General features: G+C 37.2%; 5 protein-coding genes across 25 annotated transcripts; 3 read left to right on the top strand and 2 right to left on the bottom strand.

Moving 5' to 3' along the window:
• Positions 1-1,107: 1,107 nt before the first annotated feature.
• Positions 1,108-19,980, bottom strand: LOC117339468. Of its 4 annotated transcripts, none has more exons than XM_033901054.1 (3): positions 19,849-19,980; positions 6,034-6,708; positions 1,108-5,672 (listed from the first exon to the last, which is right to left on the bottom strand). In XM_033901054.1, the coding sequence occupies exon 3, from the start codon at positions 2,365-2,367 to the stop codon at positions 1,237-1,239; it is 1,131 nt and encodes a 376-aa protein (XP_033756945.1). In that variant the 5' UTR covers positions 2,368-5,672; positions 6,034-6,708; positions 19,849-19,980; the 3' UTR covers positions 1,108-1,236. The 4 variants fall into 4 exon arrangements, with proteins under 4 accessions (XP_033756945.1, XP_033756946.1, XP_033756947.1 ...); XM_033901055.1 differs by lacking the exon at positions 19,849-19,980 and adding an exon at positions 19,716-19,824; XM_033901056.1 differs by having other exon boundaries at positions 3,785-5,672.
• On the top strand, positions 7,591-9,128 carry LOC117339046 (uncharacterized protein KIAA1958-like). The gene is made up of 2 exons (XM_033900411.1): positions 7,591-8,468; positions 8,711-9,128. The coding sequence occupies exons 1-2, from the start codon at positions 7,591-7,593 to the stop codon at positions 9,126-9,128; spliced, it is 1,296 nt and encodes a 431-aa protein (XP_033756302.1).
• Positions 19,981-29,136: 9,156 nt separating the features above from the next.
• LOC117339091 (baculoviral IAP repeat-containing protein 7-B-like) lies at positions 29,137-47,149 on the bottom strand. 18 transcript variants are annotated; one of them, XR_004535076.1, is made up of 8 exons: positions 47,034-47,149; positions 40,629-41,354; positions 34,934-35,088; positions 34,548-34,572; positions 33,593-33,925; positions 30,769-31,513; positions 30,588-30,677; positions 29,137-30,495 (listed from the first exon to the last, which is right to left on the bottom strand). XR_004535076.1 is itself a non-coding variant. In XM_033900470.1 (6 exons), the coding sequence occupies exons 2-6, from the start codon at positions 41,167-41,169 to the stop codon at positions 31,314-31,316; spliced, it is 1,254 nt and encodes a 417-aa protein (XP_033756361.1). In that variant the 5' UTR covers positions 41,170-41,354; positions 47,034-47,149; the 3' UTR covers positions 30,751-31,313. The 18 variants fall into 18 exon arrangements, 1 of the variants encoding a protein (XP_033756361.1); XR_004535078.1 differs by having other exon boundaries at positions 29,137-30,397; XR_004535082.1 differs by having other exon boundaries at positions 29,137-30,258.
• Positions 45,885-53,189, top strand: LOC117339045. The gene is made up of 4 exons (XM_033900410.1): positions 45,885-45,903; positions 50,468-50,609; positions 50,926-51,053; positions 53,002-53,189. Exons 1-4 carry the CDS (start codon positions 45,885-45,887, stop codon positions 53,187-53,189), a joined length of 477 nt encoding a protein of 158 aa, XP_033756301.1.
• An 8,434-nt stretch (positions 53,190-61,623) lies between these two features.
• LOC117339978 lies at positions 61,624-65,377 on the top strand. Its single transcript, XM_033901705.1, has 4 exons — positions 61,624-61,795; positions 63,197-63,347; positions 63,789-63,928; positions 64,696-65,377. The coding sequence occupies exons 1-4, from the start codon at positions 61,768-61,770 to the stop codon at positions 64,770-64,772; spliced, it is 396 nt and encodes a 131-aa protein (XP_033757596.1). The 5' UTR covers positions 61,624-61,767; the 3' UTR covers positions 64,773-65,377.
• Positions 65,378-72,089: the final 6,712 nt, after the last annotated feature.

The following is a 72,089-nucleotide window of genomic DNA, read 5'->3' as shown; positions in this document are numbered from 1 at the left end:
ATTCATGAATACTAATAATACTTATAATTTCAGAAATGAAAGATACTTCAATGTACCTAATACTAGAACTAACAATTATAACAACAGTTTTTTTCCCTCTACTATGAATTACTGGAACTCTCTCGAGGACCCTTTAAGAAATTCTGTTTCTATTTCTAGCTTCAAATCCAAACTAAAAACTGTACTTCCAACTATGATTCCTGATGTTTTTATCAATTGCAGCCCTCGTAGTCTTAATATAGTTTCATGTCAATTACGAAACAAAGCTAGTGATTTAAATTATGATAAATGTATGGATCACATGGTTGATGATGGTTCTTGTACATGTGGTGCTAATATTGAAAATGCAATTCACTTCTTCTTTCAATGTCCACTTTACTTGAATATTCGACATCACATTATAACAGTTTATAACCTTCTAGGATATATTAATCTTCAAGTTCTTTTATATGGTATCAGTGACTTGTCAACTGATTTAAACAGAACCATACTTTCCAACACTAGTTCTTACCTGAAAAAAAGTAAACGCTTTAAAAATCATAAGTAATATTTATGTCTATATATACTCATTTGTTTATATAAAGGTTAAATCAACTTAAAAATATATCATGAGTACATAGTAGTGTGAGAGTGAGTGAGAATGTGTTTTCTTTGTTTCTATATATCAATTATTGACTTTTCCTACTTCATGTTCACTAAACTGGACATTTATAGGAAAGGACTAATATAGGCTGAGCCTGTTGTCCAATCCCTTTTGCTAACACCAATTCTGTACGATATTCAATGTAAATTTATACTTGTTGTGTTGACAATAAAATATTTTGAAACATTTAAGAAAAAATTTTGCTTATTATCAATAGAGTTAAATATAAGCACGTGCGTCTGCAGCTGGTGAGTATTTATAGACAAAAATATTTTTTCAGTTTTGAAATCTTTTTTATTCATCCTTTTACATATAGTATACATACAGGTACATTATATTACATGGTATAATAATACAGACATATCATTACAGCAGTAAGATGTACAATACGTATTAAGTGATGAATAGAAAAAAAAGGATTGGTTGTTTTTTTTTGGAATACAGAGACAAACAAACAAACAACCTTCCACTCACGCTTTCTCTCATTTTAATATATTGTGTTTAAAGGTACGTGTATAAAAAAAGAAAAACTTTTGACTTACTTTTAAGTACATGTATTGATATGTGTGAAGAAGATCTGAAAAATTATTCACTTATATAGACCATTTTTTCACAAAACTATCACACTCCATGTTGTTTTTGTAAATTACCTCCTCTGTTTTTAGATACAAATCTAGTTCTTTTATGAATCCATTAATACAGAGGAGACAATTTTTAATTTTTTGTTTATAAATATGGAATTTTGCTATTAATACTAACGTATTGAGATATTTGACTTCTTGATCTTTATGTAACTTTCCCAAGATTACATCCGTAACATGTAATTGTAAATTAGTTAAAGTATCATCATATAGCCATACTTTGAAATCTTCCCAGAAGATTGCTACTAGTCTGCATTCCCAAAAAATGTGGACTATAGTTTCTGTATGACGGTTACAAAAAGTACATAATGGAGAGTCCTTTAGGTTTATCATATGTAGATATTTGTTTGTACTTATAATCCTGTGTATTATTCTATATTGAAACCATCTTAATTTACAGTCTATAGTGGATTTAAAAGGGATTATGTTTATTTTTTTCCACCATACTGTACCTTCTACCAAATTCAGTTCTTCTGACCATTTTGTAATGTATTTATTGTTTGTTTTTAAGTTTTTAATAAATAAATTATAAACAGAAGGACCTCTTTGCTTGTTTGTGAGTATATAGTATATATGAATTGGACAATGTGGTAGAGAAAAGGTGTGGTGTCTATTTTGAATAGCATACCAAGTTGCTCTGATGGCGTTATGTAAACCATCAAATTGAGTGATTGGAGGGTAAAAATTGTGTTTGGCACAAAATATGTCGTACGATTGAATTAGACTACCATTCTCATCTAGTAGATCATATACGTAAAAAATATCTCTATCTGCCCATCTCTTGAAGTAAATAGGTTTGCTATCTACTTTTATGTTATTATTGTACCATAGGTGTTGATATATGTTATCGTCTTCATCGACACAATTTAAAAAGATGTATAGATCAGAAAGTACCTCCTTCCAAAAAATATTTTTAATTACATTTGCCTTTTTATTTAAAAATTCTTTTCCGAATTTAAATATGGAGTTAATATTACAACCAATAATACTTTCGAAGATGGCTTTACATGCTCCGTTTGATTTTAGTATCCTTTGGACCCATGATAATTTTAGGGCTTTTATGAAGTATTCTATGTTGAACATTTTTAGTCCACCTTCCTCATAAGGTTTTATTATTTGGTTTCTTGCGATTCTATCATTTTTACCATTCCATATGAATTTGAAAAAGGTTTGTTCCAAGTCTTTTAATAGACAAAAATATTAGCACTTACTTCTACATTTTGGAGTAGGGGCTAATTTTCTTTAATAGGAAAAAAATATTTAACTTTTATGTAAACCTGTCATGTTTTTTTAAGTTATCATGAAGTGATTGACATCCTTGTGATTTTACTTCCCAGTCGTGTGTCACAAGTCATGTCTTCTCTTCAAACAGGACTTAAATATGTTTGCAACCATATTCGGACAATTACGTGTGCTCGACTGCGAGTGGGCTATATTTAATTAATATACCAATAAACAATTACAAGGTGTGAAGTTACGGTCCACAAGCTCGTCACACCTGTTACAGCACCACAGGTGTCTGTGCTTTCATCCGTTCTAATCGGCACGCGCCGATAATTGTTTGTGAGTTGACGCGTATCAGAGATGTCTATACCCCGATTTATGTTTTTACAAGTTGTATGTAAATTAAGATTAAGCTTGAGTTTTCTCTCTCTCTCTCTTTTTTAGAATTTTGTTAATACTATGGGGGATTCATATTTTGTTTAAATTAAACGCATGTTTTACATTTGAATTCAATGAGTTTCGCTTTCCCTACAAGCAATCAGAATTTGTATCGCAAAAAATTGCCTATAAAGAAATTAACCTACACGTAAAATGGCCCATTCACATCACCTATATTATATACCGCGGATTGCGGTAAGAAAACCACTATAGCCAAATGGCCATGCGGTCATTGCAAATTGAACACCGACGATATTGAAAGCTACTCTTTGAATCTTTTCCCGGGAATTACTGCAATTGCAACCTTTCATGGACAAGTTTTATCAATTTCGGACAATTATCCGAGAGCCCCAGATGGAGGTACCAACAACAATGCAACAACCGAAGTCTTCATTACAAAGGCTATACACAGGGTGATGTAATTCGTTATATCTTATAATAGAAACTTATTCAAATGTTACATGTTAAAGCGGCCTGTTATAATAGAAAATTATTCAAATATGCTGTTCATTTCTGTTTGTACACAATAGGTTTCCATTGTTTGTATACTTAATTGGTTCATTTCTGTTTGTACACAATAGGTTTCCATTGTTTGTATACTTAATTGGTTCATTTCTGTTTGTTCACAATAGGTTTCCATTGTTTGTATACTTAATTGGTTCATTTCTGTTGGTACACAGGTTTCCATGATTTGTATACTTACATGTAATTAGTGTTCAATTCTGTTTGTAATATTTTGATAGTTTTTGTCTACTTAGGGACCAACTGACATACAAAAGGGGCGTGGCCACTAACCGTATCGTTAAAACAATAAACACTTCTCCCATAAAAGGCTATAAACATGAATATTGATTCATTTTCAAATTACAATGTAAATACCAAAACGTACATTGTATAAACATTCAACCTTTATCTATTAGAAAATATAGGTCGATTGATACTAACCAAAACAATGCTCGCAGATCTATAAGTTTATTATACACTGTATATCAGTTTTAAGCCTTAAACCATACGGTGGAAACAAGCATACATAGATCAATTCTTAGTACTGCGATTTAAAACATCGCTATTGTTTGTACGTCAGTGAAACTGTCCCTAACGTAGTCTACGATATTGTGTTACAAAACACAAAACTCCGGGTCTGTGTTGGGGAACTCTACAAGGCAGACAGGTAATTTATAGCAAAAGTTTCTCTACATGAATACATTGCTCTTTCATAAATCATCCTTTCCCTTCAAACTCAACATATTTATAGTCAAACATTTCCTAAAAGTCCAATGAACAGTACATTTTTAATGGTCTCAAAAATGACTTTAAAACAGCGCAATTTCAAGCAGACTCTTAAAAACAGTATATGGTGTATTCTGGTCATGGAAACAATTATACAACTTCAACATACATATGCAGTACAAAAGAGTATCATAAAATATATATCAAAATATATTTTCACATAATGTCCTCAAGAAAAGATTATATGAAGAGCATTTTACCCAAGTTATATATAAAATAAACAACACTGCCTCTGCAATTTCAATCGATACGCTTGCTATAAAGAGTCAATATGGGCAGTATTCATAGGCGGGATACGTACAGTATTTACAACAGAATGAACATTATCGTTGATACGGTATTTAGGATACAGTGTCGTTGGTACAGTATTTAGGATACAGTATTTAGGATACAGTATTTAGGATACAGTATCGTTGGTACAGTATTTAGGATACAGTATCGTTGATACAGTATTTAGGATACAGTGTCGTTGGTACAGTATTTAGGATACAGTATCGTTGGTACAGTATTTAGGATACAGTATTTAGGATACAGTATTTAGGATACAGTATCGTTGGTACAGTATTTAGGATACAGTATTAGGATACAGTATCGTTGGTACAGTATTTAGGATACAGTATCGTTGGTACAGTATTTAGGATACAGTATCGTTGGTACAGTATTTAGGATACAGTATTTAGGATACAGTATCGTTGCTACAGTATTTAAGATACAATATTTAGGATTGGTGTTGTATTCATTCTCTATACTGTTGGGGCTTGTCATAGGTCTGATTTTAGACAGGGCCTCTCGCTTAGCTGATACGATGCCTCAGATGATCATGATGTCCAGAAAATGAGCAGTTTCCTTCACAAATTCCAGCATAGCCATCTCGAATACTACTCAAAATGGGTCACAGCGATTTTGTCATGGCATATATATATATTCGAATGAACATCTTCAATTGCAAAGATGTTGTCTGAATACGTGCTCAGACAAATCTTATTTGTAGATTATTATTTGACTCTAGTGTATACGTCCATGTAATTTTTACATTTGTATATTTGTTGTCTATTCGTCAATTTACTGGCGAAGTGTCTTCGTACTCAGTGGTTTATAACTGCTGTGCGTGCCGTCCGTCTCAATAAGGATCTCGGTAACACTGTCTGACTTAACAGGCGTGGACTTTTTCGGGAATAGATAAATATCAAACGTACAATACAGTGAAACAAACACGTAGAGAGCCGTAATAGTAATGTTAGGGAGGAGATCCTTGTACGTTGTCCCCAGCACCATACTACAACCAATGTAGAACGGACGTGCCATTAGTATGGCGAATATATAATAGATAAGAGTCACAGCTAAAACAGGGTTCACGCGGGTGCACGTGCGGCATAGGTATGGCAAATCGCCTTCCTGACAGGCCGGCAGACATTGCAATTCAGAAAACTTCATTTCTGAAAGAAGAAAATATTATTTGAAAATCTTGCGAAAAGCATCATAGAATATGAACAAGTCATGATGTTATTCTACAAGGTAAATCAACGTGTAATGAAATGCTTGATTTATTTACAGGAGACATTAGAAACTAGGAAGTTTACTCTTACAGACTGCTAGAAATCCCAACCAGTAACCCCCACCAAAAAAATAAAGAAGGAACAAAACAAGGAACAAAGCAAAACAAAAATGATCAAAGGAGAACATGCGTTAGCCATATTTGCGGAAAAATCATAATGTAATTTTTATTTTCAAGGGTAATGTCATATTCGTGTTATATTATATAGATTTGATGATTATCTCTTTTGCTGTACAACTCACCTTTATCACTTGACCTTGCCCTTTGGGAGTAATACAGTATCAAGTACAGGCCCGAAAACGGGAAGTAGATGGCGCCATATTCTAACAAGGTGGAGAGGCCGTCCGAGTAAGGATCGCGTTCACATACAGTAACGTAAAGGAATTCACTCTTCAACTGTAGTGTAGGAAGATGTTCTTTACTGTCTGAAGATCCTAACGATTTGAATTTGATAGCTAACGGCACGACAATGGCGGTGTATACTAGTGCTATATTACGAATTAGTTTAGCCTTTTTCGGGGCGAATGTTTTCCTGACAGTCGAGAGACTGACCACCAGCAATGAAATAACAATGGCAACCAAACAAACAAAATAAAAGTCTGCACAACCTTCGTTTCTGACTGTTACATCATCTGTTCTTTGTTTGGCTGTCTGTAGTATATATATCGCGTACAGTTCATGAAGTAAACCACACAGTAGATATACGATGATGGTTGTACAGTTCTTACATCCGACCCGCACTAGCCGTCCTATAGCGACAATACCAACCCCCAGGGTTAACACTACAATGACAAACTGCCACACACTGAACGCCACTATCACGCGAGCCTCTACAGGATAGGAGTCTGTATCAGGGGTGTTAGACTCGGGCGCCATACTGGTCTGCTTCCCTTGTTGGTTTATGCTCTTCACATTCTCTGAAAAGAATAGTTATATGATAACATAAGTTGTATTTTATTTGCATAAAAGTACATAATGCATTCAAATGTCCAGCCACAGGGACACGTTACAATAGTAATGTATGTATAAAATATATGGGGGGGGTCGATATAAACTGTGTTATGTTTATATCGACCCCCCATATATTTTATACATACATTACTATTTTAACGTGTCCCTGTGGTCCAGCCTTATCAGACGTACGCGACACAGTTTTATTTAATTATTAGAATAACTGTTGATATACTGAAATGAAAAAGAAACCTAATTAGAAATTCCCCGGTTTACGTAAAGGAGAATGTCCGAGAGCTGTCTATTCTTTGAAATAATGGACTGGACGAGGCCGAAGGCCGAGTCCAGTGCATTATTTCAAAGAATAGACAGCTTGAGGACCTTCTCCTACTTAAAACATATCCCCCTGTTGCACTTAGTGTACGTACCATTGATATAATTTGAAAGCTAACAATACTTCTATTTAAGAATGGAAATGTTCTTTGCTTGCCTGATAAACAACAGTTCATGTATGCAGGCATGGGGAAGTATGTTCATTCAGCCTTGAATAATATTGGACTACTACAGGTAATACTATGAGCAATGTGTGTTTAATCAACCATGAATATTTTTGGACAGGTAAAGGTAAGAAATGTAACAAGCTATATATAGTAATTGCATGAGCATGTCATGCAATGTCGTTTTATACATCAGAATTCAGACTGTTATTCTCATATAGCCATTTCTGAGGTGAACACTGAAGAGACAACATCTCTGATTCTGATACAATTTTCATAACTCAGTCGACTGTCGTGGACCGATTAAGTAAAGGTTCTGATACCGATACTATCCTTAATGATGTATTGGACATGCAGGAAAATAACCGCCCAAATTTTGAACTCAAAAACAGTCTGTTTTCGGACATTTCGTCTGCAGATGATGAAAACATTCTTCAGTGCTCAATGGATATGGAGAGAATGGATACTAGATTCCGAATTCCCTTGAAAGCTCAAGATCTACAGCAAATGGTGGAAAATGGCAAGTCTACTAAAACTGAGAACAAGACACGGTGGGCAATAGACCTATTTCATAACTGGCAGAAACAGCGCGAACAATTGACAAAGAACAGAAAGTATTCCGATCCAATTCTGAAAATGTCCAATTCCCTTCTGAATGAAGCCTTAAGTTTTTTCATTGGTGAGGTTAGAAATGAAGCTGGGTCAGAGTATAGACCAAATACTATTTATGAACTGGTAGTGTCAATCCAACATCATTTCAGGACCAATGGACGGTTTATCAGCTTTCTGGATGACCAAAGTTTTGCAGGATTGAAAGCAGTGTTGGATTCCAAAATGAAGGAATTATCCAAGAAAGGTATGGGACTACAACGACGACAGGCAGATGTAATCAGCCAAGTACAAGAGGAGGACATGTGGAGAACAAATATCTTGGGATCTGATACTCCTCAAAAACTATTGGACACTATGGTGTTCATGATCGGGTTGAATTTTGCTCTGCGAGCAGGTCAGGAACATCGTAATTTACGATTTGGTGGACATTCACAAATTTGCATCAGAGTGGACAACGAGAATCGTAGATACCTGGAATACACTGAAGATGTGTCAAAAACAAACCGTGGCGGTATCCTTCATCGAAAGCTGGACCCAAAAATTACAAGGGCTTATGGAAATCTAAAACAACCAGAGAGGTGCATTGTGATGCTCTACACAAAATATACCCAAGCCAGGTGAGTGTAAATCCATCCCGATCTGCCTTCCTCCACCCCATTCAACTTAAATACAATCTAGAAACAAACAAGCATTTACCTGTGAATATATTCTTAATCAGGAATAAAATTATATTTTACCACCCCCTCCTGTACCAAAATCTGCTGTTGTTTAATATGATATTAAAATCAAAGTGAAACTACTGTGTATACATGTGTACAGTGCAATAGAAATTTAAAATGCATTTACCTATTCTTTGTAGACCTGACAACTGTAAAACTGATGCGTTTTACCTAAGAGCAAGGAAATACATAAATGGAAATGTATGGTACCAAGATGCAGCAGTTGGAGTTCACATACTCCAACAAACAGTAAAACGCCTCTGTGAGCAAGCTGGATTTCAGGGTTTCTTTACCAACCACTGTCTCCGCGCAACCGCAGCAACACGCCTTTATAGTGCCGGAATAGACGAACAGTTGATTTCCGAGAAAACTGGCCATCGTTCAAATGCTGTACGTGCTTACAAACGCACCAGTGACCAACAGCAATCTGACATGAGTGACATTCTTAGTGGAAACAACGCTAACAGTGTTCAAATTCCCAGAAAGGAAAGTGAAAATAGAGGGAGTACGGAAATTAATATCGAATCTGGAGGTATCAAAATCAATGTGAAATATTGAAAATGGCTCATGTGACACTATATCGAAATTCTGGTGGATTATACAGTTTGTGATACTTTATCGAAATTCTGTCTGAATATATATACAGCTTGTACATGTGATACTGTAACGAAATTCTGTTGGATTACAGTATCAATGGATTAATAAAGATGGAGTGTACATTTTTGTTGTTTGAATTATTTTTCCACCCGTCCAAAAAAAACCCAAAAATATGGAAATAATGGACAGTTTGTCCTAATAATGGACTGATAACAGTCCATTATTAGATATAATGGTCTATACAAACAATGGATGATATAAAAGATATGTTTTAATATGGGAAGCAAAACGTTTATAAAATATAATGGTACATGTATATAGATAGATAGATAGATAGATAGATACAGTGTAGATAACCACTCTGCTGTCAGTGAAAATTCCTCTTGTACCTTTAGTTAGCCCCGTCAAATTTGAGATTGATCCAAGGGTAGCCCTCTCAAAATGAATCGACATCAATATGCTGTTTGGTTTGGTTTGTTTAACGTCCTTTTAACGCTGTATAGTGTATGCCACATGAGCTGCAGTGGTTGCACGGATTCTTGTCGGCATTGAATTGATCAGGATATTGACCCTACCCGTGGGTATACGGTTCCGTTATTCGCCCAGCATCAACGTCAACTGAGCGACGCTGGAGGGCTCGGCCTATGTCCTGTCATTTTGTTTATCTCGTGTCATAAATCAATGTCCTATCGGGAAAAGGTAACATCAATATGAATTTTTACGAAAGTACAGAAAACGTACATGGATGACATTTTCACAGATAACAGAGTGGTTCTTCCGCACAGAAACCTGTCCTGTAGTATGTTTACAGGGGAGACACAGGTCCTGTACATTTACCTCACAGAAACCTGTCCTGTAGTATGTTTACAGGGGAGACACTGGTCCTGTACATTTACCTCACAGAAACCTGTCGTGTTGTATGTTTACAGGGGAGACACTGGTCCTGTACATTGACCTCACAGAAACCTGTCGTGTAGTATGTTTACAGGGGAGACACTAGTCCTGTACATTTACCTCACAGAAACCTGTCGTGTTGTATGTTTACAGGGGAGACACAGGTCCTGTACATTTACCTCACAGAAACCTGTCCTGTAGTATGTTTACAGGGGAGACACTGGTCCTGTACATTTACCTCACAGAAACCTGTCCTGTAGTATGTTTACAGGGGAGACACTGGTCCTGTACATTTACCTCACAGAAACCTGTCGTGTAGTATGTTTACAGGGGACACTGGTCCTGTACATTTACCTCACAGAAACCTGTCGTGTAGTATGTTTACAGGGGACACTGGTCCTGTACATTTACCTCACAGAAACCTGTCGTGTAGTATGTTTACAGGGGAGATACTGGTCCTGTACATTTACCTCACAGAAACCTGTCGTGTAGTATGTTTACAGGGGAGACACTGGTCCTGTACATTTACCTCACAGAAACCTGTCCTGTAGTATGTTTACAGGGGAGACACAGGTCCTGTACATTTACCTCACAGAAACCTGTCGTGTTGTATGTTTACAGGGGAGACACTGGTTCCCGTACATTTACCTCACAGAAACCTGTCGTGTAGTATGTTTACAGGGGAGACATTGGTCCTGTACATTTACCTCACAGAAACCTGTCGTGTAGTATGTTTACAGGGGAGACACTGGTCCTGTACATTTACCTCACAGAAACCTGTCGTGTAGTATGTTTACAGGGGAGACACAGGTCCTGTACATTTACCTCACAGAAACCTGTCGTGTTGTATGTTTACAGGGGAGACACTGGTTCCCGTACATTTACCTCACAGAAACCTGTCGTGTAGTATGTTTACAGGGGAGACATTGGTCCTGTACATTTACCTCACAGAAACCTGTCGTGTAGTATGTTTACAGGGGAGACACAGGTCCTGTACATTTACCTCACAGAAACCTATCGTGTAGTATGTTTACAGGGGAGACACTGGTCCTGTACATTTACCTCACAGAAACCTGTCGTGTTGTATGTTTACAGGGCAGACACTGGTCCTGTACATTTACCTCACAGAAACCTGTCGTGTAGTATGTTTACAGGGGAGACACTGGTCCTGTACATTTACCTCACAGAAACCTGTCGTGTTGTATGTTTACAGGGGAGACACTCGTCCTGTACATTTACCTCACAGAAACCTGTCGTGTAGTATGTTTACAGGGGAGACACTGGTCCTGTACATTTACCTCACAGAAACCTGTCCTGTAGTATGTTTACAGGGGAGACACTAGTCCTGTACATTTACCTCACAGAAACCTGTCGTGTAGTATGTTTACAGGGCAGACACTGGTCCTGTACATTTACCTCACAGAAACCTGTCGTGTTGTATGTTTACAGGGCAGACACCGATCCTGTACATTTACCTCACAGAAACCTGTCCTGTAGTATGTTTACAGGGGAGACACCGGTCCTGTACATTTACCTCACAGAAACCTGTCGTGTAGTATGTTTACAGGGGAGACACTGGTCCTGTACATTTACCTCACAGAAACCTGTCGTGTAGTAGGTTTACAGGACAGACACTGGTCCTGTACATTTACCTCACAGAAACCTGTCGTGTTGTATGTTTACAGGGGAGACACTGGTCCTGTACATTTACCTCACAGAAACTTGTCCTGTAGTATGTTTACAGGGGAGACACTGGTCCTGTACATTTACCTCACAGAAACCTGTCCTGTAGTATGTTTACAGGGGAGACACTGGTCCTGTACATTTACCTCACAGAAACCTGTCGTGTAGTATGTTTACAGGGGAGACACTGGTCCTGTACATTTACCTCACAGAAACCTGTCCTGTAGTATGTTTACAGGGGAGACACTGGTCCTGTACATTTACCTCACAGAAACCTGTCGTGTTGTATGTTTACAGGGGAGACACAGGTCCTGTACATTTACCTCACAGAAACCTGTCGTGTAGTATGTTTACAGGGGAGATACTGGTCCTGTACATTTACCTCACAGAAACCTGTCGTGTTGTATGTTTACAGGGGAGACACTGGTCCTGTACATTTACCTCACAGAAACCTGTCATGTAGTATGTTTACAGGGGAGACACTGGTCCTGTACATTTACCTCACAGAAACCTGTCCTGTAGTATGTTTACAGGGGAGACACTGGTCCTGTACATTAACCTCACAGAAACCTGTCGTGTTGTATGTTTACAGGGGAGACACTGGTCCTGTACATTTACCTCACAGAAACCTGTCCTGTAGTATGTTTACAGGGGAGACACTGGTCCTGTACATTTACCTCACAGAAACCTGTCGTGTAGTATGTTTACAGGGGAGACACTCGTCCTGTACATTTACCTCACAGAAACCTGTCGTGTAGTATGTTTACAGGGGAGATACCGGTCCTGTACATTAACCTCACAGAAACCTGTCGTGTAGTATGTTTACAGGGGAGACACTGGTCCTGTACATTTACCTCACAGAAACCTGTCGTGTTGTATGTTTACAGGGGAGACACTGGTCCTGTACATTTACCTCACAGAAACCTGTCGTGTTGTATGTTTACAGGGGAGACACTGGTCCTGTACATTTACCTCACAGAAACCTGTCGTGTAGTATGTTTACAGGGGAGACACTGGTCCTGTACATTTACCTCACAGAAACCTGTCGTGTTGTATGTTTACAGGGGAGATACTGGTCCTGTACATTTACCTCACAGAAACCTGTCGTGTTGTATGTTTACAGGGGAGATACTGGTCCTGTACATTTACCTCACAGAAACCTGTCCTGTAGTATGTTTACAGGGGAGACACTGGTCCTGTACATTTACCTCACAGAAACCTGTCGTGTTGTATGTTTACAGGGGAGACACTGTTCCTGTACATTTACCTCACAGAAACCTGTCGTGTAGTATGTTTACAGGGGAGACACTGGTCCTGTACATTTACCTCACAGAAACCTGTCGTGTAGTATGTTTACAGGGGAGACACAGGTCCTGTACATTTACCTCACAGAAACCTGTCGTGTAGTATGTTTACAGGGGAGACACTGGTCCTGTACATTTACCTCACAGAAACCTGTCGTGTTGTATGTTTACAGGGGAGACACTGGTCCTGTACATTTACCTCACAGAAACCTGTCGTGTAGTATGTTTACAGGGGAGACACTGGTCCTGTACATTTACCTCACAGAAACCTGTCGTGTAGTATGTTTACAGGGGAGACACAGGTCCTGTACATTTACCTCACAGAAACCTGTCGTGTAGTATGTTTACAGGGCAGACACTGGTCCTGTACATTTACCTCACAGAAACCTGTCGTGTTGTATGTTTACAGGGCAGACACCGATCCTGTACATTTACCTCACAGAAACCTGTCCTGTAGTATGTTTACAGGGGAGACACCGGTCCTGTACATTTACCTCACAGAAACCTGTCGTGTAGTATGTTTACAGGGGAGACACTGGTCCTGTACATTTACCTCACAGAAACTTGTCCTGTAGTATGTTTACAGGGGAGACACTGGTCCTGTACATTTACCTCACAGAAACCTGTCGTGTTGTATGTTTACAGGGGAGACACTGTTCCTGTACATTTACCTCACAGAAACCTGTCGTGTAGTATGTTTACAGGGGAGACAATGGTCCTGTACATTTACCTCACAGAAACCTGTCGTGTTGTATGTTTACAGGGGAGACACTGGTCCTGTACATTTACCTCACAGAAACCTGTCGTGTTGTATGTTTACAGGGGAGACACTGGTCCTGTACATTTACCTCACAGAAACCTGTCGTGTTGTATGTTTACAGGGGAGACACTGGTCCTGTACATTTACCTCACAGAAACCTGTCGTGTAGTATGTTTACAGGGGAGACACTGGTCCTGTACAGTTACCTCACAGAAACCTGTCGTGTTGTATGTTTACAGGGGAGACACAGGTCCTGTACATTTACCTCACAGAAACCTGTCCTGTAGTATGTTTACAGGGGAGATACTGGTCATGTACATTTACCTCACAGAAACCTATCGTGTTGTATGTTTACAGGGGAGATACTGGTCCTGTACATTTACCTCACAGAAACCTGTCGTGTAGTATGTTTACAGGGGAGACACAGGTCCTGTACATTTACCTCACAGAAACCTGTCGTGTAGTATGTTTACAGGGGAGACACTGGTCCTGTACATTTACCTCACAGAAACCTGTCCTGTAGTATGTGTACAGGGCAGACACTGGTCCTGTACATTTACCTCACAGAAACCTGTCGTGTAGTATGTTTACATGGAGACACTGGTCCTGTACATTTACCTCACAGAAACCTGTCGTGTAGTATGTTTACAGGGGAGACACTGGTCCTGTACATTTACCTCACAGAAACCTGTTGTGTTGTATGTTTACAGGGGAGACACTGGTTCGGTACATTTACCTCACAGAAACCTGTCGTGTTGTATGTTTACAGGGGAGACACTGGTCCTGTATATTTACCTCACAGAAACCTGTCCTGTAGTAGGTTTACAGGGGAGACACTGGTCCCGTACATTTACCTCACAGAAACCTGTCGTGTTGTATGTTTACAGGGGAGACACTGGTCCTGTACATTTACCTCACAGAAACCTGTCGTGTTGTATGTTTACAGGGGAGACACTGGTCCTGTACATTTACCTCACAGAAACCTGTCGTGTTGTATGTTTACAGGGGAGACACTGGTCCTGTACATTTACCTCACAGAAACCTGTCGTGTAGTATGTTTACAGGGGAGACACTGGTCCTGTTCATGTACCTCACAGAAACCTGTCCTGTAGTATGTTTACAGGGGAGACACTCGTCCTGTACATTTACCTCACAGAAACCTGTCGTGTTGTATGTTTACAGGGGAGACACTGGTCCTGTACATTTACCTCACAGAAACCTGTCGTGTTGTATGTTTACAGGGGAGACACTGGTCCTGTACATTTACCTCACAGAAACCTGTCGTGTTGTATGTTTACAGGGGAGACACTGGTCCTGTACATTTACCTCACAGAAACCTATCGTGTAGTATGTTTACAGGGGAGACACCGGTCCTGTACATTTACCTCACAGAAACCTGTCGTGTAGTATGTTTACAGGGGAGACACTGGTCCTGTACATTTACCTCACAGAAACCTGTCGTGTAGTATGTTTACAGGGGAGACACTGGTCCGGTACATTTACCTCACAGAAACCTGTCGTGTGGTATGTTTACAGGGGAGATACTGGTCCGGTACATTTACCTCACAGAAACCTGTCGTGTAGTATGTTTACAGGGGAGACACTGGTCCTGTACATTGACCTCACAGAAACCTGTCCTGTAGTAGGTTTACAGGGGAGACACTGGTCCCCGACAATTACCTCACAGAAACCTGTCGTGTAGTATGTTTACAGGGGAGACACTGGTCCTGTACATTTACCTCACAGAAACCTGTCGTGTAGTAGGTTTACAGGGGAGACACCGGTCCCCGACAATTACCTCACAGAAACCTGTCGTGTAGTATGTTTACAGGGCAGACACTAGTACTGTACATTTACCTCACAGAAACCTGTCGTGTAGTATGTTTACAGGGGAGATACTGGTCCCCGACAATAAACTCACAGAAACCTGTCGTGTAGTATGTTTACAGGGGAGACACTGGTCCCCGACAATAACCTCACAGAAACCTGTCGTGTAGTATGTTTACAGGGCAGACACTAGTACTGTACATTTATCTCACAGAAACCTGTCGTGTAGTATGTTTACAGGGGAGATACTGGTCCCCGACAATAACCTCACAGAAATCTGTCCTGTAGTATGTTTACAGGGCAGACACCGGTCCTGTACATTTACCTCACAGAAACCTGTCGTGTTGTATGTTTACAGGGGAGACACTGGTCCTGTACATTTACCTCACAGAAACCTGTCCTGTAGTATGTTTACAGGGGAGACACCGGTCCTGTACATTTACCTCACAGAAACCTGTCATGTAGTATGTTTACAGGGGAGAAACTGGTCCTGTACATTTACCTCACAGAAACCTGTCATGTAGTATGTTTACAGGGGAGACACTGGTCCTGTACATTTACCTCACAGAAACCTGTCGTGTTGTATGTTTACAGGGGAGACACTAGTCCTGTACATGTACCTCACAGAAACCTGTCGTGTAGTATGTTTACAGGGGAGACACTGGTCCTGTGCATTTACCTCACAGAAACCTGTCCTGTAGTATGTTTACAGGGGAGACACTGGTCCTGTACATTTACCTCACAGAAACCTGTCGTGTAGTATGTTTACAGGGCAGACACTGGTCCTGTACATTTACCTCACAGAAACCTGTCGTGTTGTATGTTTACAGGGGAGACACTGGTCCTGTACATGTACCTCACAGAAACCTGTCGTGTAGTATGTTTACAGGGGAGACACTGGTCCTGTACATTTACCTCACAGAAACCTGTCCTGTAGTATGTTTAAAGGGAAAGCTCTGGTCCTGTACATTAACCTCACAGAAACCTGTCGTGTAGTAGGTTTACAGGGGAGACACTGGTCCCCGACAATTACCTCACAGAAACCTGTCGTGTAGTAGGTTTACAGGGGAGACACTGGTCCCGTACATTTACCTCACAGACACCTGTTGTGTTGTATGTTTACAGGGGAGATACTGGTCCCGTACATTTACCTCACAGAAACCTGTCGTGTTGTATGTTTACAGGGGAGACACTGGTCCTGTACATTAACCTCACAGAAACCTGTCGTGTTGTATGTTTACAGGGGAGACATCGGTCCTGTACATTTACCTCACAAAAACCTGTCGTGTTGTATGTTTACAGGGGAGACACTGGTCCTGTACATTTACCTCACAGAAACCTGTCCTGTAGTATGTTTACAGGGGAGACACTGGCCCTGTACATTTACCTCACAGAAACCTGTCCTGTAGTATGTTTACAGGGCAGACACTAGTACTGGTCCTGTACATTTACCTCACAGAAACCTGTCCTGTAGTATGTTTACAGGGGAGACACTGGTCCCGTACATTTAGCTGACAGAAACCTGTCGTGTTGTATGTTTACAGGGGAGACACTGGTCCTGTACATTTACCTCACAGAAACCTGTCGTGTTGTATGTTTACAGGGGAGACACAGGTCCTGTACATTTACCTCACAGAAACCTGTCGTGTTGTATGTTTACAGGGGAGACACTGGTCCGGTACATTTACCTCACAGAAACCTGTCGTGTTGTATGTTTACAGGGGAGACACTGGTCCGGTACATTTACCTCACAGAAACCTGTCGTGTAGTATGTTTACTGGGGAGACACTGGTCCCGTACATTTACCTCACAGAAACCTGTCGTGTTGTATGTTTACAGGGGAGACACTGGTCCTGTACATTTACCTGACAGAAACCTGTCGTGTTGTATGTTTACAGGGGAGACACTGGTCCTGTACATTTACCTCACAGAAACCTGTCGTGTGGTATGTTTACAGGGGAGACACTGGTCCTGTACATTGACTTCACAGAAACCTGTCCTGTAGTAGGTTTACAGGGGAGACACTGGTCCCCGACAATTACCTCACAGAAACCTGTCGTGTAGTATGTTTACAGGGGAGACACTGGTCCTGTACATTTACCTCACAGAAACCTGTCGTGTAGTAGGTTTACAGGGGAGACACCGGTCCCCGACAATTACCTCACAGAAACCTGTCGTGCAGTATGTTTACAGGGCAGACACTAGTACTGTACATTTACCTCACAGAAACCTGTCGTGTAGTATGTTTACAGGGCAGACACTGGTCCTGTACATTTACCTCACAGAAACCTGTCGTGTAGTATGTTTACAGGGGAGACATTGGTACAGTACATTTACCTCACAGAAACCTGTCGTGTAGTATGTTTACAGGGGAGATACTGGTCCCCGACAATAACCTCACAGAAACCTGTCGTGTAGTATGTTTACAGGGGAGACACTGGTCCTGTACATTTACCTCACAGAAACCTGTCGTGTTGTATGTTTACAGGGGAGACACTGGTCCTGTACATTTACCTCACAGAAACCTGTCGTGTAGTATGTTTACAGGGGAGACACTGGTCCTGTACATTTACCTCACAGAAATCTGTCCTGTAGTATGTTTACAGGGGAGACACTGGTCCTGTACATTTACCTCACAGAAACCTGTCGTGTTGTATGTTTACAGGGGAGACACTAGTCCTGTACATTTACCTCACAGAAACCTGTCCTGTAGTATGTTTACAGGGGAGACACTGGTCCTGTACATTTACCTCACAGAAACCTGTCGTGTAGTATGTTTACAGGGGAGACACCGGTCCTGTACATTTACCTCACAGAAACCTGTCGTGTAGTATGTTTACTGGGGAGACACTGGTCCCGTACATTTACCTCACAGAAACCTGTCGTGTAGTATGTTTACAGGGGAGACACTGGTCCTGTACATTTACCTCACAGAAACCTGTCGTGTAGTATGTTTACAGGGGAGACACTGGTCCGGTACATTTACCTCACAGAAACCTGTCGTGTAGTATGTTTACAGGGGAGACACTGGTCCTGTACATCAACCTCACAGAAACCTGTCGTGTAGTATGTTTACAGGGGAGACACTGGTCCTGTACATTTACCTCACAGAAACCTGTCGTGTTGTATGTTTACAGGGGAGACACTGGTCCGGTACATTTACCTCACAGAAACCTGTCGTGTAGTATGTTTACAGGGGAGACACTGGTCCTGTATATTTACCTCACAGAAACCTGTCGTGTTGTATGTTTACAGGGGAGACACTGGTCCTGTACATTTACCTCACAGAAACCTGTCGTGTTGTATGTTTACAGGGGAGACACTGGTCCGGTACATTTACCTCACAGAAACCTGTCGTGTGGTATGTTTACAGGGGAGACACTGGTCCTGTACATCAACCTCACAGAAACCTGTCATGTTGTATGTTTACAGGGGAGACACTGGTCCTGTACATTTACCTCACAGAAACCTGTCGTGTTGTATGTTTACAGGGGAGACACTGGTCCCCGACAATAACCTCACAGAAACCTGTCGTGTTGTATGTTTACAGGGGAGACACTGGTCCCGTACATTTACCTCACAGAAACCTGTCCTGTAGTATGTTTACAGGGGAGACACTGGTCCTGTACATTTACCTCACAGAAACCTGTCCTGTAGTATGTTTACAGGGGAGACACTGGTTCTGTACATTTACCTCACAGAAACCTGTCATGTAGTATGTTTACAGGGGAGACACTGGTCCTGTACATTTACCTCACAGAAACCTGTCGTGTAGTATGTTTACAGGGGAGACACTGGTCCTGTACATTTACCTCGCAGAAACCTGTCCTGTAGTATGTTTACAGGGGAGACACTGGTCCTGTACCTGTACGTTGACAATACTCTCCGCATTTGTTTACTCCTTGGGCCTGGTGTTAAACACTGATGCAGTACAATATTATTGATATGGACGATCGATTGTCTCGGTTTAAAGTGTTTAACTTTTACTTTAGAATCCTACATAGGTACTGTAGTATCTATCACACCGTAGTAATAACATCTACATCAAATAAAGAGGACCGAGTTATACCCTATACTTACATAAAATATGGCGGACCGCCTCACCACACTTGTATGTATACAGCTGTCAGTCCACCACGTTATATTGATAAATTGAAATATGGCCGACACCAAGCACGACTTGGTATTGATTGACAAACTAATGACAGCTTACCTGGTCAGGTGTTGCTGACCTATGTAGAATATTATTGGTCACTGTCGGCTGAAGCAGGTTGTTCAAAAATCAATGTTCTATACGGGTAGACCTGATCTGTGACACAAGCTACACTGTGTTTATTACACTGTGTGTAGAAGTCCGGTTACGCTCTATCAACCAGCTGTATAGCCGCTAGGGTATATTCCGGGTGTAACTGGTAAGGTAAATTGCTATATATAGATAACATTAACAGTAGCTCAATAACGGAGCCACCTCACCTGTAAGCACCCTATATAGCTTGGCGTTATATCCGTTCATTTTTATCAGTCGTATCAGTCATCGGCCTTTTATATAAGCTCTTCTGGACCTCCTTGATTTTGTTCATCCACACTCCCATAGAGCTCCTTGATTTTGTTTATCCACACTCCATATAGAGCTCCTTGATTTTGTTGATCCACACTCCCATAGAGCTCCTTGATTTTGTTGATCCACACTCCCATAGAGCTCCTTGATTTTGTTTATCCACACTCCCATAGAGCTCCTTGATTTTGTTTATCCACACTCCCCATAGAGCTCCTTGATTTTGTTTATCCACACTCCCATAGAGCTCCTTGATTTTGTTTATCCACACTCCATATAGAGCTCCTTGATTTTGTTTATCCACACTCCATATAGAGCTCCTTGATTTTGTTTATCCACACTCCCATAGAGCTCCTTGATTTTGTTTATCCACACTCCCATAGAGCTCCTTGATTTTGTTTATCCACACTCCCATAGAGCTCCTTGATTTCTTTTCCTAAAAGTGTTTTCCTATAATGTCCCACAGTCTGCATTTTTCAGCATTATATTTATTGTCGATTAATAAGAAATGTACGTGTAGTATGCAACGAAATGTCGCCCTTATCTACATCATCTTTATTGTCGGTGTATCGTTGAAAATGAACCCCCTTTGGAAATTGACCCTAGATCAGTTTTCAACGCTGAATTTAGACACTGAAAGTGAAAATGTTAATTCTCAACGGATGGTCTCTGGAAAACTGATCGTTAAAAATGTACTGTTCTAATATGAAATGCATGGGTTCTTTTGTAAAAACTTTCTCCCTGTAAGCGCCCTCGTCTGAGTAGGTATTGGAATTATCTCCCAATCCATCGCCCTATGGTCATGTCTTGTAAGTCCGTTCACATATTTTGTTCCGGCGGATCATTTTGTTTCAGACACTCACATGCCATAGTATATCCCTGCCAACAAATAGTCCACGTGGTGAACACCAATACCAGAATGATAACATACCATAGGTAACTTAGGTAATTAAGGCTTAATAAAGAACTCACTTTTTAATCAATCAGTGATGAATTAAATCAAGATTATATTGATACCAGTCATTTTACTGATGTTTTACTTGGAACTATGCAGCCATTTTTTTTCTAAGAAACTCGTCCAATAATAAAACTGGTGAACCCCCTAGTTCATTAGATCAGCCCTGGTTTAATTATCATGTTAAAGCTCTACGTAAACAATATTTAAAATTGAAAGAAAAAAGTTAAAAGAAAGACTACGAACTAATGGAAGTAAGTTAAAGAGACAATAGTTTAGCGCCGAAGGTAAACATTGTTTAAAAAAAAAAATCAAAATAAGATGAGAATAATAATGATAAAAGATTTGCCAAATCGTTTTCATAAGCATGGTAGATGTATACTAAATAAATATTTATTATTCCCGACAGTTGTAAAATACATGAACAGTTAAATTGACGACAGTATGAACTTTTCTACACGCGGCGTTACCGATACTGGTTTAATGTAGAGAGACAGGAGTCGTCAGTAAAGGGACCAAATAAAGAGATGTTCTAGTATACAGAAAACAGAAATAGGTTATCGGGGGTTTAATGTAGAGAAACAGGAGTCGTCAGTAAAGGGACCAAATAAAGAGGTGTTCTAGTATACAGAAAACAGAAATAGATTATCGGGGATTTAATGTAAAGAAACAGGAGTCGTCAGTAAAGGGACCAAATAAAGAGGTATTCTAGTATACAGAAAACAGAAATAGGTTATCGGGGTTAAGGTCCTCTTTATCCCATTTACTAATTGGTTGGCAACTTGTTAGCTTCTTTAGGTTAAATGTTGACCTTTTAAGCCATCTGTGCCTATACGTATCTGCCCCTAGCATACAACATATTGATAAGAATGGTCCGTTGATAGATATCTAATTTTAAATATTCATATTCTTTTATTTCCTCGTGTTAAAAGACGCCACGGAGAGTAGACCTAAACAGGTGACTTCGCCTTAGGTACATTGCCCTTTTGGAGTGGGTTGACGTGTTAAACACGTGTTGGGCACGTGTTGGGCATTGTAAATACTGTACATCGTAAAACGTTTTTCAAGGTGGCGTGTCTGTATTATTTTTGGTGATTTGACCTTGAAACGTTGCACACATCTTCATAAGAACAAATTTCATCTATATATGATATGAAATTTTCGATTTTTGATCTTTGTGACCTTGAACAAAGGTCAAGGTCAATGAAAAGCAATGTGTTTTGTAGGCAACCATACATGCTATCGATGTGCTAAATATCAAATCTGTATGCGTAAAGATATAGGAGAAAAGGGAAATTATGTTCATTTTTGGAGAAATTTGAATTTTGGCAGGAAAACTAACATTTTTAAAAGTACCATTCCTGTGCCATTTTTATTGCACGACCGTAAAACTTTCACATTCCGTCTCAGTGAATCATGTTCTCCCATATCCAAATATGTAGAGGATATTGAATGGTTTCGCACGAGTGAAAAATATCCAAATGTTCTGTTATACAATGTACGAGTGAAATATATGTGATATTAAACGGGAAACCATTCAATTTTCTTTTTATTGCATTTGATATACTTAAAAAACTAAATTTTTGGCCTTTATTTGAACTTGTACTTGGACCTGAGCTTGACACATTTTCTGATAACATTTTACGGAGAATAGTTAAGCCCCAATCATTCATTATATACAACGCAGTAAGCGTAAAAGAAATAAAACGACCGGAAAAAGAACCTGATTTGAAAGATTTTTTATCTGACCTCTGCCGACCTTGAATAAAGGTCAATGTCGATGAAAAGCAGCTTCCTTTGTAGCCATTCTTACATGCTATTGTTGTGCCAAATATCAAGTCTGTATGTGTATGAATGAAGTAGCTGAATCATTTTAAATACATTTTCATGAGTTTTGAATTTTGGCAATTTTTTTTTTTCAAAGTGTTATATGTACACATTTTTCATCCGATGATGAAAAATGTGTACATTCCATCTCAGTAGACTAGAACGATCCTTTATGAAGTTATGGTTGTTCAAAAAATGTTTTTTTTTTAATCTATTTTTAGATGTGACCTTGAACTTTGAACTTATGATAATCAAATGCTTCATGTGTCATAAGTGTTCGCTATCATGTACTATAATATGAACATTTTATCCGTTTTCTTTTTAGATTTAAAGTGTTCAAAAGATTTGTAAAGGATAATGATGATACGAAGAAAAAAACATAACGAAAACAATAGGGATTTCCATCTAAAATAGAAATCCCTAACTAGAGGTTTTGAATTGCGAATCTTCCTAGAACTGTAGAAAGCGAGAGAACGTTATGTCGGCCTTACAGGGAGAGCTGGTCGTCTGAAACGTGTCCTTATACAATATAATACGCTTGTTCAATCAGTTCCGTATTGTGAAACACTGTCATCATGTTCTCGTTTGGAGGTGACTTAGCTTAGATTTGACTTAGATGTGACTTAACCAAGATTAATGTGACCCAGATGTGACTTCACCCAGATTAATTTAACCTAGATGTGTCGTAAGCCAGCTTAATTTGACCTAGATGTGTCGTAAGCCAGATTAATTTGACCTAGATGTGTCGTAAGCCAGATTAATTTGACCTAGATGTGTCGTAAGCCAGATTAATTTGACCTAGATGTGTCGTAAGCCAGATTAATTTGACCTAGATGTGTCGTAAGCCAGATTAATTTGACCTAGATGTGCCGTAAGTCAGATTAATTTGACCTAGATGTGTCGTAAGCCAGATTAATTTGACCTAGATGTGCCGTAAGTCAGATTAATTTGACCTAGATGTGTCGTAAGCCAGATTAATTTGACCTAGATGTGCCGTAAGTCAGATTAATTTGACCTAGATGTGTCGTAAGTCAGATTAATTTGACCTAGATGTGCCGTAAGCCAGATTAATTTGACCTAGATGTGTCGTAAGCCAGCTTAATTTGACCTAGATGTGTCGTAAGCCAGATTAATTTGACCTAGATGTGTCGTAAGCCAGATTAATTTGACCTAGATGTGTCGTAAGCCAGATTAATTTGACCTAGATGTGTCGTAAGCCAGATTAATTTGACCTAGATGTGTCGTAAGCCAGATTAATTTGACCTAGATGTGCCGTAAGTCAGATTAATTTGACCTAGATGTGTCGTAAGTCAGCTTAATTGACCTAGACGTGCCTTATGCCATATTTATTTGACCTAGACGTGCCTTATGCCATATTTATTTGACCTAGACGTGCCTTATGCCATATTTATTTGACCTAGACGTGCCTTATGCCATATTTATTTGACCTAGATGTGCCTTAAGTCAGATTTATTTGACCTAGATGTGACTTCACCCAGATTAATTTGACCTAGATGTGCCTCGAGATTAAATTGCGAATCTTCCTAGAACTGTAGAAAGCGAGAGAACGTTATGTCGGACTTACAGGGAGAACTGGTCGTCTGAAACGTGTCCTTATACAGTATAGTACGCTTGTTCAATCAGTTCCGTGTTGTGAACACTGTCATGTTCTCGTTTGGAGGTGACTTAGTTTAGATTTCACTTAGATATGACTTAACCAAGATGTGTCTTAATCCAGTTTATTAGACCTAGACGTGCCGTAAGCCACATTTATTCGACCTAGATTTGCCTTAAGACAGATTAATTTGACCTAGATGTGCCGTACGCCAGATAGATTTGACCAGGATGATCCGTAAGCCAGATTAATTTGACCTAGATGTGACCAAACCCAGATTTGACCTAGATGTGACTAAACCCAGGTTTGACCTAGATGTGACCAAACCCAGATTTGACCTAAATGTGACTAAACCCAGATTTGACCTAGATGTGACTAAACCCAGATTTGACCTAAATGTGACCAAACCCAGATTTGACCTAGATGTGACCAAACCCAGATTTGACCTAGATGCGACTAAACCAAGATTTGACCTAGATGTGACCAAAACCAAATTTGCTCTAGATGTGACTAAACCAGATTTGACCTAGATGTGACCAAACCCAGATTTGACCTAGATGCGACTAAACCCAGATTTGACCTAGATGCGACTAAACCAAGATTTGACCTAGATGTGACTTCACCCTGATTTGACCTAGATGTGACTCAACCAAGATTTGACCTAGATGTGACTAAACCAGGTTTGACCTAGATGTGACTAAACCCAGATTTAACCTAGATGTGACTAAACCAGGTTTGACCTAGATGCGACTAAACCAAGATTTAACCTAGATGTGACTAAACCAGGTTTGACCTAGATGTGACCAAACCCAGATTTGACCTAGATGTGACCAAACCCAGATTTGACCTAGATGTGACTCAACCAAGATTTGACTAAGTAGCGACTTAATTTACTCAGATTTGACTTACATTTGAATGGTTAATTCCATCGTTGATGCAGAAAACGCATACATGCAATCAATATTTTGTCCTAAACATGTTGAATTTGAATTATCCCGGAGTTAGTTTCGTTTGTTGAATTTGAGTTACTCCCGAATTTGTTTCTTTTTGTTGTATTTGAATCGCCCCCGAGTTAGTTTCATTTTGATGAATTTGAGTTACTCCCGAGTTAGTGTCGCTTTGATGAATTTGAATTACCCCGATCGAGTTAGTGTCGCTTTGATGAATTTGAATTACCCCGATCGAGTTAGTGCCGCTTTGATGAATTTGAGTAACCCCTGAGTTAGTTTCGGTTTGTTGAATTTGAATTACCTCTGAGTTAGTTTCGGTTTGTTGAATTTGAGTTACACAAAAATAAGTTCTGATGCCGGTATTCTCTATAAAACAATTGTGACGATATTTTCTGTAAAACAATGGCGATGGTATTCCCTGTTAAATACGACGCTGTTTTTTGTCGTACATGTAAGACGTTAATAACTAATTTTAAAACTTGTTTGTGACTGGGAAACTTAAGGCTCATTTTTTCTTTCTTTTTTTATGACATATTACATACCAGAATGAATGATAGATTACATACACTTCATACAGGAAAATAAATTGGATTAAAGATCGGAGAGATTTCGGACAAGAAATTGGAACGCAAATCGGAGTTTTCGGACTAGAAATTGGAATACAGATCGGAAAGTTTTCGGACAAGAAATCGGCATGTACACTGTAGATCGGAGAGTTTTCGGACAAGAAACTGGAATGTAGATCAGATTTTTCGGAAAAGATATTGGAATGTAGATCGGAGAGTTTTTGGGCAAATGATATGTATCAATTACACAATATGGCTACTCTACTGTTCCCAGCAGTTCTTGGAAATACAAAACAAAAGGCATTATAAAATGTTATCTTTATTGTAAATACAGAACGTATATGGATGCAATGAAAACCATGTCCAACATGTGTACATAAAATAATAAAAATAACTATGGTATAGGCATAAACAAAACGTTGACACTAAAAAAATGTAATGTTTGACTACCACAAAAACAAATTACTGTATAGAGGATAGAGGACAGTGTCTTCAGAAATAATCAAAATAGCTGCCTGTTGGCCATCTTATACAAAAAATGTTAGCCACACGAGTGAAACATATTTAGTATTACTGAAGATACTATTGGATATTCTGTTTATTACATTTTATAGCAAAATTTATCAGGGCAATTTTAAAGGTCTCACATTGTCATTTGTAAGCAGTGCCTTGATTGGTCAAATCGGAAAAAGTGTTATTTTTCACTAGTAAAATTTTCGATTTCACTAGTAAATATATAAAGGCGAGAACACTTGTTTCCAGACTTGATCAGGGTTTTGTCAAGATAATATTAATGTAGATTTGAGGTGGCCAATTAGAAACCGGCAGGTGAAAATATCCATCCACTTAAAATTTCTCATTAGCCTCAGAAAATGTCATTTTATGAATATTTGAAAAATCGTTACCAAATACATTATATGTAGCTCACTGAATGCTTGTAAAAATATAAGGCTCTAAGACTGAAATCGCTTCATTAATAGCACACGAGTTAAAATGCACGTACAAATCTCTATCAACAGAACCTTGAAGTTATATACAGTAATACACGGTGATCTAGACCACAGGGGGTAGGCGCGGACCTACGTCACATAACAAATAATTGTCAGATAAAAAAAATAGCCTCTCCCGTGTATGACCCGTTCCATGACTACATATCCTTGACAAGGTTTAGTTTTGGTTTATATACTTTATTACACAGTTATGTCAAAGGTCAGTATAAAGGTCACGGGTCAAAGTTATTATAAATTCTCATCAATGTGGAATACATTTCCTGTGTGTATCCTACTATATACTGTGTATGCTCTTAAGATTTAATATACAAGCTGCTAGAGGTCAAAGGTGAAATTGTACATTTCCTGTGTGTATCCTACTATATACTGTGTATGCTCTAAAGATTTAATATACAGGCTGCTAGAGGTCAAAGGTGAAATTGTACATTTCCTGTGTGTATCCTACTATATACTGTGTATGCTCTAAAGATTTAATATACAGACTGCTAGAGGTCAAAGGTGAAATTGTACATTTCCTTTGTGTAACCTACTATATACTGTGTATGCTCTTAAGATTTAATATACAGGCTGCTAGAGGTCAAAGGTGAAATTGTACATTTCCTGTGTGTATCCTACTATATACTGTGTATGCTCTAAAGATTTAATATACAGGCTGCTAGAGGTCAAAGGTGAAATTGTAGATTTCCTTTGTGTATCCTATTATATACTGTCTATGCTCTAAAGATTTAAGAGGTCAAAGGTGAAATTGTACATCATTTTTAATCAATAACATAATTTTATTTACAATAAAGATTAATATAATTCAACTATAACTCTTGCATAATGTCAAAATCAATTTGGTGAAATGTTCCTCCCATTAAGACAATTAGGATTACCAGGTACTGTATTATATATATATATGTATCTACCTCTGTAAGACAATTAGGATTACCAGGTACTGTATTATATATACATGTATCTACCTCTGTAAGACAATTAGGATTACCAGGTACTGTATTATATATATATATATATGTATCTACCTCTGTAAGACAATTAGGATTACCAGGTACTGTATTATATTACCAGGTACTGTATTATATATATACATGTATCTACCTCTGTAAGACAATTAGGATTACCAGGTACTGTATTATACAGTACTGTATATATATGTATCTACCTCTGTAAGACAATTAGGATTACCAGGTACTGTATTATATATATACATGTATCTACCTCTGTAAGACAATTAGGATTACCAGGTACTGTATTATATATACATGTATCTACCTCTGTAAGACAATTAGGATTACCAGGTACTGTATTATATATACATGTATCTACCTCTGTAAGACAATTAGGATTACCAAGTACTGTATTATATTACCACGTACTGTATTATATTACCAGGTACTGTATTATATATATATATGTATCTACCTCTGTAAGACAATTAGGATTACCAGGTACTGTATTATACAGTACTGTATATATATATATCTACCTCTGTAAGACATTGAAGTATCAAAATGCTTCTTCCTTCTCGCTGCACCTTGCAGATATCCTTGAGAAAATTCTCAGTTACATGATATATACACATGTTTATAAAGTATGTATATTACAGTTAGCAGTGAGAGCCCCCATCTGAGGCCCCTTACTGTAATGATGTGATAACAGGGCATGTAATATATATATATATACAGTGGAACAGATGTACAAAAACACAGTTAAATTAAGAATCTACCACTCATTACAACTTCACCACAAACCTCTTCATCACAACCAGATGGATCTTTAAATTTTTTTTACACCAAATAAATAATGTTTCAATCTCTAGTAATTACGTCCATAAACAAAAATATACGCAATCATTTTGTAGCTTATCTACTAACAATTGATTTGGTCGCCATCTTGTAAATCAAATGTCCTTTAAATTAGCAAAACGTGTTTGGAATGGTCTCATAAACTTGAATGTAAGGTGTCATTATTGTGAATCAGCTAATAGTAGTTACATGTATAAGGTCAAAATAAGATTTTGAAGATGGTGACAATCTTGCATTTTATTTCAATTAAAACATATGAATAATTGGTCCTTCAACTTGTCATTCCACACAAGTTTCATCACTCTGTGTGAAAAAGGTTCAAGGCCAATACACAACAGTTGATACCTGATATCTGAAATAAGCTAAAAATCTGTGTAGTATTTTCTGTAGTCAATTAAAAAGATAATTTCTGAAAATTACCATGTGCAAAGAAAATTGTTCTTAATCGTGATATGAGAAGGTAAACACTGATTTGATTTTGTGAACACTGTACATCACACACCGATAGAATCACTGTAAACTACAGCTAATTACTGTACATCACACACCGATAGAATCACTGTAAACTACAGCTAATTACTGTACATCACACACCGATAGAATCACTGTAAACTACAGCTAATTACTGTACATCACACACCGATAGAATCACTGTAAACTACAGCTAAGTATAATTTTACAATTTGGTTTACTAGATGTGTTATATATGCAGACACATACAATAAGGAATGTAAATATGCACAAACAAATCTCGCTCAACAAAACGTAACACTCAACAGAACTTGGCTTGATGTTCATGATTCTCATCCCGTTAGGTTGTGACTTCTTTCATACACCGTCATGGTAGAAAAAATTGTATTGATCATTAATTAATTCATTATGACTATATTAATAAATTAATTATTACATACAACACCACAAATTAAAGGTCGAATAACAAGCTACAAAACTGTGTAAACTGAACATCTTGACCAAATTTCATGTAAATCACACTAAAAGTATTAAAATTACAGACAGATTAATAAAGGGCACCTTCCCCTCAGACATAGGGCCCTGCCTAACCCCTATATGTTATACTGACAAATTACCCAGACATAGGCCCTACCTGACCCTTATACTGATTAATTACCCAGACATAGGGCCCTGCCTAACCCCTATATGTTATACTGACAAATTACCCAGACATAGGCCCTACCTAACCCCTATATGTTATACTGACAAATTACCCAGACATAGGGCCCTACCTGACCCCTATATGTTATACTGACAAATTACCCAGACATAGGCCCTACCTGACCCCTATATGTTATACTGACAAATTACCCAGACATAGGCCCTACCTGACCCTTATACTGATTAACTACCCAGACATAGGCCCTGCCTGACCCCTATATGTTATACTGACAAATTACCCAGACATAGGGCCCTGCCTAACCCCTATATGTTATACTGATTAATTACCCAGACATAGGGCCCTGCCTAACCCCTATATGTTATACTGACAAATTACCCAGACATAGGGCCCTGCCTAACCCCTATATGTTATACTGACAAATTACCCAGACATAGGGCCCTGCCTAACCCCTATATGTTATACTGATTAATTACCCAGACATAGGGCCCTACCTGACCCCTATACCTTATAAATTACCTAGACATAGGGCCCTACCTAACCCCTATATGTTATACTGACAAATTACCCAGACATAGGCCCTACCTGACCCTTATACTGATTAATTACCCAGACATAGGGCCCTACCTGACCCTTATATGTTATACTGACAAATAACCCAGACATAGGGCCCTACCTGACCCTTATACTGACAAATAACCCAGACATAGGGCCCTACCTGACCCTTATACTGATTAATTACCCAGACATAGGGCCCTGCCTAACCCCTATATGTTATACTGACAAATAACCCAGACATAGGGCCCTGCCTAACCCCTATATGTTATACTGACAAATAACCCAGACATAGGCCCTACCTGACCCCTATACCTTATAAATTACCCAGACATAGGGCCCCACCCGACCCCTATACCTTATAAATTACCTAGACATAGGGCCCCACCCGACCCCTATACCTTATAAATTACCCAGACATAGGGCCCCACCCGACCCCTATACTGATTAACTACCCAGACATAGGGCCCCACCCGACCCCTATACTGATTAACTACCCAGACACAGGGGCCCCACCCGACCCCTATACCTTATAAATTACCCAAGCACATGTAGTGTAGCAGACAACACATACCGCACTAGCCTCATAAAAAGAAAAGTCACACATCTACATGACTGAATTAAGCAAACAATGAAATATCATGAATGATTTTTGATTTATAATAACTTTGTATATTTTCCCGATCATAAGACCACAGTTTAACAATGTCAGAGACTCCAGTAAGCCTTTATCCTCTGGGCGATGTCTGCTCGGCAGATAGGACAGTCGTTGACACTGACAGAACAGCCAGCACAGCAAGCCATGTGACCACAGGGTAGAAACAATATACTGACCTCCTCATCCATACATATCTTACATGTCCTCTCGTCTTTCAACTTCTGGTTTTCTTCAATTATACTCTTTATATCTAAAAGAGAAATCACAGTATGTACCAGTATGTTTGTGAAGTATCCTGACAAATAAAAATGTTGATACAGCTGGCAAATGTAAAGGAATAACATCTCTAACATGTCCTTAATTCAATGACTTATGACACACTCAATAAGGAAAGACTGTGCTGAATGGCATGAAACAAGAGATACCAGACGCCGAGTCATCACCATCGAAGGATTCCAGACGCCGAGTCATCACCATCGAAGGATTCCAGACGCCGAGTCATCACCATCGAAGGATTCCAGACGCCGAGTCATCACCATCGAAGGATTCCAGACGCCGAGTCATCACCATCGAAGGATTCCAGACGCCGAGTCATCACCATCGAAGGATCCCGGACGCCGAGTCATCACCATCGAAGGATCCCGGACGCCGAGTCATCACCATCGAAGGATCCCGGACGCCGAGTCATCACCATCGAAGGATCCCGGACGCCGAGTCATCACCATCGAAGGATTCCGGACGCCGAGTCATCACCATCGAAGGATTCCAGACGCCGAGTCATCACCATCGAAGGATTCCGGACGCCGAGTCATCACCATCGAAGGATTCCGGATGCCGAGTCATCACCATCGAAGGATTCCGGATGCCGAGTCATCACCATCGAAGGATCCCAGACGCCGAGTCATCACCATCGAAGGATCCCAGATGCCGAGTCATCACCATCGAATGATCCCAGACACCGAGTCATCACCATCGAAGGATCCCAGATGCCGAATCATCACCATCGAAGGATTCCAGACGCCGAGTCATCACCATCGAATGATCCCAGACGCCGAGTCATCACCATCGAAGGATCCCAGATGCCGAATCATCACCATCGAAGGATTCCAGACGCCGAGTCATCACCATCGAATGATCCCAGACACCGAGTCATCACCATCGAAGGATCCCAGATGCCTAGTCATCACCATCGAAGGATCCCAAACGCCGAGTCATCACCATCGAATGATCCCAGACGCCGAGTCATCACCATCGAATGATCCCAGACGCCGAGTCATCACCATCGAAGGATTCCAGACGCCGAGTCATCACCATCGAAGGATCCCAGACGCCGAGTCATCACCATCGAATGATCTTTAGTGGAATGATCTATGTAAGACTGATCTTTTCTCTACTGATCATTTCCAAAGAATTTGAAAACATGCTGAACCTACATCTGAGAACTAAGAACTATCTAAGAAATAGGTTTAACAAACTTTAATAAACATCAGCGGAATCTAAATGAAATTCAAGAAATATCCATGAAGAACTCTCTGAGAAATGGCGACAAAACACTTTTACTGACGAAAATTCAAAATGGCTGCCTGTTGCCCATCCTATTTCCCAGTAAGTCTCAAAATGGAAAATGCACAATTATGGATGAAGGGGAACCTACAGATAAAATTTGAGAAAGAACAATGAAAAACTTTTTGACAAACGGTGATACCAAACTTCAACTGTCAAAATTCAAAGTAGTCGCCTTTGTCAGCCATCTTATTTTCTGATCAGTTTAAAAATGGAAACTACACAACTGAGGCTACAATGAACAGGTGAAATTTGAGAATGATCAATGAAGAGCTTTAATTCTGAGAATAAGCTTTATAACAAACTTCAACTCTCAAAATTCTAAACATCCACCCGTCGGCCATCTTGTCTTCATATCAGTACCAGAATGGAACATGAACAAATAAATGCTAAGGAGAACCCAGAGGTGGAGTTTGAGAAAGACTTATACATCGCTTTCTGAGAAATAGCGGCAACAAAGATTTTTTTAAATTGATGGAAGACGGACCACAGACAAATGCAATTTCTGTTGGCGGTGATGATGAGGGCTAAAATTGTCATTATAATAAAAAATATTCCATGAAAAGTTTTTTTTTTAATTTCCAGATAAAAATTGATTTTGGTACACAACTATCTTGTATACTTCAGAAGTATTTTTGTTTCTTAATGTTTTGAGTTGAAAAAACGAAAATGTCCAAAGTCTCAATCCACTAATAATATCTTGCACACCCATCAAATGAATTCCTCTTTGAAAAACTACAAACAATGTGTTTTGTATTACAGTTACCTGAGCCGACTTCACTCGACCCTGAAGCAGAAGCAGGCTGCCCTGTGCTTGTCCCCGACGAGCTGGGCTTTGCTGTCTGCTCCGTTGTTGACTTTACTGATGGTTTTGAGGACGCTGATGTTGTGGATGACAACGCCACAGATTTAAGTGCTGTTTCATCTCTATCAGTAGAACCCAGTGGAGGCATTCCTGATGATACCCCAGAACTCGAGGGACCAGTTGACAGGCCCATGAAACCTGTTGGTGCATTTGGTGTTGATGACACACTCAGTTCACCAGTTGGGAATGAATTAGACACTGGTTGTACATCGGCAACATTTTCCATATTTACTCCTAAACCAAAAAAATATACAATTAAGTAATACAGGGATCCATGAGGTTGATGGAAATTGTCTGCTAAGATATTCTTAAAACTCCCGGAAACATCTAATGAGGATTTATTAAATTTCAAAAATTGTTTTCATGATTTTACTGAATATAGTTATGTTCTGTAGAAATATGAAACATGGTTTCTGTCATTATAGATCTTTTTAACAATATAAAACATGATTTATTTTAATAATAGATCTCTTTCAAACAATACAAAAAATCCTTACATTACATTGAGATCCAATTTAATCACATCATTAGCCTGGTCTTCTAGGATGTATAACCATTACACTAATATCATAAAATAAATATAATAATACTATTGTGATAGCATGATAGACAACACATCAAATGACAGTCTTAAAAACAAGTTATTAGACAGTCTAATTCAAATTTTATTGTTCAATAGGGAAATTGATTTTGACTTTTTTTCTCTTTGTGTCATTATGGAAATTATTTCTAGTCTTTTATGTGTACTCAAAACATGTAAACGAAAAATCTTACAATCCTGGCAAAGTATTTAACACTCATGTCTCTCTCTCTCTCTCTCTGTAAAGTTAATACTGTAGGTCCGTTATAACCATACCTTGACTCTGTGTTTGTTGAAGGTCCTACAAAACAAAACTCAACATCACACACACAAAAAAAAAATAATAATAATAATTTTCACATAACTAGCATGTGGCAAGATGTTAATTATTTGAAAAATATCTGAACCAAGTTAAACATATTGGTATCCACATGAGACTATCAATATCTGAATGAGTGATGTGACATTGTGTTGTTATATAGATATGGATTTGCCATTGTTATAAATACACTGGAGTGACCTTTCTATTGACCTTACGTATGTCATTCTCAAAGGAGATTAAATTTAATAGTGCATGAAATGATTAGAAATACTGAAAACATTTATTTTTTCAAAATGGTTTTCAAAAATGAATTCAAATTCTGCCTAGATGCTAGACTTACCAGCTGAACCTGACTTATGAAGGGCTCGCCTTTGGACAGCTTGACGAAAGGACAATCTTTAAACCATTTGGCATGTTCTGTCCAGATATCGTCTCCAAGGTCCCAGTCATATAGAACTCCACCGCAAAAGAAACACTTGCATCGGTCACCCTGTCCTGTAACAATCCAACTCATATCTCACTAGAGTCACCCTGTCCTATAAACAATCCAACTCATATCTCACAAGGATCAACCTGTCCTGTAACAATCCAACTCATATCTCACAAGGATCACACTGTCCTGTAAACAATCCAACTCATATCACACAAGGATCACCGTCCTATAACAACCCAACTCATATCTCACAAGGATCACACTGTCCTATAACAATCCAACTCATATCTCACAAGGATCACACTGTCCTGTAAACAATCCAACTCATATCTCACAAGGATCACCCTATCCTGTAACAATCCAACTCATATCTCACAAGGATCACCCTGTCCTGTAAACAATCTAACTCATATCTCACAAGGATCACACTGTCCTGTAAACAATCCAACTCATATCTCACAAGGATCACCCTGTCCTATAACAATCCAACTCATATCTCACAAGGATCACCCTGTCCTATAACAATCCAACTCATATCTCACAAGGATCACCCTGTCCTGTAACAATCCAACTCATATCTCACAAGGATCACCCTGTCCTGTAACAATCCAACTCATATCTCACAAGGATCACCCTGTCCTATAACAATGCAACTCATATCTCACAAGGATCACACTGTCCTATAACAATCCAACTCATATCTCACAAGGGTCACACTGTCCTGTAAACAATGCAACTCATATCTCACAAGGATCACCCTGTCCTATAACAATCCAACTCATATCTCACAAGGATCACCCTGTCCTGTAACAATCCAACTCATATCTCACAAGGATCACCCTGTCCTATAACAATCCAACTCATATCTCACAAGGATCACACTGCCCTATAACAATCCAACTCATATCTCACAAGGATCACACTGTCCTATAACAATCCAAATAATATCTCACAAGGATCACCCTGTCCTGTAACAATCCAACTCATATCTCACAAGGATCACTCGCCCTGTAACGATCCAACTCATATCTCACAAGGATCACCCTGTCCTGTAAACAATCCAACTCATATCTCACAAGGATCACTCGCCCTGTAACAATCCAACTCATATCTCACAAGGATCACCCTGCCTTGTAAACAATCCAACTCATATCTCACAAGGGTCAAACTGTCCTATAACAATCCAATTCATATCTCACTAGGATCACCCTACCCTGTAACAATCCAACTCATATCTCACAAGGATCACCCTGTCCTGTAACAATCCAACTCATATCTCACAAGGGTCACACTGTCCTGTAAACAATCCAACTCATATCTCACAAGGATCACCGTGCCCTGTAAACAATCCAACGCATATCTCACAAGGATCACCCTGTCCTATAACAATCCAACTCATATCTCACAAGGATCACCCTGTCCTATAACAATCCAACTCATAACTCACAAGGATCACACTGTCCTGTAACAATCCAACTCATATCTCTCAAGGATCACCCTGTCCTGTAACAATCCAACTCATATCTCACAAGGGTCACACTGTCCTGTAAACAATCCAACTCATATCTCACAAGGGTCACACTGTCCTATAACAATCAAACTCATATCTCACAAGGATCACCCTCTCCTGTAACAATCCAACTCATATCTCACAAGGGTCACCCTGTCCTGTAACAATCCAACTCATATCTCACAAGGATCACACTGTCCTGTAACAATCCAACTCATATATCACAAGGATCACCCTGTCCTATAACAATCCAACTCATATCTCACAAGGATCACCCTGTCCTGTAAACAATCCAACTCATATTTCACAAGGGTCACCCTGTCCTATAACAATCCAACTCATATCTCACAAGGGTCACCATGTCCTATAACAATCCAACTCATATCTCACAAGGGTCACCATGTCCTATAACAATCCAACTCATATCTCACAAGGATCACCCTGTCCTGTAAACAATCCAACTCATATTTCACAAGGATCACCCTGTCCTATAACAATCCAACTCATATCTCACAAGGATCAAGCTGTCCTGTAACAATCCAACTCATATCTCACAAGGATCACCCTGTCCCATAACAATCCAACTCATATCTCACAAGGATCACCCTGTCCTGTAACAATCCAACTCATATCTCACAAGGATCACCCTGTCCTGTAAACAATCCAACTCATATCTCACAAGGATCACCCTGTCCTATAACAATCTAACTCATATCTCACAAGGATCACCCTGTCCTATAACAATCTAACTCATATCTCACAAGGATCACCCTGTCCTATAACAATCTAACTCATATCTCACAAGGATCACCCTGTCCTGTAACAATCCAACTCATATCTCACAAGGATCACCCTGTCCTGTAAACAATCCAACACATATATATCACAAGGATCACACTGTCCTGTAACAATCCAACTCATAACTCACAAGGATCACCCTGTCCTATAACAATCCAACTCATATCTCACAAGGATCACCCTGTCTTATAACAATCCAACTCATATCTCACAAGGATCACCCTGTCCTGTACCAATCTAACTCATATCTCACTAGGATCACCCTGTCCTATAACAGTCCAACTCATATCTCACAAGGATCACCCTGTCCTGTAAACAATCTAACTCATATCTCACAAGGATCACCCTGTCCTATAACAATCCCTCTCATATCTCACAAGTGTTACCCTGTCCTGTAAACAATCTAACTCATATCTCACAAGGATCATCCTGCCCTGTAAACAATCCAACTCATAACTCAAAAGGTTCACCCTGTCCTGTAACAATCCCTCTCATATCTCACAAGGGTCACCCTGTCCTGTAACAATCCAACTCATATCTCACAAGGATCACCCTGTCCTGTAAACAATCCAACTCATATCTCACAAGGATCACCCTGTCCTGTAACAATCCAACTCATAACTCACAAGGATCACCCTGCCCTGTAACAATCCAACTCATATCTCACAAGGATCACCCTCCCCTGTAACAATCCAACTCATATCTCACAAGGATCACCCTGTCCTGTAAACAATCCAACTCATATCTCACAAGGATCACCCTGTCCTATAACAATCTAACTCATATCTCACAAGGATCACCCTCCCCTGTAACAATCTAACTCATATCTCACAAGGATCACCCTGTCCTATAACAATCCAACTCATATCTCACAAGGATCACCCTGCCCTGTAAACAATCCAACTCATATCTCACAAGGATCACACTGTCCTATAACAATCTAACTCATATCTCACAAGGATCACCCTGTCCTATAACAATCTAACTCATATCTCACAAGGATCACCCTGTCCTATAACAATCTAACTCATATCTCACAAGGATCACCCTGTCCTGTAACAATCCAACTCATATCTCACAAGGATCACCCTGTCCTGTAAACAATCCAACTCATATCTCACAAGGATCACACTGTCCTGTAACAATCCAACTCATAACTCACAAGGATCACCCTGTCCTATAACAATCCAACTCATATCTCACAAGGATCACCCTGTCCTATAACAATCCAACTCATATCTCACAAGGATCACCCTGTCCTGTACCAATCTAACTCATATCTCACTAGGATCACCCTGTCCTATAACAGTCCAACTCATATCTCACAAGGATCACCCTGTCCTGTAAACAATCTAACTCATATCTCACAAGGATCACCCTGTCCTATAACAATCTAACTCATATCTCACAAGGATCACCCTGCCCTATAACAATCTAACTCATATCTCACAAGGATCACCCTGTCCTATAACAATCTAACTCATATCCCACAAGGATCACCCTCCCCTGCAACAATCCAACTCATATCTCACAAGGATCACCCTGTCCTATAACAATCTAACTCATATCTCACTAGGGTCACCCTGTCCTATAACAATCTTACTCATATCTCACTAGGGTCACACTGTCCTATAACAATCTAACTCATATCTCACAAGGACCACCCTGTCCTATAACAATCTAACTCATATCTCACAAGGATCACACTGTCCTGTAACAATCCAACTCATATCTCACTAGGGTCACCCTGTCCTGTAACAATCCAACTCATATCTCACAAGGGTCATCCTGTCTTATAACAATCCCATATCTCACAAGGGTCACCCTCTCCTGTAACAATCCAACTCATATCTCACAAGGATCACCCTGTCCTGTAACAATCCAACTCATATCTCACAAGGATCACCCTGTCCTGTAAACAATCCAACTCATATCTCACAAGGATCACCCTGTCCTATAACAATCTAACTCATATCTCACAAGGATCACCCTGTCCTATAACAATCTAACTCATATCTCACAAGGATCACCCTGTCCTATAACAATCTAACTCATATCTCACAAGGATCACCCTGTCCTATAACAATCTAACTCATATCTCACAAGGATCACCCTGTCCTGTAACAATCCAACTCATATCTCACAAGGATCACACTGTCCTGTAAACAATCCAACTCATATCTCACAAGGATCACACTGTCCTGTAACAATCCAACTCATAACTCACAAGGATCACCCTGTCCTATAACAATCCAACTCATATCTCACAAGGATCACCCTGTCCTATAACAATCCAACTCATATCTCACAAGGATCACCCTGTCCTGTACCAATCTAACTCATATCTCACTAGGATCACCCTGTCCTATAACAGTCCAACTCATATCTCACAAGGATCACCCTGTCCTGTAAACAATCTAACTCATATCTCACAAGGATCACCCTGTCCTATAACAATCTAACTCATATCTCACAAGGATCACCCTGTCCTATAACAATCTTACTCATATCCCACAAGGATCACCCTCCCCTGCAACAATCCAACTCATATCTCACAAGGATCACCCTGTCCTATAACAATCTAACTCATATCTCACTAGGGTCACCCTGTCCTATAACAATCTTACTCATATCTCACTAGGGTCACACTGTCCTATAACAATCTAACTCATATCTCACAAGGACCACCCTGTCCTATAACAATCTAACTCATATCTCACAAGGATCACACTGTCCTGTAACAATCCAACTCATATCTCACTAGGGTCACCCTGTCCTGTAACAATCCAACTCATATCTCACAAGGGTCATCCTGTCTTATAACAATCCCATATCTCACAAGGGTCACCCTCTCCTGTAACAATCCAACTCATATCTCACAAGGATCACCCTGTCCTGTAACAATCCAACTCATATCTCACAAGGATCACCCTGTCCTGTAAACAATCCAACTCATATCTCACAAGGATCACCCTGTCCTGTAAAACAATTTAACTTATAACTTCTCAAGGTGAAGGTCACAAGCAATTCTGAGTACAAGTTTATATATCTGTATCTACATGTTACAAAAAATTGTATAAATTATTAAAATGGTTTTGATAATATAAAATATGCTTCATTACGGAATGGTAATACAGGAAAAATTAATCTTACACTACACCAAAAACAATACTTTTTTAAAATGTGCATGATTGCATACATAGAGAAAAATACATGTCTATGTAAAGGAATAATTTATATATCTGCCAGATTCATCCTTATAGAAATCATATGATGGTTGGATATTATTCTTACCTAAATAAAAAAGTCCCCCCTTAGCCAAAGCTGCTGGTTTCTGACTCAGCTGAGATGGCCAGCCTTTAAAAGTTGCCAGTCGGTTACTCTCTAAGGCATACTCTGGATACTTAGGTCGACTGGTGCCTGGAACATCCCCTGGGTGTGTAGGGGCCTGGTACCGGAGAGGAATGTCCGGTGTGTTCCTTGGGTGTCCGAATGTGAACCCACCACTGTCGCTAATGTTGATAAGTCCACACTGCCGTATTGCAGGTCGGGAAAATGCATTGTTCCGCCTGGAAACAACCCATGGACACTGCGGGAAATGTGTACTGTGTTCATTGGCTACGATGTCTCCAGGTTCCCAGCAGCTAAGGATCCCACCACAGTGTGTACACTGAACCCTGTCTTCTAGCCCGGTGTAATAAAAACCATCATCGCACAAGTCCTGAGGTGTCACATGGGCAGAAGGTGGCCAGTTTAGGTAACTATTCAAACGTAAATAAGGATCATTCCTCAGGAGGGACAGTCTCTGGTATGGGGTCTGTGGTACTACATCCATGATTCAAGAAAACATACTGACTTGTCTATATTATTTAAATATCAGAGAAAAACATTCACCAGTTTTAATTAATCACAATACCAATTAGTCGGAGAATTAGGAAAAGAAGTATTTTTGTCTTATTTTTAGGTTAAAAGGCGTTATCTGTTAAATCCTGCATTGCCAGTACAATACACAACAGGAATCTGAAAAAGAAACAAAATAAATTAACAATTGATCAACAATAATGTCAACATTACACCATGACACACACAGATATTGGTCATCCGTTCTGTATTGTTACTGTTTCTATACACACATCCTTTCAATAATATATTTCTGTTATGTAATCTATCAAGCATTAATGGATAATATTTTGGGTATTTAAGGGGGTATCGTAAGGAAATTACATAAAATGGCAGGAAAAATATCGTCTGTGTACTGTCACATTAAGGAAAGCTGAGTAATATTTCAGGCATATTTTACATTGATGCGTCACATATCTGGGTATATAGTATTGGGGCAGGATTTATAAATTGTAAATAGTGTACATAATGATATGGTCGTCTTCAGGGTCAGCTGCTTGGCTTCGGGACGAGCACACACAACGTTAACATTCTAGACACAGGACATTTACACCCACCTGTAGAGAACCTGACCCGATAACAGCTGACAATAAAGTATGTTGAGTTAGGCTCAGCTTGGGAATCTACCACCTAACTCACGAAATGCATGTGTGCTGTAATTTATAGAAAATACGACAGTCAATGACAGATGAGTTTAGAAGTACACCAATCAGCACACAGCTACTTGATCTGGCTACCCCAGAAATATACCTGCATATAAACAAACATTGACGACACGAGTGACAGTTAAACACGTCCCAGCGGCACCAACGAATATAAAGGATACAGGTATCCACATCCACTCAATCACTGGCTCGCCGATCTACACACACCAAGGTATTCACTTTCACACATCCATCAATATAATATAGGCCTATATTCACGCACACCGTACAAACATGCTCAACTTCCACCCTATTATTATATATTATACAGAACCCTCAGCAAGGAACCTATAAATACACAACCTCTTTGTTTCCTATATATTATATCCTTGTAACAGTGTCCGTACTTAGTTGAAATGCATTAAGTGACAGGGAAATAACTTAGTTGAAATGCATTAAGTGACAGGGAAATAACTTAGTTGAAATGCATTAAGTGACAGGGAAATAACTTAGTTGAAATGCATTAAGTGACAGGGAAATAACTTAGTTGAAATGCATTAAGTGACAGGGAAATAACTTAGTTGAAATGCATTAAGTGACAGGGAAATAACTTAGTTGAAATGCATTAAGTGACAGGGAAATAACTTAGTTGAAATGCATTAAGTGACAGGGAAATAACTTAGTTGAAATGCATTAAGTGACAGGGAAATAACTTAGTTGAAATGCATTAAGTGACAGGGAAATAACTTAGTTGAAATGCATTAAGTGACAGGGAAATAACTTAGTTGAAATGCATTAAGTGACAGGGAAATAACTTAGTTGAAATGCATTAAGTGACAGGGAAATAACTTAGTTGAAATGCATTAAGTGACAGGGAAATAACTTAGTTGAAATGCATTAAGTGACAGGGAAATAACTTAGTTGAAATGCATTAAGTGACAGGGAAATAACTTAGTTGAAATGCATTAAGTGACAGGGAAATAACTTAGTTGAAATGCATTAAGTGACAGGGAAATAACTTAGTTGAAATGCATTAAGTGACAGGGAAATAACTTAGTTGAAATGCATTAAGTGACAGGGAAATAACTTAGTTGAAATGCATTAAGTGACAGGGAAATAACTTAGTTGAAATGCATTAAGTGACAGGGAAATAACTTAGTTGAAATGCATTAAGTGACAGGGAAATAACTTAGTTGAAATGCATTAAGTGACAGGGAAATAACTTAGTTGAAATGCATTAAGTGACAGGGAAATAACTTAGTTGAAATGCATTAAGTGACAGGGAAATAACTTAGTTGAAATGCATTAAGTGACAGGGAAATAACTTAGTTGAAATGCATTAAGTGACAGGGAAATAACACATTGTATATCTCTCATGAAGGAAATAAAAATTCATATATCACTTTGGTGCATCCTTGTACAATGTATATACAGATGTATTTTGTTTGGAGTTGTCTCCCTTCTGGTTGTTTACAAATGGCAGGGCGAGTACAAAACCCGGAATGCACTCAGGCGTGAAGAGATTTTTGTTGATTTATTGTGTTTATTAGGTCATAATTCCGTTATTACTGAATAGATTTTTGTTCGGATACCAGCAGTAAAAGGGTTGATTTATCCCCTTTAAAATGGTATAAGTTATATTTAACAGTATCAAAAATTAGAAGTGAAAGTGGTGGCCGGAATGAACCCATATGGAATAAAAATGTCGATATTTACAACTGTTTTCGTTATAATAAATACCCATATCTCAAATATTACTGAACAGATTTTTGTTCGGGAACCACACAAAAACGGAGAATTTAGTACTCTTTCACATGATATAAACTGTTTGAATACATGTTCGATATTACTTTCAAAAGTGGTGGCCGGAATGAATTGATGTGGTGTGAAAAAATAGCAAAATCGTCAAAGTTACATGTAAATTTCCATCTTTATTGGTCAATAACTCTTTTATTACTTAACCGATTTCTGTTCGGAACACACTCTGGACAAGATAATTTTATAGGCTTTAAGCTGATATAACCTTTATTAATATTCATTACAAATTCGGTCCAAAAGTGGTGGCCGGAATGAACCTAGTTGAAATTCACGGACGCCATTTTACGAGTATGTCCAAGCCGATACCACACTACGTCTATACTAAAACAACATACTATATAGGCCTATACGGTACACCGGTCACCATGACCAGGTAACGGGCGGCTCGTTCACACCTTGATGAATATAATTAATCTTTAGATGAGCTTACGCTGGCCGATGACTGTTAACTAGGAAGCCAATTATATACTACTTATAAGATAATCCAGTCCAAGACAGTGAATCAGTTCAAGAACCTAATGTTAGTAAAGATAGTGAATCTAAAGAAGTAGACATATCAAACGATCTCAAAACCGACAAACAACAAATAACTGATAATATTCAAGAAGGTTTAGAAAATAAAAGTGAACCATCAAATAAAAATATGTCTCAGGTATGTTTAGCTAGATTAGTTTTAGAAAATAATGGTGTCACTTTTGTTGAAAATCAAAAAGCGTTCGTTGTATGTGGGAACAACAATTCTAAATATGCAGTTACATTATATCCAAAGGAAACTTGTCAATGTCCGTCTACTGGAACTTGTTACCATATCATGGCTGCTAGAATGAAAATGGGGGATGAAATTGTAGACAGTAAAAGAACCGTTAGTTTAAAACAGTTATCTAAAAACAGTTTAAAAAGAAACGATAAAAAATCAGGCAGAAAAAAACCAAGATGTAACGATTATGATAGGGATGTAATTGCGGCACCTGATTCGGTTACTCTTAATCAAGATAATGATACAATAATGGTAGATAGTACGCCACCTAAAACGCCAAAATCTACAAAAAAACTAGGTCCATCAAAAACTCCTATTCAACAAATAAAGACTCCTACAAATCAATCTATTAAAAAGGAAACTTTAAGTCCTGTAAAAAAGGAAACCACGTGTTCCAAAAAGAAATTAAGATTTCAGTTAGAAGATTCTGATACATGTAATATTAGCGAAGATAATGTACAACTTGTTAAAAAACGTAAAGTCGCTGATAACACAGAGTAGCTACAAAACCCATGGGTAAATAACTTAAATGAAAGCCATAAACTTAAAATTTCCAATAAAGAATGGATTTGTTCTGATATTATAAATGAAGTACAATCAATAATGTCTAAACAATTTCCCGGTTTGAATGGTTTTCAGTTGACAAACTTAGCTCCAGTATATGATTCAAATAAATGCAAATGGAAAAACCAAATAGCTTTTCAATCTGTATTCACCTTCTGTTCAAATTCACCATAATGGAAGAGACCACTGGGTTACAAGTTTTCAAACAAGTAATGGTGATATATCCATTCTAGACAGTTTAGCATCAAAAGAAAATCATACAGTTAATACTCCGTCAATCGAACTTCAGCTTTGTAGTATTTACGGTAATAATAAAAGTAGTATCCCAGTCAAAATTTTAGATGTACAGGATCAAAATAATGGCTACGATTGTGGGCTTTTTGCAATAGCTAATATGGTAGAATTTTGTTTTAAAGGTAATTAATTCAAACAAAAAACTAATTTCATGGGATCACTTAATTTGGTGTTTAGATAAAGGTTATTTCATGCCGTTTCCACAGTTCGTTAAAATAGCATCACAACTAAAAAAGGCAAGTAATAACAGTATCACAATAAATTGTAGTTGTTCTTGTGGGTTTCCAGATTGGATGGATGAAATGATTGGCTGTGACTGGAGAACAGGTAGGGTACATTGCAAAACGTGGAAACATAAAGAGTGTGCAAATCTTACAGAGTCTGAAGAACAATGAAACAAAAATAGAATAAAAAGATTACAATAAAAAAATTAAATTCATTTAAATAAAACAATAAAGCAAAAATAAACTGACTCTATGAAAATAAAAGAATAAAAAAAAAAAAAAAAAAAAAATAATGGGCTCTTAAGTAGAACTGCGTCCACGTCGCAGAGCCTGGTAACATTCTAACAGAATGGCTAAAAGTTCTACAGGTAATTTTTCCTTGCTCGAGTTACTTCCCTTGTATTAAAGATACATTCAACTTTTGTTCAAAATGGCGTCCGTGAATTTCAACTAGGTTCATTCCGGCCACCACTTTTGCACCGAATTTGTAATGAATATTAATAAAGGTTATATCAGCTTAAAGCCTATAAAATTATCTTGTCCAGAGTGTGTTCCGAACAGAAATCGGTTAAGTAATAAAAGAGTTATGGACCAATGAAGATGGAAATTTACATGTAACTTTGACGATTTTGCTATTTTTTCACACCACATCAATTCATTCCGGCCACCACTTTTGAAAGTAATATCGAACATGTATTCAAACAGTTTATATCATGTGAAAGAGTACTAAATTCTCCGTTTTTGTGTGGTTCCCGAACAAAAATCTGTTCAGTAATATTTGAGATATGGGTATTTATTATAACGAAAACAGTTGTAAATATTGACATTTTTATTCCATATGGGTTCATTCCGGCCACCACTTTCACTTCTAATTTTTGATACTGTTAAATATAACCTATACCATTTTAAAGGGATAAATCAACCCTTTTACTGCTGATGTCCGAACAAAAATCCATTCAGTAATAACGGAGATATGTCCTAATAAATACAAAATATTATGAAAAATCTCTTCACGCCTGAGTGCATTCCGGGTTTTGTCCTCACCCCAAATGGCAGATGAATAAATTTTTCTGACAGTAGTATATACCAATACATGTATATGTATACATGCACCTTTAGTTTCTCTTGCAACAGTCGATACAATTAATACTACAGTAGGTGCCTAACATAGACTAGTGGCAGAATATTGCCAGAATGCCATCTACAATTTATGTTTACATATTTCAAACATCAACATAAATGAACCATGTTTGTCTTTGTATTTATTAACTAAAGATTTTAGTATGGTAACTCTTGAGTAGTTGACATAGGCCTGCCACAACATGTTAAATAATGATATATGCGGAGCTTACTTTGGCAAGAGAAATGATTTCCATGGAGTCAATGTTGATCTTAATTTCAACTTCCGGTTTACAACGCCCAGGTTAAAACATAATAATACAACTAATTACCGAGAAATACACAATACTGCATAAGGTAAGACGAAACCAAAGCTTACCTTACCGTTTTTGCCTAATTGCCACGTGCACAATCCTTAAAGAAAGAAGTTGTTCACATATGCAATAGGCCTAATACGGCCTTAATCCCCTAGGGTAGTTCTTCGGCGTAGTTGATTGCGTGCGCGTCATATGCTATATTTAGCAAAGGGAAATTCCGATTAGAATAGGTGGAGCTCGATATCGAGGATCGAGGTTTGCATTTCGGATACTCTAACCAATAATTATTTTTTTCGATTTTTGTTTTGTTTTTGTTTTTGTTTTTATTATTTATTTATATTGATCTCTATTCTTATTTTCACATTCTAGTAAAAAATCTTGATCTAGCTCGAAAATTTTCATTCCTTACACCAGAGACTCATAATTATAATATACAAATTGTAAGTCTCTGCTTACACCAACATAAATGTGTATTCTGCATGAACTAAACAAAAGTCTATTATTGTTTTAAATCGATAAAAAATACTTTTTGTTTTACCCTCGTATTTTTTTTTATAGATTTTGAGTTAGAATTCTCTGCTGTTTTTACCCTCGTGTTATATATTTGGAGTTAGAATTCTCTGCTGTTTTTACCCTCGTGTTATAGATTTGGAGTTAGAATTATCTGCTGTTTTTACCCTCGTGTAATAGATTTGGAGTTAGAATTCTCTGCCATTTTTACCCTCGTGTTATAGATTTGGAGTTAGAATTCTCTGCTGTTTTTACCCTCGTTTGAACGATTTGGAGTTAGAATTCTCTGCTGTTTTTACCCTCGTGTTATAGATTTGGAGTTAGAATTCTCTGCTGTTTTTACCCTCGTGTTATAGATTTGGAGTTAGAATTCTCTGCTGTTTTTACCCTCGTGTTATAGATTTTAAGTTAGAATTCTCTGCTGTTTTTACCCGCGTTTGATCGATTTAGAATTGGAATTAAGGTTTCGTAACTATGTCTGTACTCTCTGTATTATCAAACTCGCCCTTTACAGCGTGACACGTTTGTTTCTGATACTTGTTTTTCAGACGTTCGGTGAATGTTGTGTTATACAACTTTATTATTAGGTTTGAAAAAACTACACCCAACTGCACAGTTTATTGTGAACTGGACCCAAACCTAATTCTAATCGCGATTAAAGCAAAGATGATTTATTATTGGCGAAATATAATTCTGTCAAAAGAAAGTAAACTTAATTTTGTAATGTATTATAAGAGCAGTCCCATACTTAAGTTTTATACAAAATATTTCAAACGAATGTGGTTTAATGTATATACGGAATTCTCAGTTCCAAGGCAATTTGAACCCACAATGAGTAAAAGGTAAAGTAAAGCAAACATTGTACGATCAATTTTTACAAAAATGTGTTAACCAAAACCACTATAGAATTTCCTCTTGTCCTATAAGATCCCTTCCTGTCCAGTTTATTTATACCTGTTATTGAAAACCCAACATGTGTGTTGAAGCCAATGTAGCATTTCTTCCTCTTTAACAAAAAAATACAAGTATTATCTCGCTCAGACAATTTTCCGTCGACTTAAACACATTAATGTAAATGTAGATTAAATACACAGTTTTACTAATGGCTGTCATTTAACAAATAAAGTTAATATTTATTCTTTGAAACTTAATTTACCATTGTTTTTTCTTTATTATTTTTTTATAATGAATTCAAAATATTTTAAACCAATAGTTTTTAAATTATCTTTTAATGTATAAAATAAGATTATTAGAAATAACAATGGATTGAATGTTTAAAATGACGATAAATATAGCCTAAATCGTGTGTTTTGAACTGATTCTTTTGTCTTAACTAGCACTAATACAAAACGGTGGTGCCTTTGAACACGCCAACAGCACAGCACTATAACTCAGGTACATATAAACCATGTCACGATTTTAGTAAATAGCAATAAGGCATGGATTGTTCCTTTGTATTAAACACACGATTTAGATTAAAATTAAAGCCCAGTAAAATATCCATTTTTGTAAAGTATTCCAGACAAGAAAGATCCGCGGTCACTTTATCAGGAAAAAAGGAAAAATCAGAACAGGATGAAGTTACTTCTGTCAAGTCTGGGTAAGTTATACCTACATGTATTGTATTTCATTTCAGCTCTGACCAGTTACTTTGACTATCGATAATGTGGGCGGCAGCTCTCGCCAGCTACTTAGGCTAAGGTTAATGTGAGCGGCAGTTCTCATCAGTTACTTTGACTATCGATAATGTGGGCGGCAGCTCTCACCAGTTACTTTGACTATCGATAATGTGGGCGGCAGCTCTCACCAGTTACTTTGACTATCGATAATGTGGGCGGCAGCTCTCGCCAGCTACTTAGACTAAGGTTAATGTGAGCGGCAGTTCTCATCAGTTACTTATATATAATTAGACTAAGGTTAACGTGGGCGGCAGCTCTCACCAGTTATTTAGATTAAAGTTAACGTGGGCGACAGCTCTCACCAGTTATTTAGATTAAAGTTAACGTGGGTGGCAGCTCTCACCATTTATTTAGACTAACGGTAACATGGGCGACAGCTCTCACCAGTTACTTAGACTAACGGTAATGTGGGAAACAGCTCTCACCAGTTACTGAGACTAACAGTAACGTGGGCGACAGCTCTCAACAGTTACTGAGACTAACAGTAACGTGGGCGACAGCTCTCACCAGTTACTTAGACTAACGGTAACGTGGGCGACAGCTCTCACCAGTTACTTAGACTAACGGTAACGTGGGCGACAGCTCTCACCAGTTACTGAGACTAACGGTAATGTGGGCGACAGCTCTCACCAGTTACTTAGACTAACGGTAACATGGGAAACAGCTCTCACCAGTTACTTAGACTAACGGTAATGTGGGCGACAGCTCTCACCAGTTACTGAGACTAACGGTAATGTGGGCGACAGCTCTCACCAGTTACTTAGACTAACGGTAATGTGGGCGACAGCTCTCACCAGTTACTTAGACTAGCGGTAACGTGGGAAACAGCTCTCACCAGTTACTGAGACTAACGGTAACGTGGGCGACAGCTCTCACCAGTTACTTAGACTAACGGTAACGTGGGCGACAGCTCTCACCAGTTACTTAGACTAACGGTAACATGGGCGTCAGCTCTCACCAGTTACTTAGACTAATGGTAATGTGGGAAACAGCTCTCACCAGTTACTTAGACTAACGGTAATGTGGGAAACAGCTCTCACCAGTTACTTAAACTAACGGTAACATGGGAAACAGCTCTCACCAGTTACTTAGACTAACGGTAACATGGGCGACAGCTCTCACCAGTTACTGAGACTAATGGTAATGTGGGCGGTAGCTCTCACCAGTTACTAAGACTAACGGTAATGTAGGAGACAGCTCTCACCAGTTACTCAGACTAACGGTAACATGGGCGGCAGCTCTCACCAGTTACTTAGACTAATCGATAGCATACTTGACCTTTACAGGTTTGTTGTTGACCTTTACAGGTTTGTTGTTGACCTTGATTGGAGGCGTCATTGGGGAAACGTGTGAAGTAAGCGCGAACAAATCCGAGCCGGAGAAGACCAAGGGAATGGACTGTGATTACGGCTGTTGTAGTGAGGAGAAATTCAGTTTCTGCTGCGAAAGGTAAGCAAGGGCATGCATTTGTAGTTCTAATATTTCAATATTAATGAAGTCCATATGTTTTTAATTTAAGCGCATGAATACAACGTAATTACTAACAAAGATTATTTTTACAATGATAGTTGTTGGGATTAAAATGCAGATAAAAGGAACTTAATTTGGCGAGCTGTCGTTATTACGAAGTAAATTGTTGTCGGATGTTTAGATAGGATTTTTTTTAAACAAAACATTGAAAAGTTTCTTATGAAGAATAGAAAAAGTTATCAGAGCATTGGTTTCATACAATACTACAATATAACATCTTTTATTTTGTTTTCAGAAAAATCGGGGCATTCATCGGTATTATTGTCGGCAGCATTGTCCTTATCATCGTCATCGTTATAGTCGTGTATTGTTGCTGTAAATGTAAAAATAACAAGAAGATTCGGGATGAACAACAAGCCAATGGTAAGTATCAGTATCTCCAAGTCTAGAGAGGTTTATTGTGTGTTTCGACTTAACTGATACAGGGACGATTTTTGAGTGTGTGTCCTGCTACCACACATAAAAACTGCAAAGATCGCGGGGAACCTTGGTTAAATAGATATTGTCTTTATTTGATAACATTTACGTTAAAATCCGTAAAATTTGACAAATCAAATTAAGAATGTATTTGTAAATCTACGTCTGACGTTGATGGTATTTATTTTCCAGAGAGAAAAACGAATTTTTATAAAAGTCATTTTAATCCCAACATGATGTTTGACGGATTGACTTTTGTACGTATAAACATTGACTTTACTTTGACCTTGAAATGCAAATGGTTATTTTGAATGATATCATTTAACAGACTTTTCAAACATTAAAAATACTCTTATTAAACACGATTAAGGACTTGGGACATGACAAAGAAATGTTGTTCAACGGTTAAGTTGGAGATAAATGATTCATATTTCTGAAAAAAATCCCAAAATCCAGTTTGAATATTTGTCTCGAAAACACCTTTCTTACTCTGAACAGATGCTTAACTAGTCTCCAACAGAAGTATTTTGTTAATTGAAATGCCTCAGTTCATACCATATTTGTGTAATAGTATTCGCAACTTTCAAGGTCAAGATAGAACCAGTGTTTATACAATGTACACCTGTTTACCTGTACCTTATGTTTACCTGTACCTAATGTTTACCTGTACCTAATATTTACCTGTACCTGATGTTAACCAGTACCTGATGTTTACCTGTACCTGATGTTTACCTGTACCCGATGTTTACCTGTACCTAATATTTACCTGTACCTAATGTTTACCTGTACCTAATATTTACCTGTACCTGATGTTTACCTGTACCTGATGTTTACCTGTACCTGATGTTTACCTGTACCTACTGTTTACCTGTACCTAATATTTACCTGTACCTAATGTTTACCTGTACCTGATGTGTATCTGTACCTAATATGTATCTGTACCTAATATGTACCTGTAACTAATGTTTACATGTACATAATGTTTACCTGTACCTAATGTTTACCTGTACCTGATGTTTACCTGTACCTGATGTTTACCTGTACCTAATGTTTACCTGTACCTAATGTTTACCTGTACCTGATGTTTACCTGTACCTAATATGTATCTGTACCTAATGTTTACCTGTACATAATGTTTACCTGTACCTGATGTTTACCTGTACCTAATATTTACCTGTACCTAATATTTACCTGTACCTAATGTTTACCTGTACCTGATGTTTACCTGTACCTGATGTTTACCTGTACCTAATGTTTACCTGTACCTAATGTGTATCTGTACCTAATGTTTACCTGTACCTAATGTTTATCTTACCTAATGTTTACATGTACCTGATGTTTACCTGTACCTGATGTTTACCTGTACCTGATGTTTACCTGTACCTGATGTTTACCTGTACCTAATGTTTACCTGTACCTGATGTTTACCTGTACCTGATGTTTACCTGTACCTGATGTTTACCTGTACCAGATGTTTACCTGTACCAGATGTTTATCTGTACCAGATGTTTACCTGTACCAGATGTTTACCTGTACCTAATGTTTACCTGTACCAGATGTTTACCTGTACCAGATGTTTACCTGTGCCTAATGTTTACCTGTACCTGATGTTTACCTGTACCTGATGTTTACCTGTACCTGATGTTTACCTGTACCTGATGTTTACCTGTACCTAATGTTTACATGTACCTGATGTTTACCTGTACCCGATGTTTACTTGTACCTAATGTTTACCTGTACCTAATATTTACCTGTACCAGATGTTTACTTGTACCTAATATTTACCTGTACCTAATATTTACCTGTACCTAATATTTACCTGTACCTGATGTTTACCTGTACCTGATGTTTATCTTTATCTAACTATAACTATCCCATGTTATTATTATTTCAGCCAATAACACGTCTCCTCCCGGTGGTATGGTGCTAGTTCCTGTGAGTTACCTCCAGCAAATCCAACAAAGTCCTCCCACGGCAGGGTACTCCGCCTCCAATGGACCCGCTCCCCCTCCCGGATATCCCGGACACACTAACTACACCCTTCCTCAGCAGTCCTTCGATGATTATCCACAAAAACGATGAGAAAGAACTTCGCAAAAATCGCGGAAAACCGAACTGATTTTTCTTTGTTAACAGTCATACAAATAAAATTTAAAAAAAACGAACAAAACTGATTGAATGGAAAGTGTACGTGAAATTAATCGACCTGGTCATGATAATGATCCGAATACGTTCGCGGATATCACAAACAAAGTAATATTATTAACTTTTGTACACTGTCCTTTTAGCAACAGTGTACTTTTAGGGAATTTGCTATGTTTTGTAAACCTTTATATGAATACACACGTGTACGCAATATTCACAATGCATGCAGGGTATACAAAATGTATTGTCGTTGGATATTGAGACCTAAACGGAAACTTTGTACCGTGACACATTGTATATGTGTGTTATGGACTGTCACATTTAACAGTAACTTTGTACTGTTAGACATTGTATATGTGTGATATTGACTGTCACATTTAACAGTAACTTTGTACTGTGACACATTGTATATGTGTGTTATAGATTGTCACATTTAACAGTAACTTTGTACTGTGACACATTGTATATGTGTGTTATAGATTGTCACATTTAACAGTAACTTTGTACTGTTAGACATTGTATATGTGTGATATTGACTGTCACATTTAACAGTAACTTTGTACTGTGACACATTGTATATGTGTGGGTGTTATGGACTGTCACATTTAACAGTAACTTTGTACTGTTACACATTGTATATGTGTGTTATGGACTGTCACATTTAACAGTAACTTTGTACTGTGACGCATTGTATATGTGTGTTATGGACTGTCACATTTAACAGTAACTTTGTACCATGACACATTGTATATGTGTGTTATGGACTGTCACATTTAACAGTAACTTTGTACTGTGACACATTGTATATGTGTGTTATGGACTGTCACATTTAACAGTAACTTTGTACTGTGACACATTGTATATGTGTGGGTGTTATGGACTGTCACATTTAACAGTAACTTTGTACTGTGACACATTGTATATGTGTGTTATGGACTGTCACATTTAACAGTAACTTTGTACCATGACATATTGTATATGGGTGTTATGGACTGTCACATTTAACAGTAACTTTGTACTGTGACACATTGTATATGTGAAGGTGTTATGGACTGTCACATTTAACAGTAACTGTGTACTGTGACACATTGTATATGTGTGTGTTATGGACTGTCACATTTAACAGTAACTTTGTACTGTGACACATTGTATATGTGTGTTATGGACTGTCACATTTAACAGTAACTTTGTACTGTGACACATTGTATATGTGTGTGTGTTATGGACTGTCACATTTAACAGTAACTTTGTACTGTTACACATTGTACATGTGTAGGTGTTATTACACATTAAAAGCTGATCGGCGTGTTATCCAGTTAATTTGCTCCTGTCATATTTTTTCGTATTTTAACTGAAGTTATACCACTGACGTAATGTCGTGAATTTTGAATGATAATTTAAAATATATGTCTCCGTTTGATTAAGTCCTCTACATTTTTTTTTATTTATTCATTTATATTTACATTCCTAATGTGGTTTGCTGATATGAACATACCAAGTGAAAACAACAAACATATGACCATGAATACACTATGAAAACCATATGAAAACATTGTCTCTCGTGCAAATCACCTGATTAATCGGGTCATATTAATACGCCATTAAAAAAATTGTCCGCCTTTCAATTATGAAAATATTGTGTTTTTGTTGCAATTTGTTCACATAAAATAAATATGATTTGAATTGAATGATTGTATTTCATATTATTTTTACTTTAATACTTCTTTCTTTTTGTTTTATACAAAATTAAACAAAAAAGACCGGAAAATGCGGAACGACATTAAAACAATGGCGTGGTGCATAGGCGGGATCTCCCGGCTGTTCTAATCATTTGGCGTTTCGTCGTATACATGACAATTTTTTCTTTTTAATAAAATTTCTCGTTTTCTCGATATAATTTTTTTAAATCAAGGTTATGTAAATATATGAATTGAATAGATTTTTTTAAATTTTCATTGCGGCTATGAATACCAGTAGCTAGCTACATATCCTCCGAGGCGCGCTACCGCAATCAATATATACAGTATTACTTGTTTTAGCCTGTTCTGTACGTTATTATGTGATGAAGATATCGTAATTTATTCCATATGAGATTTTTTTTCACTCAGACATAGGTATTATCAGTATTATGGTACATGTGCGACAAGTAGTTCCATTTATTTGCACAGATAGTTTAAGCATATATATTTCAGCTGGGAGGTTTCAGCTGGCAGGAGCTGAGAGGCAGTGACCGTTAAGGGCAGTCAGTGTAAAGAATGAAGACAACGACTAATAGTTCAATTATAAATCATATGGGATTTCATGAAACTCGTCTGGAAATTTATTATTTGCTCGCCATGGCTAGTAAAATAAATAAATAATGATATTTAAACAAATGATAATAATTATACTCATACAATCTCATTTAATGAAATTACATTTAAGATCCTTACAACCTTTCGTGTATATTATTTATACTGAGATTGTTACAATTGAGGCATTAACATATCATAATCGTCAAATAAGAAGTTTATTTCACATGAATATAATTTCAATGATTCTTGAATGAAAGTCATATTTTATACAAATCAAAGAATGAGAGAAAAAACAAAAACAAAAACATTGACAAAGTCCAGTATATATTTCGTACAGCATAAATAGTTCTTGGTTTATTATTATTCATTGTATCATTTCACTCCTGTGGTCGGTCCTGTTATTTACATTTATTCATATCATTGTAAATAAAAGAACATTAAATAGATAGATAAAATGTGTTGATTATTTTTAACTTAAGCTGCTGGGCGTATTTAACTGACTGTCCCAGAATTTCGTCGTCTTTTCGTACACAATAATATATACCTTTACTGTCGTCGTCCAGTATGATTAATTCTCGAGTACTCATCAGTAAGCATATCTCAAAGTAAGATTTAAAATAACATGTTGATTTAATTCCATTTTATATTTCAGATATCGCTTTCCGAGACCTGTAAACACAGTTTAATAGAACATCAGCTAGTTAAGATATATACATTGTAGTGTTCTAGCTCCAAACGTTCAAACATTATATCTTATGAGCCTGACCAGATCTATTTATCTATTTCGTTCATCTATCTTTATATATCTATTTATCTATTTCGTTTATCTATCTTTATATATTTACTTATCTATTTCGTTTATCTATCTTTATATATTTATTTATCTATTTCGTTCATCTATCGTTATATATTTATTTATCTATTTCGCTTATCTATCTTTATATATTTATTTATCTATTTCGTTTATCTATCTTTGTATATTTATTTATCTATTTCGTTTATCTATCTTTATATATTTATTTATCTATTTCGTTTATCTATAAATTTATATATTTATTTATCTATTTCGTTTATCTATCTTTATATATTTATTTATCTATTTCGTTTATCTATCTTTATATATTTATTTATCTATTTCGTTCATCTATCTTTATATATTTATTTATCTATTTCGTTTATCTATCTTTATATATTTATTTATCTATTTCGTTTATCTATCTTTATATATTTATTTATCTATTTCGTTTATCTTCTTTATATATTTATTTATCTATTTCGTTTATCTATCTTTATATATTTATTTATCTATTTCGTTTATCTATCTTTATATATTTATTTAATACCACAATAGTATTTAATGATTGTTTATGGATTTTTTTTTCTAGATACACATTATTGTCATTCTATTTCAGTTTCTAATTTAATTTCGACAGTTAGAGGATATATACCAGATTTATTATATTCTTGTTATAGTGTACAGATGGAATGGTAATATCAAATTACCAAGCAATTCTGTGTTGAATCAATCAAAACGATGTTTTAGCCTGCTTAATAAGTATGTTCTTGCTAGTATAGAAAGTACCAGTGAAACAAAAGCAATCACAGATAATCATGAGTAACACCTTTCAAATTTTTCTCCTAAAAAACTATATAAAAAAACAAGAACTGGACATGTCCTATTCATTATGTTTCCTTTTCTAAGATAAGCTTAGCTTTCATAAGATTAACTTAAACTACTGTATATACGAGGGATGATTGATATTTCATTTTAACAAATTTTATTGACATTCGATGGTATAAGACCAAAGGCTCGAATAACAGGCCAAGTTGAATACCGCCCCGGAACAAACCTAGATCTAAATCACTATCAGGAAACACTTTCGGAAATGATATAAGAAGCTTTGCTACCCTCAACGCTTGTTCCTGTCGTAACCCACTGACTGAACGGTCGGAAAGGTCACCAAGATGAGGAGGAAGCACTGACCGTGCGCTTGCCAATTCCTTTTCAATATCCCTGCCTATCTCAACGATAACCTCCCGGACAATCGGAGATCCGACCGCGTCCGCATCGTGGACTATTTCATCAGCTTCTAATGCGGTGCCAAAATCGTACCCTTTCCTCAGGGTGATATAGTTGCCGTAGGATTACACAACTTAAAAAAACCATATCATTGTTGTCAGACTGTAGGGTGGCTGGAGCAAGTAGGCCATTCAAGTCTCCATGGGGCTGCACGACTATGTCACCCGTCGATTCTTCCTCCCCAACTAATGCACCTTTGGCATATTTGAAAGACGCTGGGGGAACAACAACTTTGCTTTTGAGACGAACTTTAAAAATGTTTGCTCCATCGTCATTGGAATCCTGTACGCATATTGCAGCATGGGATTCACATTCAAATCAACAGCATATGTTGATAAGTCAATAACAGCTCTATGTTTATCAAGAAATTCAAGTCCCAATATCATTTGGTCGGTTATACGAGCAACTACCACCGGGGCCCGAGCACGAAGGGAGCCTATCTCAATGCATGGCCCCTCCAGGACATGTCCTTTGACCATAGAATCTTCTCCCAACCCCACGTAAACAAATTGCACGCGACAATTCATGTACAACATCAAGGGAGTTGAACAACTCTAAACTGACGACTGTAACCTGAGCTGCTGTGTCCACAACCGCTCTACAGTCATTTTCTTCCATTCTGATATGGAGAATCAGCGACGATGTCGTGAATCACCGTCTGAAGCATATAGGGTAACTTCCCACAATAAAATATCGGCGCTTTTTTTAACTTCAGTGGGATGTGAAAGGGCCGAAGGTTGGCCTATTGCCTCAGCCCTTGGTCTTTTAAAGGCACCGCGGTAAGTGAAGGGGAGACCTTTCGGAAATTCACGAGCAAAATGTGTTAGCTCACCGCATTCAAAGCAGCCACACCCTCGTGTCGGGGACGCGGATCGATTGACGGCCCTTTGCTGAACAAGCCTCAGTAGTGCGTCTATCTGAGTCCGTATCCTCGAGAGCTCTTCCTCCGTTTGCTTGACTCTTTCTGTCAAGTTGTTTCCTACTTTCCCCCGGGAAGGGCCAAGAATCTGCCGTATGGACGCCTCTTCCCGGTCTTCGTCTGCCTGAAATGAAACTCTTTTGACTTCTGTCTTCGGCTGTTTTGAAGGACCATAGACGTTTGGAGCAATATCATCTACGGAACCTACGAACTGACCAAACCCTACCTTTGCATCCTGCTTGGCAAGAGCCTCACGAAGCAAATCGTCCTTTTCCTTCAGCTGAATATGAAATGTTTCCCTAACTTCCTCCACCCTTTTCATCATTTCAGTTTCCTTCTTTTCCAATTCCTCAGTTCTCATTATTAAGTCCTTCTCAAAGAGGACTTTTCCTTCGCCCACTCTCTCTACCAGGTCCTTGACCTGTTGCAGTGCTGGTTCAAGGGTGGTTTTAAAATAAATAAATTTTACATTTGACAATTGCAGCTGTTTGGCAATGACTTGTCGTTAAAGCCGGTGTGTATTTTAGGCGATAGCTTTTATTATAAGTAAAAGAAGCTGTATTGGTAAGTGCCATCTTATATAATATATCAGATAAACTAGTAATTCACTAAAGTTTTGCATACATCATCTGTGTTTCTCTCAGGCTAAAGGAAATCATCGTAACTTCGAAATCATGAAAATTGAATCGATCTGCCTTTCTGTAGAGAGTAAAGGGATATTCAAGTTACATAAAGGATTACATTTCTTGTGTTTGTCATTATATATATATGATATTCTTTTGGTGCATTAAAATAGCTTCACACCTCTTCCAAATATAGGATATGAAGATTTTTGAGCTTATCGAAATATCAAAATAGAAATGTCGCTACACTGTATACGTTAAATGTCTCAAAATTACGGAAATCGTGACGGTAATTATATTTTCCTTTATCGTTATACACAGACTTGGTCATTCCTTTATTTTTGGAGTTCTGGTAATATAGAAAGACAACGGAATTAAGTCACCAACTACAGCACGTAGCTTAAGCGGTGTAATTATTTTAGAAAGAAATAAGCGACATTCAGCATAAAGTTGCATTTCCTGTAAATCTTGTATGTAGGACTTTCCCCATCAAGAGTTATAAATCCGACCATTGCCTGTAACCAATAGTAGATAAGATGTTTTAAGATAAGTAATTGAGTATTCAACAGACAGGCATATATAACTTCATTTTGAAAAGAACTTCAATAGAGACTGTAATAATTATCAGTTATAAAGTTAAAATAGTTAGACTATGTTATATGATACACTAGCACGTCTCCAGTAGATTTTCGAATTTTCGTGCGGATTATAAAAACATTCTAGTGAGGACATTGTATCGAAATTTACATTGCCATGCTTTATTTCTGGTGAGAACTTGTGATTCTGTTTCCGATAAACACTAAATACAATTTGCATTGTATAAAAAGCACGCGCCATTTCCCTACCATTCATTCGCTACAAATGTAACCCTATTTTGATGTCCAATGTAATTATCTCTGTCATTTTTTTCTGATTCCACATTGATTCATTCTGTCAACTTTATACGATACTTATCTATTGTTGTTGTATTATTATAAATGCTAGGTACTAATGATTTTCATCCTTTATATGATCTTCCAATTCTGTACTCGACATAAGCTTAATGTAATTTGCAATATAGAAAAAAGAAAGAGTACCTAACTAGTGTTTCACCTAGACATTGAACTATTTAGCTAAATATACAAATAGTAACTGAATTAAGATCAAGAATAAGAAAACTAAATTACAATAAAGGACGAATCATTAACTCGTGAGGTTAATTTTAAGTTCTCTGTAATGTACCTAGGAGCAATTAAACCTTTTTATGTCTATAAATTAAGGCAGTATTTCCTTCAGGCTACGGGTAATTAGCTATATACGTAAATGTGTCATCTAGAGGACACATGTACTCCATGTTAAAGTCTAAATTTCAAATTGAAGATTATTTTACTAAATTGAATGTAAGAAAACGAAAACATTATTGTAAAATTTTCGTGCATTAAATATGCATTTGCCCGTAAAAATGAGACGATGGGCTGGTATACCTCGTAATGATCGAATTTGTTCTTTGTGTTCTGATGGTGTTGGTGACGAGTATCATTATTTATTAATCTGTAATTATGAATTAGTATGTCAAATTAGAAAATTATATGTTCCAGATTATTATTATACATATCATAATCTGACAAACCTGAAAGGTTTAGCTTCTCTATGTAATGTTCGTGTGCTCTCAAATGTAAGTAAGTTTGTTGAAAGACAAAATTTAAAGAGTGTATGAGATTTGTTGTGTTCCGCCATGTATAAAATATGCTGTTTATGTTTGACCTCCTGTAACACACGTGTGTGTCAGAGTGATCAATAAAAATCTGAATCTATCAATTCGACTTATTAGTATTGAATACGATCACCTTTTTGACAGAGGGTACGGGGCATTCATGTTACATAAAGGATCTTATTTCTTGTGCTAGCCATTATACATTCGACGTTCTTTCGGTTCATCCAGCCGTAAATACTAGAACCACTCTATAAGTATTTATACCGGTGTATACGACATGTGCATTTAAAAAAATGATAGCTTTACACCTCTTCCAAAATAGTTTATCAGGATTCGCTAGCTTACCGAAATATCAAAATAGAAATGTTACTGATACCTACCGTTAAGTGTATCAGGGGGAAATTGATATGATGATTATCTTTTTCATGAATGGCTTTACTATCATATCACACATTTTATCAGTACGTCATTTAAAAAGTTAAGATTTTAAAAATTAAGTTAACAGTGCTTTATATATACATGTAGGGGTTACGATGTTAGGGTTTTATAAGATTTACAGATTGAACAGCGTTTATCTGAACATTTCAAAAATAAAATTTACACAGTGATTTCGGATTTATGTTTTGTATTTCTAGCTTGTTAATCTTTACCGAAATAATTTAAGTTACATAGATAGAGGGGACTTTTCCTGATAAATTTTCGTGTTGAAATTTAACATAACTGTGTTAAACATTATACTAACAATGCTTTGTATGACAACACATACCATTCAGACTGACGCTCAACACACCAACATTTTAGGGGCGATGAAGTGTGGAGTTCACTTAAAACTGGACATCATCATACAATAATTGTACGTGAATACGGGACATAGAATTTCCTGACGTGATACAGAGAGAGAAGATTATGATGGACTGGCGTCTTGTTGTAACAGGTAAGTTGTAAACCTGTTCGTTTTTTCAGTGCGGTCACGTTGACCCCCTAATATCAAGATGAATTTTTTGGTGAGAGCTACGAAAACATGTTTCAGAAAACAAACAGAAAATACCAGCAAGTAAAATACGAGGGAATCCATTAATTTTATAATTAATTACAAGAATCACAGCTAATTGTGATACCTCAGGTGAATCTTGGGGTGGGGTGGGGTGTGTGAGTTGTTGGGTGTTGATAATTGGTGATACAATTGATCTAAAACGCTGGACAGAATAAAATTGCAACTGACGACTTCATATTCTATTCTGTTTTTGTTTGCTTTAAACACTGTATTCGTTGTGACTTTCCCATGTTGGTTAAAGACTAACAAAGGGCAAATTTATATTAAAGGACAGAAACAAATCCGCTTATTACAATAGTAAATATTCCGCGCTACTGTATTTGTAATATGGGACGATCAAGACGTGGAACCTATTCCTGGTAAACTGATCAGGTAAAAGACGCTAAAGAACAATGAGAACAATGAGAACAATGTGTGTACTGTTACTAATAATAAACCATCATAAACATGTGGTGTATTGTCCTTCAAGGCACTAATACAGAAAGACAATAGAATTCAAAGTCACCAAATATACCACGTCGATTCAGTTTGGTGTAATTATTTTAGAAAGAAATGTGTGTGACATTTTTAAATTGGAATACATGTACAATTGAAAGTTGGTAGATAATAAGGCTATAATTCATGTAAAGGTAAAATATATGGCTAACCGACTTTCCCAATCAGGAGTGATAAATCCGACCATTGTCTGTAATAAGTAGTAGATATGATGTTTTAACATAACAATTCAGTATTATATAGATATGCACTTGTCCACTGAATGGCCGATACGCCGTAACAGCAGACTTAAGACCTGTTGATAAAAGTACAGAATTTATCTGGACTATTGGTCAACAATGTGATACTGAAAAGATCTCTAAATAGAAATTGTAATTATGAGTTTAAAGGTTAAATAAAATAAAATAATGTTATATGATACACGTGGATTATAAAACTATTCTAGTCAGGACATTGTATCAAAATTTAAACTGTTATGTTTGGAGGGTTGTGACTTCAGTGTAATCTCGCCTTACTTATCATAAAACGCACCTTATATTTAGTTAATGTAGTGATATCAGGTTAAAATTCTCAAGATTAATTTTGAAAGATTTAATATGACTTTCCACTTTGTTACCTGTTAATTTAAGGATGAGAGGAAGTGTTTTGCCTTGTGCAAAATCCATATTTATAAGGAGAACATTTCAGGTTTTAACCAAGAGTTTCAAGTTCAATTTTCAGGGAAGTTATTAATTTCTAATTGATTATTGTTATCAATGTGTTAATGAAAACAACATATATTTTCAGTTTTAGTGATATACATTCTGATTGGGCCAGGAGAAGGAAAAAAGTGTGAGGTCAGCCGAGCCAGACTTAACCCAACCCTATATTATCTGAAGACATGCCCGGGAGAGTGTTGTTCCGACCTGAGTTTCAAATTGTGTTGCGAAGTTCCCGAGTAAGTGTAAACTTTATTAGCAGAGAAAATTTATTTTAATCATACTGCGATACTAACATTTAGTCAATAAAGAAAGTATAATTTAATTATACTGTTAAACTTACGTTTAGTCAATAGAGAAAGTGTGTTAATTATACTGCAATACTGACCTTAATTCAGTAGAGAAAATGTTTTTAATTATACTGCGATACTGACCTTTAGTCAGTAGAGAAAGTGTGTTTTTATCATACTGGCATACTTACAAAAGAGTACATTTAGTCAATAGAAAAAGTGTGTTAACAAATCACACTGGCATATATATATGCTACATTAGTATTAGTATACGTCTTTTGAACTCGAGCATCCCTTCAAGCTTGTTATATTCTCTAAATAATTGGCGCATTGCTTTCGGTCTTTGCCTGACAAAGTAAGGGTAAAAACCTGTAAATTGTAATTTTGCAGTGAGCTGAACGTGACTGTAGTCGTCGTCTTCTGCGTCGTGACTGGTCTTATCATCATCGCTATCATCGTCGGTGTGTTCTGCTGTTACAAATATCAAAAGAAGAAAGTTTTAGAAGAGGAGGAAGATGACAAAGAGAGTTGTAAGCTACATGATTGTTGAAACTAGCTAATGACAATGAATGATAATATCATTGAATTTCAATAAAAGATGATACATTGTATATTGAATGACGATAAAAATAATATCAAATATAATATTTATATCATTAAATTATAATAAATGAAACTATTGTCAGATTGATGATAAAATTACTACGTGATGATATTTGGGAAAGTACATTATTATGTATATAATAATATGAAATGTCATATACATGAAATACAATAGTAATTATATATGATGATATAAGAGAGTGATGATCCATATGTAGCTACGATTGAATTAATACATGATGTTGGTACTTCATTAGTAAGTACGATACTATACTAAAACATTAGAAATCTGGAAATGAAGTTACTAAGCTGTTAGTGAGGTAAAACGAAGATACCTGAATCAAATGAAGACTAAATCAAGAGAATTAATTAATCCGTAAAATGGTATTAGCTTTATCTATATGTGATAATCGTTGTGTATCAATGTCCGGGTAAATAGGTTTTAAATCATATACATTATTGTACTAGTAATGCTTTTGTAACTTATACTATTATCCAGCACATCTCAGATTAAACCGTGTATGTAATAAATAAACGTTTCTATTCTACCTATTTGTTTAAGTTGAAATCAGTCCGGAAGATATTCTAGGTATTAAATAATAATATATGATTCGTTAACATCTTAAAAGGACGGGAAATTAGAGATGATATACTGAATACTTGTACAATTGTTCAAACTTTTATATTTTCACAGATCAATCAGAAGAGATTGGGCATCATTATAGGGATGTCTCACGTCACCATGGACACCCGAATCCACGTTATGAGTAATCATATTTTTGCTAACTGATCTCTAACAAAACTGGATTGAGATGTGATACATATGTAGGTGTCATCGGTGTGGTTGTCCTAATGACGAATTGAGCATGGGGACAATCAACTACAAGCATGCGTAGATCAAGCTTGTCATGGTGAAAGCGACCGGTTTTATTTCATAACTTGCCTTACTTTAACTGTACAAAAGGTACAAATGTATTACGATAAACAATAAAATAAAGATTATCAATTGGAATAATTAGTCAAAACTATACTTGATAGTTTTCTTTCCTAAGATGTAGCACAGGTATAAGTGTCTCTTAGCATTTGAACCGGATGTGTTACAATGTTCCCAGCTTGTAATGTAATATCAATGCGGATATTTCCCGGAATGTTAACTGAAAACACATGTCATTCTCGAACTTTCTACTCATTAAACTAAAACCTGATTTTAATCTAGTGATCTCCATGTTTTCTGATTCTGTTGATTTATCAGTACAGTCAACCGTATATCACACGTCTTTAATATTGTTATAGGATTGTTAATGCCTGGTTTAGTTGTTTTTGTAATTCTCTATCCGATATACGTCCTGTATAATTTACAGAATGCATAAAATGTTCATTATTTACCACAACGAAAAATAAATAAATAAAAACAGTATTTTACAATACTTTTTTGCCTAAATATCACATTTTTTAGTTACATATACAAAATTGACTGAACTAAGATTAAAAATAAAAAGAACAAAGGCAAAATTACAATGAAGATACAAATTTAGGATAAAATCCAGGGAATAATTAGCTAGGGAGCTTTCTGAAATGTACCTAGAAATGTAATTCAATTGTCTATATAAGGCTATAACAAATGTCATTTATCAACAGCAAAATGTTTAATAAGCCAATTAATTTACAATAAAAACACTTGATTTGTGATACGAATTCTACATTAGATTCACAAAATTCACCGCTAGATTTACAACATTACTATGTATGTCAGGTAAGCAATGTATGTCACATTAGAACTGTACAGTATGCCGACACAGTATTGAAATAGTAATAATGATTTAAAATCTATACCATAATATATTTTACATAATTATTCTAATGCCAATCAAATCGCATGGTATGATCATACACACAGTATACAGAACACATTATAATGGTGACTACCTAGATGATGATATATACAGCAAATATACATAACCATCAATACTGACGATACCCGAATGTCTATTATACCAATATGGCATCGCAGTCGGAGAGTTGGAGATAAATTAGAAGAAATATATTGACTATTGACGAAGTCAGGGCTGATTTTATTATTTAAGGATTAACATCAATTATTTTTTCTGTTATACAGTCATAACAGAAAAAACTGGAGTGTACTCTAAATAAACCGCGAACTCTTTTCTGTGATAAATTATTACGCAACGTCATCAGCCAATCAAAAATGACGTTACATTTCGCAACGTCAAAAATTTTGTTATGGAGGTATAACAAAATTATTTCAGCCAATGAAAATGCGTGTTTCATACAAAATCAAATTATAATATGATTTATGTAATCACATTTGATATTGAGGTCGTATCGAGAGGACTATTCATTTTGTTATTCTTTTTTAGAAGATGATCTTTTAGTCTTTGACAATATTCGCCATCTGATCATAAAAAACGTATATCAGCACTTCATTCTTTTGATAATCGGTTTGAATTACAGTGGTAAAGGTTATTCTTAACGGACAAATATTGTCTGTGAAAATGTGGTTAAAAGCTTTGTGAGTTTAAAGAGGCTTGCCCGCAGAGAGATCAGAAAAATTGGCTAATAGAAAAAGATTTTTTACACATGACAGATTGTTGGAATTGTTGAGTTTTTCATTTTATTTTCCTTATAAAACGCTGAAAAGTGATATTAAAACCTCATTTTTAAATATTATTTATTTAATCGCAACCCGCAATAAGTCTAATTTGATTGACACATCAAAGAAACATGCACGTGCACAGTGCCGCTCAGTGATAACTTCAAAGGCAGCGGCGATTTACAAAGAAGATTTGCCGTTATATTCCATACATTTCCCTCTCAGGTTGAGTTTTAAAACGTCTTTTAAATAAATATTCTGTAATTGTTTTCAAGAAATAAAGTCGGAAAGCCTCTAATTTTGTCACATAGAAACGTGGACTGAAGTTTATTAAGTGATCGGAGATGTGCCGTTTACCGGTCCGTCTGCGGGTAAGCCTCTTTAAATAATTATGTCCACGTACCATCTATGTACCGTGTATATGTTTGTTTTCTGTGTAATAAAATTCTTTACATAAATTGTATGTACAGAAGTAATGAAGAGTTGTGGTCGTATTTCAATCCTAAAAGAGGATTACACCGGTGGCTTTGGTTTGTAATATTTCTTTCATGTATGTATGACCTAGGTCGGTTTTTGGGAATAATAACAAATATATTAAGGTACTGTATATACGGGATACATTGTATGTGACAGTGTCTTCAGTAATACGAAATGTATTGCACGAGTGGGGCTATTATTTTGATATTTTGACGAGTGCATAGCACAAGTGAAAAATATTAAAATATTAGCCACACGAGTGAAATATATTTGGTATTACTGAAGATTCTTATGGATATATATTTTTTTCTTTAGCAAAATCTACCGGTCAAATTGATTGGTAAAATCAGAATTTCTATAAGTGAAATAGATCAGAAAATAATATTTTTAACGTTTTGTAAATTATGATATTACAGTTACAGATCCGTCCTTCTGAAATACAAACGTAGTGTATATAACCGATAACACAATAGAGAAGCGCTTCTATTGTCTTCAATGACGACATAACATTTTATTTATATATTTATTTATTTATTTCCAATTTTACAGACCAAGGGTTACACTTACCGATAACTTAATAGAGAAGCGCTTCTATTGTCTTCAATGACGACATAACAGTTTATTATATATATATTTATTTATTTATTTCTAGACCAAGGGTTACACTTACAGAATGGATAACAAATACAACAGAAGTATAAAATATCACAGTCAGTAAACATGTAACATCTTATGCTTGTCTATGTCATGACAATTACGAAAATGTTTGTACTGTTCCCTATATGCTTGTTTTGCATTTGGATGAAATAAAAACTATAACTAACACAGACTTATATAATTATACAAAACATTGAACTAGTGGAAAATGGTATTGTTTATTCGTTCTTTGAACTTAGCGAGAGACAAATAAAACATATCACAGTCTGGAACAAGATCAAAATAGTTAAAGTTACATTGAATCCTGTTTAAAACAGTATACTTTCTAACATTTATGCAACTTCTCTGACGTCAAGACTGAACGGAATGAGATGATCGTAGATTACGACCAGGAACTATAAGATACATTTGCTCAACTAAATAAGGACAGTCAAATACACTATTTACACATTTGAAAAGAAAACCACAGTCTAAAACTGCTCCCCTATGTTTTAGGCTTGGAAGATTAAAATACTGACTAACTAAACATGGAATTAAAGTCGATATGTGCCTTAAAACATAAAAATTGCAAAAACGTACGCTGAACAGCTTCGATCTGGTGGATAAGAAAAGATTGGTGAGGAGACCAGATCTGATAACAGTATTCTAGCTGGCTCCTAACAAGACTTATATATAAAGTCCTTAATACGGTAATGATGATGATGATGATGATGATGATGAATGGAAGGGAATTTGAATGAATTATTTTATTAAGTACATCATATGTTGATGAAAATGCTTTAAAAATACAAAAATACAAAAAATACAAAAAAACGGATACTAGAGTAAAATTGTCACATGTGCGTTTGAATGCATGGACTTGGTAACAGTGTGTCTAATGTGTGTGATAAAACTTATCGTAGAGGTCAACCATACACCAAGATCTTTCACACATCGTAGAGGTCAACCATACACCAAGATCTTTCACACATCGTAGAGGTCAACCATATACCAAGATCTTTCACACATCGTAGAGGTCAACCATACCCAAGAGCTTTCACACATCGTAGAGGTCAACCATACACCAAGATCTTTCACACCTCGTAGAGGTCAACCATACACCAAGATCTTTCACACATCGTAGAGGTCAACCATACACCAAGAACTTTCACACATCGTAGAGGTCAACCATACACCAAGATCTTTCACACATCGTAGAGGTCAACCATACACCAAGATCTTTCACACATCGTAGAGGTCAACCATACACTAAGATCTTTCACACATCGTAGAGGTCAACCATACACCAAGATCTTTCACACATCGTAGAGGTCAACCATACACCAAGAACTTTCACACATCGTAGAGGTCAACAATACACCAAGATCTTTCACACATCGTAGAGGTCAACCATACACCAAGATCTTTCACACATCGTAGAGGTCAACTATACACCAAGATCTTTCACACATCGTAGAGGTCAACCATACACCAAGAACTTTTACACATCGTAGAGGTCAACCATACACCAAGATCTTTCACACATCGTAGAGGTCAACCATAAACCAAGATCTTTCACACATCGTAGAGGTCAACCATACACCAAGGTCTTTCACACATCGTAGAGGTCAACAATACACCAAGATCTTTCACACATCGTAGAGGTCAACAATACACCAAGATCTTTCACACATCGTAGAGGTCAACAATACACCAAGATCTTTCACACATCGTAGAGGTCAACCATACCCAAGATCTTTCACACATCGTAGAGGTCAACAATACACCAAGATCTTTCACACATCGTAGAGGTCAACAATACACCAAGATCTTTCACACATCGTAGAGGTCAACAATACACCAAGAACTTTCACACATCGTAGAGGTCAACAATACACCAAGATCTTTCACACATCGTAGAGGTCAACAATACACCAAGATCTTTCACACATCGTAGAGGTCAACAATACACCAAGATCTTTCACACATCGTAGAGGTCAACAATACACCAAGATCTTTCACACATCGTAGAGGTCAACAATACACCAAGATCTTTCACACATCGTAGAGGTCAACAATACACCAAGATCTTTCACACATCGTAGAGGTCAACCATACACCAAGAACTTTCACACATCGTAGAGGTCAACAATACACCAAGATCTTTCACACATCGTAGAGGTCAACAATACACCAAGATCTTTCACACATCGTAGAGGTCAACAATACACCAAGATCTTTCACACATCGTAGAGGTCAACCATACACCAAGAACTTTCACACATCGTAGAGGTCAACAATACACCAAGATCTTTCACACATCGTAGAGGTCAACCATACACCAAGAACTTTCACACATCGTAGAGGTCAACAATACACCAAGATATTTCACACATCGTAGAGGTCAACCATACACCAAGATTTTTCACACATCGTAGAGGTCAACCATACACCAAGATTTTTCACACATCGTAGAGGTCAACCATACACCAAGATCTTTCACATATCGTAGAGGTCAACCATACACCAAGATTTTTCACACATCGTAGAGGTCAACCATACCCAAGATTTTTCACACATCGTAGAGGTCAACTATACACCAAGATCTTTCACACATCGTAGAGGTCAACTATACACCAAGAACTTTCACACATCGTAGAGGTCAACCATACACCAAGATTTTTCACACATCGTAGAGGTCAACCATACCCAAGATTTTTCACACATCGTAGAGGTCAACTATACACCAAGATCTTTCACACATCGTAGAGGTCAACTATACACCAAGAACTTTCACACATCGTAGAGGTCAACCATACATTAAGATGTTTCACACATCGTAGAGGTCAACCATACCCAAGATTTTTCACACATCGTAGAGGTCAACTATACACCAAGATCTTTCACACATCGTAGAGGTCAACCATACCCAAGATCTTTCACACATCGTAGAGGTCAACTATACACCAAGAACTTTCACACATCGTAGAGGTCAACCATACCCAAGATTTTTCACACATCGTAGAGGTCAACTATACACCAAGATCTTTCACACATCGTAGAGGTCAACTATACACCAAGAACTTTCACACATCGTAGAGGTCAACCATACACCAAGATCTTTCACACATCGTAGAGGTCAACCATACACCAAGATCTTTCACACATCGTAGAGGTCAACCATACACCAAGATCTTTCACACATCGTAGAGGTCAACCATACACCAAGATCTTTCACACATCGTAGAGGTCAACTATACACCAAAATCTTTCACACATCGTAGAGGTCAACCATACACCAAGAACTTTCACACACGTTTCATTCCTCAGGTTCGCCCCATTCACACTGTAATTAAAATCGATACACTTCTTTTTATTTGTAAAAATGACCTGGCAGCACTTCTTCACATTGACTTCCATTTCTATATCACATGAGGCTATAATGGCACAGTTTCTATCATGATATCTGGTCTGTCCTGTCCTGTTAATGGCACAGTTTCCATCATGATATCTACCCTGTCTTGTCCTGTTCCTTTGTTTTATCTCCAGTCTACTCTGTTGGTTTTGTGCGTAGATGTAGATATGTTGTTAGTTACTCTGGATCCTGGAATCTTTTCATTAGTTCTAGATACATAATGTAGGCTGTTATTCTGGACATTTCAATATTTCCATTAGCTGTAGATGGGCTGTTATTCTGGACATTTCAATATTTCCATTAGCTGTAGATGGGCTGTTATTATAGACATTGAAATATTTCCATTAGCTGTAGATAGGCTGTTATTCTGGACATTGAAATATTTCCATTAGCTGTAGATGGGCTGTTATTATAGACATTGAAATATTTCCATTAGCTGTAGATGGGCTGTTATTATAGACATTGAAATATTTCCATTAGCTGTAGATGGGCTGTTATTATAGACATTGAAATATTTCCATTAGCTGTAGATGGGCTGTTATTATAGACATTGAAATATTTCCATTAGCTGTAGATGGGCTGTTATTATAGACATTGAAATATTTCCATTAGCTGTAGATGGGCTGTTATTATAGACATTGAAATATTTCCATTAGCTGTAGATGGGCTGTTATTATAGACATTGAAATATTTCCATTAGCTGTAGATGGGCTGTTATTATAGACATTGAAATATTTCCATTAGCTGTAGATGGGCTGTTATTATAGACATTGAAATATTTCCATTAGCTGTAGATGGGCTGTTATTATAGACATTGAAATATTTCCATTAGCTGTAGATGGGCTGTTATTATAGACATTGAAATATTTCCATTAGCTGTAGATGGGCTGTTATTATAGACATTGAAATATTTCCATTAGCTGTAGATGGGCTGTTATTATAGACATTG

The sequence above is a fragment of the Pecten maximus genome, chromosome 12, assembly GCF_902652985.1.
Source record: "Pecten maximus chromosome 12, xPecMax1.1, whole genome shotgun sequence".
Taxonomy (NCBI): Eukaryota; Metazoa; Mollusca; class Bivalvia; order Pectinida; family Pectinidae; genus Pecten; species Pecten maximus.
The sequence above is the reverse complement of the archived record's forward strand: the minus strand, read 5'-3'. Positions and strand labels throughout refer to the sequence as shown.

What these genes read in the sequence shown, in the direction of transcription:
- LOC117339468 (XM_033901054.1), bottom strand. Translation starts at nt 2,367, where the DNA reads ATGTTCAACATAGAATACTTCATAAAAGCCCTAAAATTATCATGGGTC.
- LOC117339046 (XM_033900411.1), top strand. Translation starts at nt 7,591, where the DNA reads ATGCAGGAAAATAACCGCCCAAATTTTGAACTCAAAAACAGTCTGTTT. An exon ending in ACAAAATATACCCAAGCCAG is followed by an intron (nt 8,469 to 8,710) that starts GTGAGTGTAAAT and finishes TATTCTTTGTAG; the next exon opens with ACCTGACAACTGTAAAACTG.
- LOC117339091 (XM_033900470.1), bottom strand. Translation starts at nt 41,169, where the DNA reads ATGGATGTAGTACCACAGACCCCATACCAGAGACTGTCCCTCCTGAGG. An exon ending in GGGGGGACTTTTTTATTTAG is followed by an intron (nt 35,089 to 40,628) that starts GTAAGAATAATA and finishes GGATTGTTACAG; the next exon opens with GACAGGGTGACCGATGCAAG. An exon ending in TCAACAAACACAGAGTCAAG is followed by an intron (nt 33,926 to 34,547) that starts GTATGGTTATAA and finishes TTTTTGGTTTAG; the next exon opens with GAGTAAATATGGAAAATGTT.
- LOC117339045 (XM_033900410.1), top strand. An exon ending in TTCAGTTTCTGCTGCGAAAG is followed by an intron (nt 50,610 to 50,925) that starts GTAAGCAAGGGC and finishes TTTTGTTTTCAG; the next exon opens with AAAAATCGGGGCATTCATCG. An exon ending in GGATGAACAACAAGCCAATG is followed by an intron (nt 51,054 to 53,001) that starts GTAAGTATCAGT and finishes TTATTATTTCAG; the next exon opens with CCAATAACACGTCTCCTCCC.
- LOC117339978 (XM_033901705.1), top strand. Translation starts at nt 61,768, where the DNA reads ATGATGGACTGGCGTCTTGTTGTAACAG. An exon ending in TTGTGTTGCGAAGTTCCCGA is followed by an intron (nt 63,348 to 63,788) that starts GTAAGTGTAAAC and finishes GTAATTTTGCAG; the next exon opens with TGAGCTGAACGTGACTGTAG. An exon ending in GGAAGATGACAAAGAGAGTT is followed by an intron (nt 63,929 to 64,695) that starts GTAAGCTACATG and finishes ATATTTTCACAG; the next exon opens with ATCAATCAGAAGAGATTGGG.